We start from the raw sequence: 72089 nt of genomic DNA on the forward strand, positions 1-72089 counted from the left end.
GATAAGTTTTTTTTATATTTATGCAGAATATTTATTTCATTGGTGTCGCAACTAGTAGAAGGTACATATTTCTTAAATTTGTTTATATCGATTTTAAGTGTTCCGAGAAACTTTTTTAAATCATTAACGGACCGTAAAATAGATTCGACATTATTTGCTCTATTTATACACGATGTTACACGATTAATTTTGAAAAATAGATTACGAATGATGTAAATCTGTCTTTTTATGTTCCTAAACGCGGTGTAGTGGACCGATAATTCCGATAGAAGTTGTAGAATTGTACTGCATTTAAAAATGCTGTTGTGTGAGGCGCAGTGTATGGTGTGTCCTTTTTTATCGTGATGTCTGTACCGACATGTGTTCGCAAGCTTTTTGATTGACACAGTATTTATATCGCCGTGGACAAATTCAACTAATTTATTTAAAGTAGTGCTCATACTTTGTTTAGAAAATTTACATGTGATACCGCAAGGCCATTTTACAATATTATTACCTTTAGTAATGTACTTTTTTAAATTGTGTGCGTTCACGAAAACGTGCTGGCTATTAGCAAGTAATGTATGACCGAGAGGAATCGCGCTGTAAGAGCTTTCGAAGAAATAAGGTTCAGAATGGGCAGTGTGTTTCTGTTTACCTCCGAATACTTTCACGATATTTTTAGGAGTTAGGGTTTTAATTTTATTGATTTCAAACTTATTAACGGCCTCATCAACAACGGCTTTTAATTTATTGTTTAGAAATCTTAAGTATGATCGAGCGATTCCGACTAAATGATTAGAATGTTTTATCAGGTAATAAAACACTGTGCGTTTAGTTTTATTTTTGACAATATAATGTTTATTAAATTTACTATTTAGCTTTAAATTTGCACATAATCTGTTTATTAACGCGCATTCACCTTGAAACCTATTTAGCTTTTTTCGTGTCTGTATCCGTTTTTTCAATAAATTTGCGAATGACACCGAGGGCTTATTTACGTTTTGCCGAGTCAAAAAGTACCGAATATTTCTTTTTAAGTTGATAACAGCTCGATTTCTTCCATCATAACGTTTTTGTCTACTGCTGACTTTGTTTCTTTTCTTTTCATTGTACTTTCTTTGTGTTTCAGTTTTCTTTTCACTGTTTGTTCTGTCTTTTTGTTTCTGCTTCCTTGCTATGCCAACTTTATGGACAACATTGTATACACTTTGCTTCTTTCTTTTATGTTCTGAATGAGCTATGTCATATTCTCTCTGTTTTTTCTTTATTTCCTCTTTATGAGATAAATCGTACTCTCTCTGTTTTTTCTTTTTGTCCTCTCTATGAGATAAATCGTACTCTCTCTGTTTTTTCTTTTTGTCCTCTCTATGAAATAAATGGTATTCTTTCTGTTTCTCTTTTATGTGTTCTTTATGTTATATATTATACACTTTCTGTTTCTCTTTAATGTGTTCTATATGTTCTATATTGTACTCTTTCTGTTTCTCTTTTATGTGTTCTTTATGTTCTATATTGTACTCTTTCTGTTTCTCTTTTATGTGTTCTTTATGTTCTATATTGTACTCTTTCTGTTTCTCTTTTATGTGTTCTTTATGTTCTATATTGTACTCTTTCTGTTTCTCTTGGATTTTTTCTTTATGTTCTAAATTGTACGCTTCCTGTTTCTCTTGGATTTTTTCTTTTTGTCTTAAATTATATTGTCTCTGTTTATCTATTATTCCCTCGCGATTTTTAAGGTAGTACCGTTGTTGCTTAGATGCGGCGGGAGTCACAATAGTGTTGTTCTCGAGCTCAGCAGTGCTGTCAATTGTCTGTCTAATACCCGCTACTAAATTTTTAATTATTTGCTTTCTTTTTCGGTATATAGAAGGCATTTTTTTAAATATATAAATATAAGTAAATAATTAATACAGAAAGTAAATACTTAACGTATATTTTTCTTAGATTCTGAAAACAGAAAAAAAATTATGTTTTAGCTTTGCAGAAGAAAGTGATTTTGGTTTGTTGCAATAGAACTTCAAAAAGTAATTTCTCCAACTGGGAGTATTTTAGTAAAAAAAATGAAATAAAATAAAAAAATATGAACCTCCAGAACAATACTTGACTACAAACAGAAATGGAAGAAAAAAATTTCTGTTATCCAAGCTGAATATGAGTTATGGAATATTAAGTTGCAGATTGCAACTTACAAAAATAAATAAAAACCCAAAAGGAAAATTAAAATATTAAAAATATAAAACCTGAACTCGAAACAAGAATGAATTTCAATGACAGAGAATTGAGAAAAGACTGTGAAAGTTTCTTCAAACATGGAAATTTAGGACTCATGTAATCCTATTTGATAAAGAAAGCACTTCGAAAAATGTTTCGAATAAAACCTATTTATTGAAATAGGTGTAAACTGGAGTTTCTATGGTTTGCTACAACAAGTAAATTCACAGAAAATTTTGTCTCAGTATTTAATAATTAATTCAGGTCATTTTAATCGACTTGTGATAATTTGGAGCTTTAAATATTTATTATCCACACATATTTCTTAGACTGTGCGTATCTGCGATTGAGTGCTGCGAAGCAAAGTCAAAACTCGGTTGTGAGTGACAGTGTCAGTGCGCTGTGGGTTTTGTGTTTGTGTAAGGATATTTTCCGAGAATTGCCAGTCTCCCCCGTAAACCGTAAGAAGTTGCATTAGAGGGAAATGTCGGCAGACAGCGGGGGCCAAGGGCCCCCCGAAAATACTAGCAAAATTTCAGATAAGTCATCTTTTAGTAATGCTAATATTAACCCAAATGTTTCTAACACAATAATCAATCATAATAATAATACTAACTTACTTACTAACATGATGGAAGTAATAAGTACCAATACTGATAGCGACAATAATACTAATAAAAGTACTCTAAAGACAAATAAACGCCCGAATGAGGAAAATATTGCATACAGTAAGTCAAAAGTCCATGTACAAGTGGCTAACTCAGGTACCCTAAAATATAAAAATGACTACGTGAAAAATGCACTAAAAAATAGATACAAAGTAGGCGATAAAGGTCCCTATATTGTGAATTTAGAGGGCAATAAGGGTAATCTGGGCAAGGTTCATCGTATGGCAATAGGAAAGTGGCTGCTAAAGTCATCTATGACCTGTAAAGACGATATATTGAACATAGAAGTGACTGGTAAAAACCGAATGAAAATAGAAACTAATAGTGCCCAAGCAGCCAACGAATTACTTAAGTTGGAGATCCTTAAAGAAAGGGAAATTTCAGCTTATATTCCTAACTTTAGAATTCATTGTACAGGGGTTATTAGAGATGTCGATATAGACTTAGAGGAAGGAGAAATATTGTCGGAATTAGTAGCACCGGTTAAACCAATCAATATTAGACGCCTTACGCGCAAAATTCTGAATGGGGGTAAGGAAATAATAAAAAAAATTCCAGTCTGCATAGTTACTTTCGACAGCCAGTCCCTTCCGCAGTTTGTATCATTGTATGGGGTAAGATGTCGTGTGGAAGCATACATCCCCCCTTTAAGACAATGTAGGAACTGTCTCAGATTCCGTCACTCGGAGGATCAATGCCGTGCCAAAACGAGATGTGACCACTGCTTAGACAACCATAGATTAAGTGAGTGTACCATGATCGAGGCTGTGATGCCGACCTGTGCCAACTGTAACGGGGAACACAGATCGACATACAGAGAGTGCCCGGTTAAAATAATTCACCAAAAGCAAATCAAAGATAAAACTTTAAACGAAAATACATTCGCCACCGTTGTAAAAAATAAGTTCGATTTATTATCAGTCCAAAAAGAGTTTCCAGAATTACCCGCGCCCATCATTACAAAAGTAATGCCAAAGAAATCAAATAATTATAAAAAACAGTTTTTACCACACCACAGTACCTACCAAAAACCTGTAAACAAACCATCTACATCAAAAGAATACCGTGATTCGATGAAACAGAAATCTAAACCAGAATACAATGATAGAAAATCCGAAACACAACGGGTGAGTGAACAGACAAACAGACAGGAAGTCAAAACACATGAAGAAATTAATGAAAAACATGTTGAGTATTTAATTCAACTAATACAGAAAGTTAAAAACGATCGTCTAGACAAAAATAGGATAATTAAATCGCTTATTTCTGATTTAGAAAAAGTGTGTCATCCAGAAAAAGACGTAGTTGACAGAAATAGTCAATCAAATACATTAAGTTTCAATGCTCATCCTATCCACAATAGCAACGGAAACAGTATACAAGATATTCAGACAAACTTAAGTGCTATTAACACTATAAAGCAACCCCTTTCCCCGTCATAATTTACGTTAAATAACTTTACTTTATTAATAAACAAACATTAAATAGAACAATATATAGAAAACATTACATTATATCGCATTAATCTTAAAATCTATTTGCATTTTGCTACTTTCTCCTTTTTTAGGAAAGAAAACAAAACTATATATATTTTATAGAGATATTTTAAATTATATATATAATATCATAAATTAAACTTTGATGTTAAAACTTTTACAAATAAATATACGATCTATTGAAAACAACAAGGATTATTTAGAAACATTTTTAAAAATAAATAAAATAGACGTAGCTATTATAGCTGAAACCTGACTGAAAAAAGAAAAAAAATTTAGCTTAACGGGATACGATATCATAAGAGCTGACAGAAACGATGGATACGGCGGCTCCTGTATAATAATAAAACACCAACACAAATACAAAACTGTAAATGTGCCACAAACATTCAACAGCGAAATAGTACAGACTTGTGCCGTCTCCTTAGAAACAAATAAATTAGAAGTTACCATTCTATCAATTTATTGTTCACCCAAACACAAAATTACAGATAACAGTTGGGTAGCCCTCTTTAAATCAGTAAAACACCCTATTATGATATGCGGGGACATGAATGCTCACCATAATAGCTATGGCTGTTCATTTATAGACTATGAAGGAACACAACTATTAGACGCATTACATACAGAGGATCTTTATATCCTGAACAATGGTGCGCCAACGCTGTTGCCTAGACCAAACAGACAGCCCTCGGCAATCGATCTCTCTATCTGCTCGCCATCTCTTGTCACCAGAACAGAATGGTCTGTAATAGCCGAACCTTTCGGATCTGACCACCTGGGTATAGTAATAACGGTGAACAATGGGAATAGCAGTAATTGTAGCGCGTGCGATAGCAGTAACATCGCTCCCTCCTCCAATAAAAAGTGGAACTTGGGGTTGGCCGATTGGGATAGGTATGCATTGTTGACAGATAAACTGTTAACAGAGTTAAAGATAGATAGTGACCCACAGTCCAACTACAATCAATTCATAGAAATTATAAACATTGCCTCAGAACAGACTATTCCTCAAATAAAACCTTATTTAGGAAGAAAACCTAGATTCCCCATCAAGCCTTGGTGGGATGAAGAGTGCAATAGATTAAGGAAACTTAACATAGCAGCCTTCAACACGTATAAGAAATCACCTACTTGGTCCAATTATATCAAGTCCAAAAAAGCTACTGCGCAGTGTCGCAAAATATATAAAATAAAGAAAAGAGAGAAATGGACCGAGTTCTGCTGCTCTTTTAACAAAAACACCTCTACGAAGGAGATTTGGAGTGGGATTAGAGCGCTCAGTCAAGGCTACCACAGGGGGAAACCCTCAAGCTGTGAGTGGGTCCCAGAATTTTTGAATTCTCTGACACCTGAAACAATAACAGAACATTTTCAACTGCCAGACGTAAAGGAGAATCCCCATGAATTGAATAAGCCTTTCTGTTATTCTGAACTGCTGCAGGCAATCAAAACTAATAAGAACACTTCCCCTGGAGAGGATATGATACATTATCCTATGCTCACACAATTAACATACTCAGGGAAAAAGGTGCTACTCAAGATCTTCAATGATATTTGGACGAACCAAATAAGAATTAAACAATGGGGCCATCAAATAGTTGTACCATTGCTTAAACCTCGTAAGGACCCAGAAAGATATGAGTCTTACAGACCAATAGCTTTATCATCATGCATGGGTAAAACCTTTGAGAGATTAATCAAGACAAGACTAGAATGGTGGACTGAGGCTGAAGGCAAATTCCCCACACACCAAAATGGTTTCAGGAAAAGACACAGTACATTGGATGCTCTGTCTACCTTTGTAATGGAAGTATATAATTCCTTTTCTGACAGTAAATTTATGGTTGCAGCGAATCTCGACCTGACAAATGCCTACAATAATGTGCACATCCCTACTCTCATACACAAAATGGTCTCTATGGGTACACCGTCCAGGATTGTGCATCACGTGCATAACTTTCTTTCAATGCGCGCTATAAAAATCAGATTCAACGGAAGGACATATGGGCCTCGAGAAACCAATGTGGGTCTCCCTCAAGGAGCAGTGTTAAGCCCAATATTATTTAATCTGTACACAGCTGACCTCGGTGAATCGTTAGGAACTGAAATCCATGTTTTACAATTTGCGGACGATATAACACTGTATTGCAGTAGTAAGATATTGGCGGACGCGATTAACAAATTGGACAGAATAATGAACACATTCCATGAATGGTGTACCAATATTGGTCTTTCACTCTCACAGGAGAAGAGCAGTATCACCATTTTCACACGGAAAAGGAAGTTTATGATTCGCTCTCCTGTGAAAATGGGAGGATTTCAATTGCGGGTGGAACCTGTAATGAAGACTCTGGGAATGCACCTTGATGGAAAACTACTCTGGAAGCAGCACATAACCTACGTTATTCAAAAGTGCGAACAATATGTAAACATACTGAGATATATTAATCACAGGCATTATGGCGCCGATATAGCAGTATCTTTAATGATATACAAACAGCTGATCTTATCAAGAATGGATTATGGATGTTTTCTTTATGGAGATGCGGCCAGCACACACCTAATGCAAATAGATAAAATACAGTATAAAGCTTTGAGGACTTGCCTGGGTGCTCTGGGGTCCACTCCAACTAATGCACTCCTAGTGGAAGCTAGGGAACAACCCTTGGCAATTAGAAGGAAATTATTGGCTTCACGATTCATTATTGAAAGATTGCATATCACAAGACAACCTTGTGTGCAAAAGATCAGCACAATTATTACTAGAGTGCTAACGGAAAAATTTTGGCACAAAAAGAAGGTCCCAATTCTAGTGGAACAGTTCAGCAAACTGTCGAAGTTTTCATTGCAAGTAAAACGTTATAATTTACTTCCGATTTTTAGTTTCGATATCCACTGCCAAATGGACAATCTAAAGAATATCCATACAGATTTCTTTCATTACAAGGAATGTCTACCAAATTCTGCTAACAATGCGTTGCTTATAGATAGATTACAGCACATCTTTCCCAATGCCTATCAAATCTTTACAGACGGCGCTAAGAGTCAGGAGGGAGTCGGATGTGCAGTCTATGATGCACAAATAAAAACTACATTGCAGTTGAAACTAAATAAGTACGCATCCATTTTCACTGCTGAACTATTTGCCATATACCAGAGTGTACACTATGTTCAGACAATAGACCAACCTCTCGTTTTGATTCTTTCAGACAGTAAAAGCGTCCTACAAAAATTAAAAAGTCCGGGAAGTAAAGCTTCACCACTCATCTTGGAGACAGTTAACCTGCTAAATAATATTTTAAATAAAAATAGATCGGTACATCTAATCTGGATTAAAGGTCATATGGGACTAGAAGGAAATGAAATAGTGGATAAATTGGCAAAAGAAGCTATTTCATTGCAATATGAAACCCCCAACTCCTTGCAAAACTCAGATATAAAGAATTATGCAAAAATGATGAGTTACAGTGAATGGCAAAGGGAATACGAACTGTCCAAACGAGCCAAGGGGCAATTTTATGCAGCCATACAACCAAGCATACCCAAAGCACCTTGGTTCAACAAGTACAGCAATTTCAACAGGCGATTCTACACCACCATATGCAGGTTAAGATTTAACCACAATTATTCACCACAACATCTAGCTAGAATTGGCATAGAGATCAACCCAAACTGTTCATGTTCAGCAGATACCATAGCTGACAGTAATCACTTAATATTAGACTGCAGTAAACATGGTAAGGGCAGGGACCGATTGTGGGAGGCAGTCCTTAGGTCGGGATGTCCACAACCCTCCAATTTGCACACTATATTATCCCATGACGATGGAAACATATATACCGAAATTTACAACTACATAAAATATAATGATATATGTGTGTGAGAAGAATGAGAATTGATGGCAGAATTGTAATATAATATATGTATCTGGCTGATTCGCTTGGCACGAGAGGCCAAAAAAAAAAAAAAAAAAAAAAAAAAAAAAAAAAAAAAAAAAAAAAAAAAAAAAAAAAAAAAAAAAAAAAGGTGTAAACTGGGCTTTAGTAATCGTAAAAGTGAAAAACTATTTTATGAAGTGGTTGACACTTTCGGTTGAAAGTTTATTATCGACTTGTACTATTTTGTATCAAAATTTGACACGATTGGAATATTTTCCACACCAGAAGCAGACAAAAAATATTGCAAGTTGATCAATAAAGGGGTCATCCATTCCGAAAAAGACAGAAAAATAAATAAAATAAGAGGATTTGCATCAAAAAACTACATCTAGCAAGTAATTACTTCATTCTTTTGATCAAACAACGAAAACAATCTAAGCAATATAATAATAACTTGTCGAAATAAGAAACTAAAATTTAACAATTAATCAGAACTAGGCTTAGTTTTTGACGAGACATCAGCAATTAAGGTGCACTCAATCTTACTAAAACAAGCTCTAACGAACTTTGAATATTCAGCTACTTTTTGAAGTAAATTATATGAAACTAATAGCAAAATATCTACTTACAAAATTAAGAAGAATGTATAAATATGAAGTCTTCAACAAAGTTGCTTAATAAATAATAAAATCGCAAAAATTGCTAACACTTATTTCAACAACTGTTAAAAGACGGTTGATTTAGGTTAGGTTATATCTTTACTTCTATTTTACAGTGTATACAAACCATAAGGGAGAGGGGAATCACACTACTATTAAAACTGTCCGGTATAACCTTTATTAAGTAAAACATTATTTTTTTTTTCACAACCTCAGACAAAAGAATAAAGTATAGTAAAATATATTTTATTAAGTTAGGAATTAGTTGTAAATATATTATCAGTATAGACATATCGTTGTTCTTTTTAAAATTTTAGAAGTTTTCACAGTGGGGCGCGCTAGTTTATCTGGATAGCAGGTAACAACGTTTAGAGACACAGAAGGTTACAATGCAAAATAAATAATACGGTGTGTCTCTGTGTTTTTTAAACACTGGTTTATACCAGTATTATATATATTATTATATATAATAAATAATAAAGATTTTTGAACAAACCTGTTGTAAAAATAAAGTCGTTGTATGTTTACTTTTTAAATTTTAAACATTCTTTTGTGTTTAATTGTTCATTCATGAAAATCAGATCACCCATCGATAATTTGAAACGATTTCAATAATTTCCCTTAGTGGAGTAAGATAAGGATGGCACTTCAATATAATTTAACCCCTGTTCCCTCGCCAATTTTATCGAATTTGGGCTAAGATTTAGAGTAAATAATGATAATTTTAGAGTGGCTTAACTTAGGTGAGGCAAACTCCCCTCCTTGACTATCTCCATATCATTTTCCAAAATATTCCAAACCATTAAAAGTCTATTCTGTAAAGTTGCTATTCTGGTTTACAGTTTTGTCAACATTTGGGATAGGCAATAGTTTTATACATTGTACTTTAATACTTCATACCAAGTTAGTGGAAGGTAGTTGTAGCATTATCAAATCAGTGAGTAGAAGATAAAGACTAGAAAAAAGTTAGGGGGAATGTTGCCAAGTTGGCAGGAAGAAAATGCAGACTGAGAATAGTTATGGAGGATTAGTGAACAACTAGTTGGAAGGTGTAGAATGAAAATAAAAACATGTTACAAGTTATGGGGGAGTGGTAAAAAGTGGTTGGTGGTAAGAAGATGGATATTGAGAGAAATGTTATGGGATGAAATGATGTATGATTACACATCCCATGAAGGGGTATAATAATAGAAAGAAAATTGTGATTACAATACCTTCCGGTAAGAGCGGTGAGATAAATTGTGATTACATTGCTTCCTCTGAGGGATTTAAGAGAAGAACAGCTCTGATCGCAATAACTTCTTCCAAAGAGGGGAAAGAAAAGCTATCTACGATGAAAGTTCTTTACCCTAAAATTTAAACTGCAATTACGGCATGATTGCAATACGGCATCCCCTTAGTAGGTGTGAGAGCAGAAGGCACTTAAATGTCACGCACTCTTAATTCTTCTTCTCGCCAAATTTAATCTAAATCGGGTGAAGATTCACAGTGTTATTAAAATTAATGATTAATAATATATTAGTTTAAGGCGGTATTATTTACGTGAGGCAAACTTCTCTGCGAAAGTATATAATGCGTCGAGACCCTCAAAAGACATTTCTACATTAATTTTCGATTCTAATGACACTCTATTCATGAAAATCGATTCACGCGTTGATGATTTGGAACGATTGCAATACTTCCCCTTAGTAGGTGTAAGAGCAGATCGTCGCTTTAATATTATGTAGGTGAGCGCTAACCCTTTAATCCTGCCAAATTTGATCAAATTATTTTGTCTATTCTGCAAAGTTACATATCTGCTTTACAGATATTCTTAACATTTGGAATAAGCAATACTTCCATTATAACCTGATACGGTGTTAAGTAACCACTGGAGAGATCTTTTAAAAGAATTAAGAATTATTTAAAAAGAATTTAATCTTAGAGTTGCGGTCCCCAAAGAAGCAAGAAAAAAAAAATTTGGGAAAACGTTTGGAATAAAATAGGAAGGTATTTGTACGTTAATAACAAAATTAAACTGCGATTACAGTACTTCCTTTTAAAAGGAGTAAGAAAAATTCACGGCGATTGCATTACTTCTCCCTAAAAAGAAAGAGTAATTATACTTCAAATACGCACCAATGCAATACTTCTCTTTAGTAGCTGTAAGAGTATTTTAATGGCATTTTAATGTAATGCAGTAAAAGTTGAAACCTTCTTTTTGCCAAATTTAATCAAAATCGGGCGATGAATATTGATTAATTATTGATCAATATTGAATATTAAGATCCACAAAAGCTATATCCACATAAAATTCCCATTCGTAATGTCAATTCATTCATGTAAATTGATCGGTTCACTCGTCAATAATTTTAACGATTGCAGCACTTCCTCTTATTAGGTGTAAGAGCATGATGGCGCTTTAAAGTCACATAAGAAAGCTTTAACAATTTCTTCGTGCTTAATTTTATCAAAATCGGACTAAGCGTAAAAGAAATATTAGTAAAAATAGTATTAAAGAAAGTCTAACCTCTCTACCCCTTCCTCCCCTACTGAAGTGGCACAACGTCGAGGCTTCTAATCTAAAATGCAAATCTGTACAAGATATAGATTCGAATGACGCTTTATTATTCATGAAAATTAGTTCATGCGTCGATCATTTGAAACGATTACATACTTCCCCTAATAAGGGTAAGAGCAGAACGTCGTTTAAATGTTACGTAGGAGTGCTCTAAATCTTTCATCCTGCCAAATTTTATCAAAATCGGGTTAACATTTACCGAGTTATTAGTAATAATAATTTTGAGAAGGGGCCTCACATATATGGGGCTAACTCCTACCCCATTCGATGTACAGCGTCGAGACCCCCAAAAGGCACATCTACATAAAATTCCGAATCGTATGACTCCTCATTCTCAAAAATCTGTCAGCGCGTTTAGGCGCTACGTTGTTTACAAAAAAGGTAACAACAACAACAACAAGAAGAACAAGAACAAGAACAAAAACATTTTCTGAAAAAGCTGTTTTTGCTCATTTTCGGCAACATTTTTCTCAAAATCTACTAAATCTGGGTTGTTGCAAAAAATTACAGTCATAAAGGAGGGTTTGCCCTACATTTTAAAGAAAATTTGGGAATTTTATCTTTTATAGAAAAAGAGAAAAAAATTGTCAAAGTTGGGTGTTTTTTAACGTTACGCTATTTCGTGCAGTTTTTGACGATCAACCCTTATACAACTGTCGTACCGGACAGTTTTAATAAAGCACTTTGACAAAATGTTTCAAATAAAACCTATTTATTGAAGTATAAAACTAAGCTCTAGTAATCGTTAAAGTGAAAAACTACTTAGTAAAGTGGTTGACACTTTCGGTAACAAGTTTATTATCGACATGAACTAATTTGGGCGATTGGAATATTTTCCTCACCAGAAGCAGGCAAAAAAAATGTTGCAAGTAGATCAAACAAAGGTGACACACTCCGAAAAACAGATAGAAATAAATAAATAAATTAGGGGATCCACACCTAAAACCTACATCAGGCAGGTAATTACTTCATTCTTTTGATCAAGCAACTAAAACAATCTAAGCAATATAATAATAACTTGTCGAAATAAGAAACTAAAATTTAACAATTAATCAGAACTAGGCTTAGTTTTTGACGAGACATCAGCAATTAAGGTGCACTCAATCTTACTAAAACAAGCTTCTCACGAACTTTGAATATTCAGCTACTTTTTGAAGTAAATTATATGAAACTAAGAAATAACAAAATATCTACTTACAAAATTAAGAAGAATGTACGGATATGAAGTCTTCAACAAAGTTGCTTAATAAATAATAATATCGCAAAAATTCCTAGGACTTATTTCAAAATTGTTAAAAGACGTTTGATTTAGGTTAGGTTTTATCTTTACTTCTATTTTACAGTGTGTACAAACCATAAAGGAGAGGGGAATCACACTATTATAACCTTTATTAAGTAAAACACTATTTTTTTGTTCACAACCTCAGACAAAATAATAAAGTATAGTAAAATATATTTTATTAAGTTAGGAATTAGTTGTAAATATATTATCAGTATAGACATATCGTTGTTCTTTTTAAAATTTTAGAAGTTTTCACAGTGGGGCGCGCTAGTTGATGTAGATAGCAGGTAACAATGTTTAGATACACAGAAGGTTACAATGCAAAATAAATAATACGGTGTGTCTGCGTGCTTTTTCAAACACTGGTGTAATATTTATAATAATTAATAAAGAATTTTGAACAAACCTGTAATAATAAAGTCGTTGTATGTTTATTTTTTAATTTTAAACATTCTTTTGTTGTCCATTCATGAAAATCAGATCACCCATCGATAATTTGAAACGATTGCAATACTTTCCCTTAGTAGAGTAAGAGCAAGATGGCACTCGCAAATTTTATCAAATTCGGTCCAAGGTTTACCGAGTTAATAATGATAATTTTAGAGTGGCTTAACTTAGGTGAGGCAAACTCCCCTCCTTGACTATCTTCTTATCATTTTCCAAAATATTCTAAACCATTAAAAGTCTATTCTATAAAGTTTCTATTCTGGTTTAAAGGTTTTGTCAACATTTGGGATAAGCAATAGTTTTATGCACTGTACTTTAATACTTTATATTATTATTATACCAAGTTAGTGGAAGGTATCTCAAATCAAATTAGTATCAAATTAGTGAGTAGAAGATAAAGACTAAAGAAAAGTTAGGGAGGAATATTGCCAAGTTGTTATGAAGAAAATGCAGACTGGGAAAAGTTATGGGGGATTAGTGAACAAATAGCCGGAAGGTGTAGAATGAAAATAAAAAAATGTTATAAGTTATGTGGGAATGGTAACAAATTGGAGGTAAGAAAATGGATATTGAGAGAAATGTTATGGGATGAAATGATGAATGATTTCACATCCCATGAAGAGGTACAGTAGAAAGAAAATTGTGATTACATTACCTTCTAGTAAGAGCGGTGAGATAAATTGTGATTACATTGCTTCCTCTGAGGGATTTAAGAGAAGTAGAGCTCTGATCGCAATAACCTCTTCCAAAGAGGGAAAGAAAAGTTATCTACAATTAAAGTTCTTCTGCCTAAAATTTAATCTGCAATAACGGCATGATTGCAATACATCCCCTTTGTAGGTGTGAGATCAGAAGGCGCTTAAGTGTCACGCACTCTAAATTCTTCTTCTTGCGAAATTTAATCAAAAACGGGTGAAAATTCAAAGTGTTATTAAAATGATTAATAACAATATATTAGTTTGAGGCGGTATTATTTACGTAAGAAAAGTTCCCTCAGAAAGTATATAATGTGTCGAGACCCTCAAAAGTCATTACTACATTAATTCTCATTCTAATAGCGCTCTATTCATGAAAATCAATGATGATGATTTGTAACGTTTGCAATACTTCCCTTTAGTAGATGTTAGAGCGTGATGGCACTTTAATGTCACGTAGGAAAGCTTCAACTACCCCTACATGCTAAATTTTATCAAAATCTGGCTCAAATTTTCAGAGTTATTAGTAATAATAGTTTTACAGTAACCGTTACGCGCGTGGGGCGAACTCCCCTCCCAAAGATGCCCTCTAAAATTTAAATCTACATAAAATTTGGAAAATAATGACACTTCATTCACGAAAAGCGGTTCTATAGCGACGACCGATTAAAACGATTGCAAAACTTCCCCTTAGTAGGTGTAAGAGCAGAACGTCGCTTTAGTGGTACGAAGGGGAGCCCGAACCCTTTCATCCTCCCAAATTTTATCAAAATCGGGCCAAGATTTACATTTGTGTACCTTTTGGCGTTCAATCAACCCTTATACTTACCATTTTAAACTGTAAGTTTTTGTTAAAGAGATTTTTGTACCTTTTGGATAGATTTTCCTTTTTGTATGTTCTGCAAAGTTACATATCTGCTTTACAGATTTTATTAAAATTGGGAATAATAAATTTTAATTGTATCATTATAACCTGAAAAGGTGTTAAGTCGGAGTTACTACCACTGGAGAGATCTTTTTAAAGAATGATTATAGTTGCGGTCCCCAAACCATCCTCAATAACAATTGTTTTGAGAAAGCGTTTTGAATAAAATAGGAAGGTAATTTGTACGTAAATAGCAAAATTAAACTGCGATTTCAGTACTTCCCTTTAAGAGGAGTAAGAAAAATAAACTGCGATTACAGTACTTCTCCCTAAAAGGCAAAGATTTTGAATCGAACGACAATTCATTGATGAAAATCGGTTCACTCATTGAAAATTTTAACGATTGCAGTACTTCCTCTTAGTAGGTGTAAGAGCATGATGACACTTCACAGCCACGTAGAGGAGCTTTAACCACTTATTCGAGCTGAATTTTATCAAAATCGGACTAAGCGTTATAGAAATATTGGTAATAATAGTTTTAGAAAGGGCCTTATTTGGGTGGGGCAAACTCCCCTCCTTATTAGGCACGGTGCCGAGACTTTTAAAGTGCAAATCTGTATAAAATTTCGATTCGAATGACACTTCATTCATAAAAATCGGTTCACGTGTCGATAATTTGAAACGATTGCTATACTTCCCCTTAAAAAGTGTAAGAGCTGACCGCCGCTTTAATGTTACGTAGGGGAGCCCTAACCCTATCATCCTACCAAATTTTATCAAAATCGGGCCAAGATTTACAGAGTAATTAGTAATAATAATTTTGGAGGGGGCCTTACATAAAGGGGGCTAACTCCTCTCCCATTCGATGTACAGCATCGAGACCCCCAAAAGGCACATCTACATAAAATTCCGAATCGAATGACACCTCATTCATGAAAATCGGTTCGCGCGTTTAGGCGCTACGTTGTTTACAAAAAAGGTAACAACAACAACAACAACAACAAGAAGAAGAACAAGAAGAACAAGAACAATTTTTGAAAATGCCGTTTTTGCTCATTTTCAGCATCTTTTTTCTCAAAATCTATCAAATCTAGGTTGTTGCAAAAAAATTACAGCTATAAAGGAGGATTTGCCCTTTATTTTAAAGAAAATTTGGGAATTTTATCTTTTATAGAAAAAGAGAAAAAAATTGTCAAAGTTGGGTGTTTTTTAACGTTACGCTTTTTCGTGCAGTTTTTGATGATCAACCCTTATACAACTGTCCTACCGGACAGTTTTAATAACTAACTATTTTTAATTTTTGAGCTAAATGGCTGAAATTTTGTGAATCGCCGGCACAAATGAATGGTAAAAAGAAATTTCCAAAAAACTAAAAATAAAAAGTGGCTATACCAATTTGACATGCGAATATCTCGCCTAATATGTGGCCTAAGAGATTGGCATAAAGAAATTTTGAAAAAGTTCAAAAAATAAAAAGTTATATCAATTTTTCTCATATTAATTTGACACGCGAATATCTTTCCTAATAATTCGGCACAAACGATGAAACTTGTTGAATCGTCGGGTAAAACGAGGGCAAAGAGAATGGCAAAATGAAATTTTGAAAAATCTTTAAGACAAGCGAAATCGCATGTCCAACATCCGTTAAGTTAGTATGGCCACTACAAATCCTTAATAACTTTTTCAATTATTGAGCTAAATGGCGGTAATTTGGTGAATGGGCGGCACAAACATATGGTAAAAAGAAATATCGAAATTCACAACAATCTTCCTAAAGAAGATATCAATGAAGAATTACCTTGCCCGCCTAAAAAAGCTAAAAAAGTCTTTAAAAAAAAACTAAATAAAAAATAGCCTATGAGGTCATCTTGTAAGAAAATGAAGTGATTTCTTCAAACTCTTTGAGGACAATAGGTAACTTTAAAAAGAGAGGAAAAAAGAAAAAGTTCTTCAAGGAAAATCACCTGTACAGATGTTAGAAACCCTGATATCAGAAGACATAATGCTGTATATCGTGAAAGTGAGTGTGTATCTGACGCTGCCAAAATAATCGTCATGAAATCCATTTTTCTATGGATTGCCTTCGTAAGTTAATTCTATTCCTCCTGCTTACTGGATACCTTTCTCTTCCGAATGATCAGAGATATTGGTATGAGGATGAAGATGTGGAAAACTTAGGAAATGCTATGTAGGGATACATGTAGAATGTATGAAAAAATGGCACTCCTATTTGCAAAAATTTGATAATTCTTATTAATTTTTGTCAATCTTAATATTTTAAACACTAAGTTACTTTCTTTTAATAATAAAATGATCTCTGTTGATGAATATAGTTAGTTTATACAAAAATCAAATGTTTTTACAAAAATGATTTTTTGTACCTATAGTTGCCATAATCCCCAAATGGGACTTTTAGAAAAAACTCTTTTTTTTAATAAAATGAAATGTTTAAATACTATTTATTTAATACTGGAGTTATTAAAAAACTATATTTTTTGAAAAAATAGTAAAATTTCTAAAAAAAAAATTTGGCAGTTAATGGGTTAAGACAAGCGAAATCGCATGTCCAACATCCGTTAAGTTAGTATGGCCACTTCAAATCCTTAATAACTTTTTCAATTATTGAGCTAAATGGTGGTAATTTGGTGAATAGGCGGCACAAACATATGGTAAAAAGAAATTTTCAATAAACTCAAAAAATAAAAAGTGGCCATACCAACTTGACATGCAAATATCTCGTCTAATAATGCGGCACAAACCTTTAATTTTGGTGAGTAGCCGGCACAAACGAAGCTCAAATGAATGATAAAAAGAAATTTTGAAAAAACTCATAAATAAAAAGTGGCCATACCAACTTGACATGCGAATATCTCGCGTAATAATACGGCACTAACGATGAAACTTGGCGAATCATCGGCACAAACGAGCCTAAAGAGATTGGGAAAAAGAAATTTTGAAAAATCTTAAAGACAAGCGAAATCGCGTGTTAAACTTCCGTCAAGTTGGTACGGCCACTCTAAATCCTTAATAACTTTTTCAATTTTAGAGCTAAATGGCTGAAATTTGGTGAATGGCCGGCACAAACGAATGGCAAAAAGAAATTTTGAAATATCTCAAAAAATAAAAAGTGGCCAGACCAAATTGACATGCGAATATCTCGCCTAATAATGCAGTACAAACGATGAAACTTGGTGAATCGCCGGCAACAACGAGCCCGTAGAGATTGGCAATAAGAAATTTTCAATAATCTTAAAGACAAGCAAAATCGCATGTCTAACTTCCGTCAAGTTGGTATGGCCACCTTAAATCTTTAATAACTTTTTCAATTTTTCAGCTAAATGACTGAAATTTAGTGAATGCGCGGCACACACGCGCCACAAACGAATGGTAAAAAGAAATTTTAAAAAAACTAAAATTTTAAAAATGGCCTGACCAATTTGACATGCGAATATCCCGCCTAATAATGCGGCACAAACGATGAAACTTGGCGAATTACCGGCACAAACGAGTCCAAAGAGATGGGCAAAATGAAATTTCGAAAAAATTCAAAAAATAAAAAGTTATAGCAATTTTTTTCATATTAAATTGGCCTGCAAATATTTCGCTTGGTATGGCGGCGCAAACGAAAAAAGTTTTGATATTATTAAAATAGTTATTTGTAGGTAATGGAAAAATACTGTTATCGGTGTAATAGATAAGTTTTTATGGCTAAATATAAACCCATCAGCCGTGAGTTTTCCAAAAACTCAAAATATAAAAAGTGGCCATACCAAATTTACATGCGAATATCTTGCCTAATAATGCGGCACTAACGATGAAACTTGGCGAATCACCGGCACAAAAAAGGCCAAAGAGATTAGCAAAACGAAATTTTGAAAAATCTTAAAGACAAGCGTAATCGCATGTCCAACTTCCGTCAAGTTGGTATGGCCACATTAAATCGTTAATTACTTTTTCAGTTTTTGAGCTAAATGGCTGAAATTTTGAGAATGGCCGGCACAATTGAATGGTAAAATGAAATTTTCAAAATACTCAAAAAATAAAAAGTGGCCACACCAACATGGTAGGCGAATGTGAATCGCCGGCACAAACGAGGCCAAAGAGATTGTCAAAATGAAATTTTGAAAAAGTTATACCTATTTTTCTTATTAGGAGGCGGAATTGTAGTTTTGTGATTTGTAGTTATATTTTTTTTAAAAAATTAAATTGTTATACAAGAGTGCATAGTCATGAAATTGCTAGGAGCATTGTTTGCGCTGCCGGCAGAATGGTGGGGGCCTCGAGAGTGGTGTGTCTGTAAGAGTGTGTCTATGTGGAGCTGTGTGAGATGTTGTATGAGAGAAAAGAGAGGAGAACGCTAGACAGTGTGTGATCGGAAAGAGTGGCTGGTGCTGTATGTGAAGAACCCTGCCGGAGACTTCAGGATTTTGGCGAGGAATGGTCGAGCTGCAGGTGTTGGCAGCGGGTAAGCCAAATCAGTCTATGGTCTTTGGGGTTACCACTCTCTGGTCCCGGTAGGCAGGGTTGTGTTAAGGGTTTATATGATTATCTGTAGAAGTAGCTATTCTCATTGTTATTTAGTTAAGGGTTTATATGATTATCTATAGAAGTAGCTATTTTCATTATTCTTTAGTTAAGGGTTTATATGAATATCTATAGAAGTAGTTATTTTCATTATTAGTTAAGGGTTTATATGATTATCTAATAAAGTGTTCAAGTGTCGACCAGGTTTTCTTTTTTTTTAAATTGAAACCCCTAAAGTCTAGGAGGGCGAAGCATTACATTGGTGTCAGGTGTGCGGGGTTTTCGAAAATAACTCCGAACCCGAAGGTATTCGAAGAGTGTTCTATAATTACGTTATTTAAGTACGAAATTGAGGTTTTCGGAAAGGGTGAAATACCGGGTATTGTTAAGTAATTTTTAAATATCAATATTTAGTAAGTAAAAATAAATAAATAAAATAAAGTAAAATAATCATAATAAAAGAGAAAAAAAAAAAAAAATTTAATTAATAAAAAATAAACAAGTTTTCTTGGTGTTACTGAATAAATAGAGAGCGATAACAATAATAGTAGTTGCGGGTGACGAGTGGGGCAGCTGACGCGTAGGTAGCGGACGGTCGTGACTGGAGCCAACTCGGGCCGGGCGTTTTTCGGCAGAAGGAACCATATTTCGGTCATTTTAACAAATTTACCTGTAATATTACTTAGTGGATTTTTTTTTTACTTTCCAAATATTTTTATTATAACTTGCACTTTGATGTTTTTGCCTTTTTTTTGTCTCTATAATAAAATAAAGCGGTGTGAAAAAGAAACCCTTTGTGTAACGGCTTGTTGGAAAGAGCGCCTCCCCTTCTGGCGAAAGGCGATAATTGCAGCTTAGTTGGGGATCCCAAGCCTACAGAATAAGTGGTTTCCAGGGTTCTTACTGTCTACGAGATGGCCGAGCGGGAACTTGAGGTTCTTCGGAAAGCCAATCGCAACCTAATGGCTTTTAAAATCCGTCAAACGGAAGAAAAGGAGGCTTTGGAAAGGGAATTGGCCCAGTGGAGACAGCTAACTGGCGCTGTGGGTTCAGGTGGTATCGCCCCTCGCCCACGGAAAGACCTATCTTTACAAAACATGTTGCAACCGTGGGGTGATGGAGCTCACGAAGTATCCGCTAAAGAATTCATACGGAACCTCGAGCTTCTGGCCGAGAGTGGCCGATGAGAAGATTCAGACAAGAAGGTTGTTTGCCGCCTGAAGCTGACAGGATTGGCCGCTGGCTGTATGGCAGCTCATCCCGAATTATTAGAACCAACAGCTACCTTCGAACAGTTCAAGATTGATCTGGAGGAAAGGTTTCGGGAGACCAGAAGCCCAGAAAAATACCTGCTCGAGCTAAATGCTCTGCAGCAGGGGTCCAGGGACTCGGTCCTAGATAATAATAATAAATAATAATATGATAAATAATAATATGTGTTAATGATATGATATGGACCAATTTTGACGGACTTCACTTCACTAGAGACTTCTTAGTTGCTGATAGTTTGTTGATGTCAGATCACTTGGCGTGTTTACTAATATTTGACCATACTGTCGATCGTGTAAAAATGAAACCCAATAATCGTACTTCGGGCTCTTCTATGACAAGAAAGCTGTTAATATGGGATAAAAACAAAAGAGTGGAATACAACCAGCTCATCGAAAACTGTGAGACAGCTGAGAATTCAACACTTAATGAGCAAAATGACAATTTCCAAAATTTTATTAGTAATGTTTCAGAAAACTTGGGTATGGTTCATTACAAGCGTAACTTGTTGATATCTAAATCCCCTCGGGTAAGTCAGCCATGGTTCACGGAGGATTGTAGAATTGCTAAAAAATCTATGCAACAGGCTTTTAAGCTACTAATTTTGATTCAGATGCCATTTCTGAATTTCATAATAAGAAAAAAATTTATAAACAAACATTAAAATTAGCCAAGTCCTCTTACTTTAATGATCTGAGAAACTCACTACTTAACGTTAAAGATGCCAGTTCTTTCTGGAAAACTTTAAATTTATTTAGAAAACCTAAGAATAAGACACATAATATTGTTAATTTGAACTCTTGGAATGCCTATTTAAAAGAATTATACCCCCACTCTCTTTTCGACTTTCCCATCCTTGGTTGTTGATGTCACTCACCCATTCTTCGATGCTCCGTTCTCCCTCCATGAAATTTCGCTTGTAATAAAAAGTTGTAAGGACAACAAAGCTCCGGGTCCGGATAAGATTCCTAATGAATTTTATAAGAATTTATCAACTCACGGGATTAATATTGTAACGAAGTTGACCTGGGCGAGAAGAAAGGCCTAGATTGTTCTAGGGGTTGAGCGGCCAAAGTCGGTAACAGGCCACCACTGTGTAAACAAAAGGGCCAGTCACTACCTGAGGAGAAAAGAAAGGCCTAGATTGTACTAGGGGTTAAGCGACCAAAGTCGGTAACAGGCCACCACAGTGTAGACAAAAGGGCCGTCTCTACCTGAACTAGAAAGGAAAGGGCTAGATTGTTCAAGTTTAGTGACCGTAGCCGTAGCGGTCCACCTCTGTGTAAAAGCCAGCTAAAAGAAAGGCCTCAGTTGGGGTGGTGGCATATGTGTTTCCCAGCCAGTGATTGACAGGTGAGAGTGAGACAGACGGAGTTGGAGAGAGACGGAGAATGGGAGGAGGCGGCTCCCAGCTGAGGTGGTGGCAGTATGTTTTCTCCAGCCAATGAACGTCAGGAGGGCGTGGAAACTTATGCTCAGAGAGTTGGAGGAGGGCAGTCCCAGTTGGAGGGAGGCACGCAGTTAAAAGGAGGCAGACACAGCTGGAGAAGTCAGTTTTCAATTAAGTTTTTAAGAGTTTTTAAGCAAGTTTTAAGGAGTTATTAGAGTTTATAGTTATTAGTCAAGTTTATGAGTTAGTCTTGGAGAGTCAGTGTTGCGGAGTGCTTCAGTGGTAGCTAGTTGGGCAATTAGTCAGTTGATGAGTAAAGCTGTGTTAGTGTAGCTGAGACTAGTGCAATTCGGTGCAGTGCGGACCAGTGGTCAGTCGGGGAACAGTTTTGTGGCGTTACGAAGTGAGTAAGTAACAGTAAACTGTTGTGACTGTTGTAAATGGTGACTGTAATGAATAGCGTTAGTTGCTTGTAAATGTTAATGTGAGTAATGTTAACGTGTTAATAAATCAGGTTATTACTTACAACTTTAGCGAGTTTTATTAGTTAATCAAACCCACATATTTAATAACTAGTGGCAGGCGTTAGTTGTGTAAGTAAAGTTTTTTTTTGGAAAAACTTTACAATATTATTTTGAATCTTTTTAATCAGATCCTTGAACGAGAATCTATTCCTAGGCAGTGGGGGAAATCTGAGATGTTCGCATTGTTCAAGAAAGGCGACCCTTCCCGTCCTGAAAATTATAGGTGTATTTCGCTTATGAATACGGTAGCAAAGTTATTCACACAAGCTCTCACTAATAGGCTTTCACAATGGATAGAATATGGTAACCCGCTAAGTGAGAATCAGAACGGTTTTCGAAGGTCTAGAGGCTGTGCGGATTGTATCTTTACTCTGTCTGCCTTAGTTCAATGCCAGATTGTTAGGGATAAAAGAAAAGTATATGGGTGTTTTATTGATTTTACGAAAGCTTTCGATACCGTTGACCACAACCTGTTGTGGTTCAAATTGTACAATTATGGTATTAGCGGCAAGTGGTTGAGAATGTTAGCAAGCCTCTACAGTGTTACTAGGACAAGAATAAGGGTCGGCCAGAGGTATACTGACGAAGTCCGGGTCTCTAAAGGGGTGTTACAGGGTGATACCATTTCACCCCTTCTCTTTGCAATCTTTATTAATGATTTGGATAATTTCTTGCAGGTTAATAATTCTAACACTGTACAAATTGACACTACTAATGGGTTATCCTCCTTGCTGTAAGCTGATGATGTGGTTTTGCTGTCCAATTCAGCAGTGGATCTCAGGAGGAAATTGCCTGCATTGGAAAGATACTGTGATATCAATAAACTAAAAGTAAATATAGAAAAGTCGAAAATCGTAATATTCAAAAAAGGCCGCGATAGAGCTTCAAAAGATTCGTTTTTTTTACGCAGGCGAGCGAATTGAAGTGGTGGAAACCTTTAAATATCTTGGTATTTTGTTCTCAAAATCTGGTGTTTTCAATTTAACTTCCAAAGATATGATTTCCAGAGCGACTGTAGTAATTTCGGCTACGAAAAACGTTCTGGTTGGCTCAAACCTTTCGCCCTGGGTCTGTAAAATAAAAATCCTTGAAAGTTGCATTTGCTCCGTACTTTTATACGGAAGTGAATTTTGGGCTCTCAGGTATACAGATCAGATAGAGGTAGTCCAATCAAAACTGCTTAAATCGTTGTTTTTTTTGGCAACGTAACACTGCTGGCTACATGGTCAGAATCGAATCGGATAGACTTAAGCTAGAATATTTTGTTTTTAAACGTGCTCTGAATTGGTTAGTAAAGCTATTGGATATGCGTAGTGACAGACTACCGAAAATTTGTTACAAGTTATTACTGATGGATAATTCCACCAATAATATTCAAAAATATAATTGGGTTTCTCAAATAAAAAAATACTTTTTTGAACTTGGTTATGGGTGGTTATGGCATCAACAAGATATGTGCACCATAAATAAGTTTAAAAATAATATACTTAATGATCTAAAACAAAGGTTAATCAATAGAGACCTGGAAAGAACCATTAACTCTACCTACAGTTCCCTTTATAAACTCTTAATTAGAAATAAAAATTTTAATTCATATGTAAAGTTGAATGTATCTTTTGAGCTTATAAGAATAATTAGTCAAGTGAGGATGGCCTCTGATAATGTCTGTGTATTATATGTTAAAGGTGTCCGCCATCAAATAAATAGTCAGGAAATATGTTCAGTTTGTAATTATGAAAATGAGAACCTTGCACATATCTTTATTGACTGTCCAGGCTATGCCTCAATTAGAAATAAGTACTTATCAAAATGCCGACCCCTCACAGCCGAAAATATTCTAAATATTAAACACAAAAGCCATTTACTCGATGTATACAATTTTATCACTGCTTGCCTTAAATTAAGAAAATCTATACTGCAGACGTAGCTCTGTTTTCTTTTTGTTCCTTATTTATTTCTATTTTATTTTTTATTTTTATTTTTTGGAATATTTTCCGGCCATTTTTCAATAAATTAGTTTGTTTTTATTATTTTTAAATTGATTTAGTAATCGAAGAAGCATTTGACAAACCATAGCCGCTTCAAGATAGTTAGCCAGAGAAGTAAAATAATAGTGTTTAGATTTCAACTGTAAACTCCAAAGTCAATATATCACTGTTCTTATGAAGTTCAATTTATGTTAATATGTTTATTTCTGTCTGGTCACTCTGTATTGTTTACTTGTATAGGAGTTCTATATTTTATTTCATTCTAAATTTCTTTTGGAAAAAAGTTTTTCATTTCTGTTTTATTTTGCTAATTAATATAACTTTTCATTTAATTAGTAAGTTTTATGTTTGGTAGGCACAACACAACTCTCCATCTATAATGTACTCATTGTATGAACATGGATGTAAAACAATAAATAAATAAATAAATAAATAATAATAATTTTATTTGTATTTGGGAAGACCCATACAAAATGGAGTTTGGTTCTCCTGAATAAAACAATACAATTAGTAGTATGAATTTGGGCATACGAGGACGTTTTTCTGCGTCGGGATGGACGACCGCGCAACGCGTCATCATGACGTCACAAGCCATACCTCTCATCCTAATTTTATGGTCCAGATGGACGAGGGGTTAGGGGTGTGACGTCATATTGACGACACAATACGTCACGATGACGCAAATTAATAGAGATATTTTCCTCCTACGTAACAAGGAACGCAAGTCCTACGTCACAAGGTATACCCCCTCACCCCTTTATGAGTGCTAGAGAGAGTGAGAGAGAGAGAGAGAGATATGTAATAAAAAATGGATGCACGACGAGCGCGCATGCGTCCTTATCCCAATTATTATAATTTTTTTTTAAACAAGGACCATACCACACAAACCGATCTTTTTGTGTACATTATTAATAATACACCTTGACCTTGTGCCTGCTAAATCAAGGACATCCTGTGTACATCTATCAGCACATATTTAAGAATATTAGTATAATGGGGTTATGATTAAATAATAAAAAACAAAATTTGTACCTATTTGTTTTTAATCTTATAGAACTATTATTATTTAGCTCATCTTATCCAGTTTATTTGTACATCATCATCATCATCATCATCATCATCATCATTGTAACACCTCAATAAAAAGCGAACGCATCTTTTTATATGGCATGAAAAATGGGTGATTATAATAAAAACAAAAATGTTTTAAATATATACATGTTTTATTTCATCTAGTTTACAAGCCAAATATATACAACGCTATTTATGTAAAACTAAAATTATTTACCTTTTTAGACAAAAACACTTCGATGTAATTACAATGGTAAAGTTTATCTAATTTGCTAATTGCTAAGGGCCCTCCACACATTTCGGAGTGGACCAAACACAATTCAAATAGTGGAAGGCTTTATAATCGCTTTTTTGCACAAATTTCTGCGATAATGTTTCCAATTCCTGTAGTTTAACGTATAATAGCATAAAATCTAGGGCATTCTCCTTACTATTTGTTAAGCTGGAGAAATCCTGTTGAAATTGGTGATAGAAAGGGTGTGACATGACAAGCTTCCATTCTTCCATGTTGTTACCTTTTTAAATAACGATCGTAATACAACTGAACACACTTGTGGTGTAGGTGGGCTAACTATGGGTGGGGGAGATGGTCCACACTAAATAGTGGAGTTGTAATGCAATTAAAGCACCAAAATAGTTTGTCACAAATAATACTGGATAGAAGAAGATTACCATTGTTTGTGCACATGGTGGTGCAGTAAGAATGCCAGAAAATGCCGGTAGGAGGCGGTGTGAGCAAGTTACAACATTGAACACAAAAATTATAATTGGAATTGCTATCGGTCAATAATATGTCATTATTAGTAATATTATGGGAAAGAATGTTAAGTTTTTTATAATAACACATTTTAATAGTTATTCTAATCGATTTAAATTGTAAAAATAAAGAACTATTATCTGGAAAACAATACGATATAGCAATCTAATCTGACACAGACATGCGTTTACCAGCATTGAATTCGATATTTTCAAAACAATACAAATCGATAAAACATTGTTTAGTTTTGGGTATTTCCAATAGGGAAATATCACTTCTTCTATTTACATACTTACATATTTCAATCATACTTATATCTAACAGTGAAATTGGTTGGAAATACCTCTCATCATCACATGTAAAGCGTAAACATAGATTGGCTAAAGTGTGCATGTTGTTGTTGTTATGTGTCTAGCCGATAGTGACCAAACGGAAGCGTGTTTATGCCATCGCCTAAAATAAAACGTTTATCATCAAGCGAGGATAAACTCATTTTATTGCAATCAAAGGTGAATAGTTGATGTTTTTTAGATAGTATAGTTTTAAACGAGGAATATAGAACACAATCTCTATTATGTAAGATATTTAAATAGTCAGGAAATGTGATCTCATTAACGGCACTCCGTTTGATACCTTTCACCTTCTTTATAATTCCTCGTTTAAATATTCTAAGGCTATACATTTTCGGCCTTAATGCAACCACCTCTTCAATAGGATCACCACCAGTCTCATCGGAAAATTTGCCCAACACCTTCTTATTGTGATTTGAGAAACATTTGTGTGTAGGCGGGTAGTTGGAAGTGTCAAAGTGTGCTTTTAATACTATTAGATCCTCATAGACATAGTCGGTTTCAATTTTATAAAGATATGAGTCTGTGTCGGAATAGAGGAGGGTTAATGCTTTAAGAGTATAGTATTTTAACATGACCTGGTAATGGAAATGATACATGTAATGTTTGGAAAGTTCTAAAATGGAAAATCCAACGTAAATGGGCCGATCAAAGTAAATGGACTCTTTGTGCAGATGAACAGCAATATAGTTTTCATTAAAAATTGTTCGATCCTTAAAGTTTGCTCTTTTGGACAGCTTGAGCAACGCTTGTTCAGACGTGACAATCTTAATAGATAAACGCTTCCTCTTGTTTTCAATACATTTAACAAAAACAGAATTGTTCATCAACTTATAGAAATCCTTTTCAAAATAATTTCTAGCCGCCTTTCTAAGGCTGGTGTTGAGTTCAATGTAGGGTTTAAGCCAGGGGGTTTGATTAAATTTTAATATTCTATGCACTTGTTTAAGTACAACCCCCATGGATAGAGCCTGTTTTAAATTTCTATAGTGGATCACATAATGGTGTTTGTCGTCTAGTGTGGTATAGAGTTTTTTATTGTGATGATGTGGTAGTGGTGGAAACTGAGCGAAATAGTCGTGTAAGTGTGTAGGTATGTGTAGATCAACCTCTAGGATAAACCCAATGTCGCCATCATCCGGAATGGTGGTTATGTCGATGGTTTGTCCTACTTCGACCCAGTCAAACCCACCAATCGGGAGGAACTGTAACATTGAAAACCCGTAGAGATTGTTAACATCTATGTAATGAATATAGTTTGTTGGTTGTGTAGGATCATAGCCGGGTATGTAGGGATTATTGGCTTTAGCATATCTTGTAACACAGGAAATGATGCCGCCTCTAATCCCCGATTCGATCATGAGCAGTTTGTCATAATCCGTTAGAAGATCCAATTTAACTTTTGTACACTTTAAACATGCATCAAATGCCAGGCCAGGTGTTGTAAAATACCAACTAGGATCAATGTAGTAGATAGACTCACAAACCTGTCGAAATTGTTCAAATATGTCGCTTAAGAGAATTATGTCAGTTGTCAGATACAATTCTGTGTACTCCCGAAGTGTGTTCATGTGGAATGAGGACCTAACCTTTTGTGCGTGCTGGTAATCACTATCGGATGTGGGCTCATCGGTTAAATCGTTAAAGAAATACCGTTTAGCTGGTAAGGCTCGTTCATCCATTCTCTCCATACCCGTCATATAGGCGTATGGAAAAACGCCTTTTCTAAGTAGTAACTGTCTTTGGTCATTGTCGGGAAATTGTTTCTCCATTTGTGGGTATTCCGTTAAGTTATTTATAAGATGTTCTAAAGTATCCGGTAGAAACCGGTATGTATCCAAAAAGCGAAGCCATATGGATGGGCAATCGGAAAACTTTTTCGAAAAACTTATATACTTCTCTTCGGAATTTGGTATTACCCACACATCTCCCGGATCAACGCCTAAAGACAATATAATCGGATGAGCATCATATCCGCTAAGGTTATGCATGTAGACCGGAATGAAATTCGGCAATTGTACTTTGAGGTTGCAGCTATTATGGGCCACGCAGATGAAGTCCCCCGTAAGGTGATCATGATGGTGAACTCTCTTCTCTAACCCGTTGAACGCCTGTTCACAAATGCCACAATGTGTGGCATTAGCAAAATCCTCCTGTTGTTGGTGGGATAGTGCGTTCATTGGAATGATCACCTTATATAGGGCTTCCACATCTTTAACAACGGAATGTAAATATTCCATAAATTGCTGGACCGCATCATCGCCCGTATATAGGAAAATGACTTTTTGATAGCTGGCTAGCGTAGAGACCACCTTAGCCCCCACACTGCAAACCTGGTGTTTATGTGTTTGTCTGGACCATGATGTGGATGAACATCCGGGTACGCTGTGTATGGGTAAAAGTAGGCACTCAAAGTCTGCATAGATAACTATGGGTATGTGTGGTTTATGGTGGTAGTTTGTAAACTGTAATTGTGCATTTTCCGTGGGCATCCGAATGTGACATGGTTTGTGTTGATTACAGAAAAGTTGATGGGCGGCTAATCGTTCCTCGGCTGTTTTCCCATCCACTGTTCTATAATCACGAGTGAATGATTTGAAGCATCGTTTACACGTAACAACACTACCATGATGGTCTCTAAGTTGGAAAGATATAAGCCGTGAGAGATTTTTTATTAGGCAATAATGAGAGGTATTTAAATCACGGAGAAATAAAAAGTCAAAGTGTTCTACAGCCGCTAAATTCGAACTAACCATCAGAGGAAAAACCTGCTTCTCCTTCTCGGTTAGAGAATAAACATTTACCGATACATTATTATCTTTCTCAAACCTAAGTATATCCTTTAAAGGTGTGGGAAAGGAAATATTGTCGAAATTGTAATAGTGGTTAAGTTTTCTATACATGGTTATACGGTGGGGTTTCTCCAGTTGACGAGATAGAATGGCGTATTTAAAGCAGAAATCGTCAGTATTGCATATATTGACAATTGCTTCTTTATTGGCTATTTTCTTTGGTAAAGGAATGTACGCTCTTCCACCTAACGGGCGATATTTAGTTAATCGGAGGACAAGGGAATCTACGGAATGTATTTTCCAACCTGATCCACTAGTTTCAAATTCCTGTAGTTCGCGCAAAAGTTTTGCAAAACTTCTTTGAAGGTAGTGAATTAGGTTGGTGCTAGCGTCGATAATCTCTATCGAGGTTTTAAAATTTGCATCCGTATATTGTTCAAGATCAGAATTCCTATATCGACTATAAACACATTCTAGGAAGATGGATGATTTAAAGGTCAATAGATCTTCTCTGGCTTTAAGTAAATACTATAATAGTACCCCGTGTTTATCTTGTAAAAATAGCACAGGGTCTTTTATATTATTAGTATTTTTAATGCATATATTCTGAGCCGATCTATTTAAAGCGGTAATCACCACACCATCCTGTAAAGGAACGGATAATAGACGATATTTCTTTTGATTTTGTACATTCCCTCCTCTAGTCCTAACTGAGGGTGTTGAATCATCGCCATCGTCGTCGTCGTCATTACATGCAGTACAATCTGAAGAGACATGGTTTAATAATGACACCAAATTGGGTAATATACTAGCACAGTTTGGACATTTCCTGGGTGAACATGTCAAAACATGTGTCTTTAAGGTGAGCAAAGTGCGGAATATACTACCACATTTGGGGCATTTCTTTGGCGAACATGTCGCAACATGTCTCTTTAAATCGTACGGTCTGGAGAAACTTTTCCCACATTTAACACAGGCCGGATTAGACATAATGAACTTACAAAATAAAACTAATCTTTGGTCGCCTTCTTCTTCTTCTGCTTCTTCTTCGCCGGTTCCTCCTCCTCCTGTTGTTGTTGTTTGGATGCTTCGAATGCTATCATGTAACACTTGCTTGTCTTGCTTATCCCCTTATAGATAAGGGACAAATCACCATCTTAAAAGAAAAATTATTTTAACTACATAGGTAAGAAAAAAGTAAAAATAAATAAAAAAGTATTTTAAATACCCATATAATGTTGTATATCCTGATCTGTGATAGAGGATGTATAACGCCTCGGTAAAAAAATCCAAGACGTTGTATCATCAATATCCCGTATCTGGACCACAATCGCAGGACCAAATTTGGTTTTCTCCACTCTAGCAAAAGAGAAGATCAAATAAGGTCTATCTACCTCTAATTCTGATACCTTTTTATAAGTTCGGTTGTGGCTTGTTGAAGGATGTTGCAATTTTTTTAACAGTTCATCGCTCATTCTAGAAAAAATGTTTTTTGTTTTTGAAAAAAAAAAAAGTTAAAAAGCAAAAATAAAAAAAAAATGTCAAACTTAATTAACTGGTTCTTAAATGATGAAAAATTCAAATGATGTACTGCATGTAGTAATACATAAGAGCTACTGGATAAACCCTCACAACTATTCACCGATTTTATATACTGCGCTCGAGAGAGAGAGGGGGAGAGATATGGGAGGCATGAAGGTAACACAACCAATTACAAACTTAAGGAAAATTTAAAAAAAAAAAAAGCGCGCGAGAAAGATATCATTTCCTACGGCGTCATACATCTTATTGCAATAGAGATAGCCTTCAGTATGTCGCAGGATGACACATTGCACCTGCTAACTGACCATGGTAATAGTTATCATTAAATTAAACTTATTGTACACTCTTTTTTTTTTTCTATGTATGATTGACAGTTGTAAGATATCTATTTCTAAATATTTTTGGTATTATGTAGCTGTTTATATAATTAACGAGTGTGTTGTTTTTCCTTATGCGATAATAATTTTTTTTAATGTCCAATACACTTGATAACACCCTCAATTAGTGTGTCAAGTTTGTGTGAATCACCCAACATACACGCGCGGTTTGTGTGTCACTCCGCAAGATTTTAGATTGCTATGCCATCCACGAAGCAGTTTCAACGACCCCCTCTCCACCAATTGAATTCCGAAGATTGTTGTGTTCACCCGAAGTCCTTCCAATATTTTAATAAATATTTATCATCTTAACCAAAAAGCACATGTACTAATTTATCTAAAACAAATTCTTTTAATGCCATATCCAAAGGAATAAGGAGAGCAGGGATCTATTACAAATAACGCAAATTAGTGTAGTAAATGCAGATTTATTAATACATATACATTTAACTACAGATACTACACTTTGATCTTAGCCAAAAGGCCGAGAAGCGATTGCCTAAACCGGATGCCTAAACTTTGTTTCAACGCACTAAGGAAATTTGTCAGCTTAGATAAAAAACACTGCACTAGAAATTGGTTCACCCAGCTGCGTCAATGGTTTTGTATTGTAGGTGAATACGATTTATTTTATTGTAATGATTTAGATTATGTCAAAAGGGCAATGCCAAACATATTGGAAAAATGGACCAACCATGTACTTAGTTTGGATGTTCAGCGAGCGGTCAATTCTAGTTACAGTTATATTTATAGAGATATAAGTGGCTTGGGGTTGTCAGAGGAGTATCTAAAATATAATTGCGCAATTGATAAATTACGAGTAATTAGTCAATTAAGAGTGTCCAGCAATAAGGTTATTAAAATATGGTTTAGAAAAGGTGGATTTCATGCAATAAATACTCACTCCGTTTGTTCATTGTGTAACCTGCTTAAACCAGAAAGTATGGAACATGTCTTGATCCAGTGCCCAATTTATGAGTCTATCAGGAAACATTATTTACCTCAAGCACTACACAATAAAAATGAAATTAATTTAGACCAAAAATTGCTAATAATTGAGTCTCTTGACCATCTGAATAAATTGTACTATTTTATTATTGAGGCCCTAAAAATAAGATAGTTTATTCTAAATGAATAGTAGCTCTGAAAGCTATACATTTGGAATAAAATTAAGAAACTATACATATGTAGAGAGCACTATTTGGTTATTTCTTATTATTATTATATTTGTATTGTTTTATTATTATTTTCTATTTATTTGTATTGTTATTATTATTATTTTTCTCTCTAACTGGAATTGGAACTGTTATTTTAGTTATTATGTCTGCAGCAAATTTATTTTAGTTTGTATATTATATATTAGCACAGAACCCCTGTAATGTGACAACACGAAATACAGAATTTTTTCTATTCTATTCTACATTTAACTACAAAACTTTATTGTAATATCCGTTTTACAACATCTTTTATTATAATATTATTTTACATGTTTTCTCTCTCTTTCTCTCTCTAATGTTACACGCAAAATACCACTATTTCCTTATTCCTACTGGGCGTATGTTTAAAGGTATCTATCGTACTTTAATTTTTATTCTGTATCTTAAATCCACATCCGCCAATTCCCTTTCCAGCCAGTAATTCGAGCAGTAGAACCTATTTATATTTTCGAACTGTAATATATATCGTCGATTCTTCCTGTATACAACTTCCTTAATACCAGAAATTATCAATTCTGTCCCTTCGGCGATTTCTTCTTAACGGCTACAATCGCGAAAGTTAATATGTTCTTTATTAATGTTAATGTTCTTGATTTGATTCACGTCTTCTTGTGTAAAAGGAATATTCTCCATATTTCTCCATACATCTGTGTAAAAGTTTACATTTTCTATCTTGGAGAAGGTGTGGCCATGATACGTTGTAAGACCATTTGTCACAAACGTTTCTTCGGTAGGTAGACTAATTAAATCCATTCCGTTGTACGGAATAATAACGTATCCCTCTTTAATAAGTTCTTCTTTATTGTTGTATACATTAATAAACATATTTTTATGCCAGCCTTTTAAGTAATAAACCTCTTTATTTCCATCTTTTTCGGCCAATACCCCCACATACGTATATTTACCTTTATTATTAACGGTAAATGCAGACACCTTATACTCCGCATTTGGATGTAAATTCTTCCAATGGGTGTAAAAATAGTCTTCTAATCTTTCCCTTAACTGGTTTATCTTTTCTTCTTTCTCTAGAAGCTGTTTATATTCTTCCTTTATTGCTGCCTTCTTTTCCAAATAATCTGTTTTCCTTCTTTTAACATCTAATTCTTCCAGTTCTTGTTTTCGTTACCTTGTCGATGTTACGTATGCTGGCGACAGTGGCTCTATTTCTTTAATAGTACATGTGTGCAGTCTGTTAGTATTATTTAACGATGTAGACAACAACAACAACACCATAATCTTACGGGAACACGCGTGCATGCTGTTTCCCCCCTCAAAGTTAAAGTTTAAATTAAGTATTATTTCATTTGTATAAACTAACATAAATTGCTTCTTTTTTTTTTTGTATAAATGATGTGGTGGTAAGTAATAAATCACATTATTCTTGTCTTATGAAGAACAATACATTGACGCATTTCCTGTCAGTGAAGCCGTTATTCCAACCTTACTCCAGATAACACATTATTATTATTAATATTATTTAATCATTTTACAAATTTTACAACAGTACATAGGATGTGCTCACCTTTAATGAGAGAGAGGTGGATGTACACAGGATATGTCCTTGATTTAGCAGGCACAAGGTCAAGGTGTATTAATAATAATGTACACAAAAAGATCGGTTTGTGTGGTATGATCCTTGTTTAAAAAAAAAATTATAATAATTGGGATAAGGATAGATGCGCGCTCCTCGTGCATGCATTTTTTATTACATATTATCTCTCTCTCTCTCTCACTCTCTCTCTTCATTAGATCCATTCCAGTCTGGCTACCAGAAAGGACATAGTACACAGAGTCTGCTATTGAAGATAACAGATGACATTCGTTTGGATATAGACAAAAGAATGATTACTATTCTCGTGCTTTTTGACTTTTCAAAGGCCTTTGAATCAGTCAATCATTCCTTATTGCTTCACAAATTAAAACTTTTTAAAAATTTTCGTATTCTGCTTTGTCGTGGTTTGAGTCATATCTCTGTAGCCGAAAACAGTTAGTGATTGGTGGTAATGGAGAAAGATCTTCGTGGGAGTCAGTCAATTCCGGAGTGCCTCAGGGTTCTGTTTTGGGTCCTCTTCTGTTCTGTTTATATGTTAATGATCTATGGAATGTAATGAAAAATTGTAAACATGCGCTTTATGCAGATGATTTGCAAATATATTTACACTGTCTACCGTCAGAATTAGAAGATGGAATAGAAAAAGTCAAGGCGGATGTAGAAGCTATCTATAACTGGACAAAGTGTAATTTTATTTCATTTAATATTTCTAAATCTAAAGCAATGATAATTGGCAGTAACAGATATATAAGTTCTATTAAGCTGGATATAGTACCGAAAATTATTGTATATGATAGCATTGCAATACCTTATGTAGAGTCTGCTAGATGTTTGGGAGTGACCATTTCGAATACACTGTCCTGGAATAATCATGTCAATGATATTTCAAACAGTATTTACAAGTCACTCCCAGCTAAGACTCCACAAAGACTTGCTACCTGTACCGCTCCGTAGACAGCTGGTCAGTACACTTTTTTTTTTTTTTTTTTTTTTTCTTTTTTTTTTTTTTTTTTTTTTTAATGGTATCAGTGCTTACACTATTAACCAATCAACAACTAACTGTATGTGTGTTTAGCAATAACTGGCTGGTAGGTTTTTAAATATTGTATTGTTTAATAAATTCTGCCAAAGACGAATACACGTAGATATTATTCGAGAATATTATTTCCTTAAAATAGAGGGGAGCAGCGCAATATCTTGAGATTTCGTTAAAAAACTTTTCCCTTTCTTTACTATAATTAGGGCAAACCATAACTACGTGTTCAAAATCCTCCGTTTCATCACATCTTCTACACAGAGGAGAGGCCAATTTACCTATTCTAAACAAATATGACCTACAAATACCATGGTTTGCTCGCATTCTATTTATTATGGTAACAATTCTTTTACCAAAATAACCATCTTTAAACCATACTTTATGGTTAACCTGTGGTACCATTGTTTTATAAAATAAGCCCTTATCCGAATTTTCAAATTTACACTGCCATTTTTCCATGATTTTTCTTTTGACCCAGCCCTTTAAATCTGATGGCGGAAGAGGGATCGCTAAGTACTCACCAGAACTACAGGCCACCTTAGCAAGTAAATCTACTGTTTCGTTATTACTAATACCACAGTGAGCTTTGCACCAACCAAACTTAATATTCTTTCCTTGATTTTTCAAATTTAAAAGAGCTTCGGCAATGTTAATTATTAAATGATTGGCTGATGCCAACTTCCAATGATACAGGGCATCTAAGGCGCTTCTACTATCACTAAATATGGTGATATCTGTGGCATCCAAAGTATAAGAGTATACCATAGCCTGATGTATGGCGATCAGTTCGGCTGTATAAACGGTAGAATAGGCAGGTAGTTTAAATATTTTTCTTTTATTGCTATTGGGATCAAAATAGGCACATCCCACTTCATTATTTAATTTGGAGCCGTCGGTAAACAGTGTGTATGTGGAGGGAAATAGTTCAGAAATATCATCCAGAAACACCTCATTTACTATTGATTGAGGAATATTAGAATAGTCTTGTAAGAATTTAACATGCGGCTGATTTTGTGAAATTATTTCTGAATTGGCATTGAAATATGGCAATTTGTCTGCGATATATATCAGAGGTTTCAAATGCGAAACTTCTGTGAAACTAACTGACAACACGGGTGAGTTCTTATATCTCCAATAGCGCATCTGTAAATCTTTAATACTCAATAAACAAATTTGTTTATATAATTTTTCATTCCTGCTCATAGTTTTCAGAACATATCGATGACATAACTGTTCTCTTCTGAGATTAACCGGCAGCTCGCCAGCTTCAGAATGCATAACATCAAGTGGTGTAGTTTTAGTGTATCCTAAACATAATCTTAAACTTTTATTTTGTAGCAATTGTAAAGGTTTAAGGGTTGACATTTTTGCTTGACCATAGAGAAAGGATCCAAAATCTATAATGCTGCGTACAGTTGTCCTATAAAATAGAAGAGAAATATTTGGGTCCGAACCCCATTTTTGATGGGAGATCGCCCTTAAAACATTAAAATATTTACCAACTCTCGTTTCAATAGATTGTACGTGTTGCTTCCATGATAGAACCTTATCAAATGTAATTCCCAGATATTTTACTTGTCTGACAACTTGAAAGGAGAAACCACCTAACGAAATTGTATCTCCTAAAGGTAACCTTCGTTTTCTGGTGAAGGGGCAAACCACTGTTTTAGTTGCAGATATCGTCAAGCCATGATTAGTTGACCACTCTTCTAAGCGACCAACTGTCTCGTTTAAATGATTTATGCAACCATCAATTGTTACATCACTGGTGTATAAACAGATGTCGTCCGCATATTGCAGGATTTTCACTTGAGATCCTACCATCCTTTCGATATTACTCACGTACAATGCATATAATAGTGGGCTCAAGACCCCGCCCTGCGGCAGGCCAGTCTGAGCTATACGTGGCTCACATAATTTATTATTAATTTTTATATAGAGTTTTCTACCCGATAAAAGATTAATGATATTTCTAATGAATGTAGCAGGAAGTCCTAAACTATTTAATTTAGTTGCCAAAATAGGCAACTGTACATTATCAAAGGCAGCAGTAATGTCTAAGAAAAGGCCAAGTGTACTTTTATTAGACGACAGAGCTATCTGAATGTCTGTGGTTAATTCTGACAAGCAATCCTGTATTGTTTTTCCTTTGCGAAACCCAAACTGAGTTATTGGCAGAATATTGCAGTGTTCACACCACCACTCTAATCTATATTTTATCATTCTTTCTAATGTTTTTAAAACGCATGATGATAGCGATATTGGCCTATATGAACTACTTTCATTTGGGGGCTTATTAGGCTTTAAAAAAGGAATAACAATGTAGTGCTTCCATTCATCCGGAAACTGCCCTGTGGACCACATTCTGTTATAAATTTGCAATAATATTTTCTTACCCCTAATCGGCATATGATATAACATTAAATAGTGCATCTGGTCCAAACCAGGAGCAGAGTTCGGGCTAGATTTCAGCACTCTATTAAGTTCAGCTAATGTAAAAGTATCTATTAAATATTTAGCATTAACATCAATGTGCTCGTTTTCTTCGATTTTAATTTCATTTTGGGCTAACTCAGGAGTTAGTGTGTTAATAAAATGTTGAACCCACTCTCCATTAACCAAAGGAGTATAACTATTTTGTTTATTAGAGATATTTTTTATTTTTTTCCAGATGTCTTTAATAGGAGTACTTTTATTTAAATTTTCACAAAATTTTGCCCAACTTTTCCTTTTTGCTTGTTTAACAATTCGAGTGGCCAAAGAAGTCAATTTTTTACATTCAATGTAATTATCTAAGCATGGATTAGCTTTGTATTTATTAAAAGCATCCTTACGCCGCTGTATAGCTTCCGCACATTCGGTTGTCCACCATGACTTAGTTAAAACAACGGAATTTGAGTTGTATTGGAATTGTGGTATTGAACACTCGGCAGCTTTGTTTATGATATTTATTAATTGTGAGTAGTCTAGATCCAAGCAAGAATTGTTTATTAAATCTGAAAATGTTGTATTATAAAGAGACCAGTCTGCTTTAGTAATTTTCCATTTACTAAATGGTCGGCGAGGAACATGAGGTATACTCTCTTTCTCTGACGTTATCAGTATTGGTAGGTGATTTGATCCCATAGGATCATTTAGAACTTCCCATTTAAAAGACGGGCTAATACTGGCTGAACAAAAGCTTATATCTAATGCTGATTTATTTTTTTGGCGAATATTTGAAACAAGTGTGGCAGTTCCATCGTTTAAATAAATTAAATTATTACTTTCTGCCGCCTCTAAAAGACTTCTACCCTTATTATCCGTAAAACTAGAGCCTACTTCTTTATGATGTATATTGAAATCTCCCCCTACAATCAGCGGATGAGGTAAAATTTTAATAAAATTATCCCAGTTATTATAATTAATTTTATTTAAAGGGGAATTATAAACAGACACGATCGTAATATTTTTGTTTACTTGTAAAGGTATACTCACCGCCACGGACATTAATCCGTCTATTGCATGTAAGTTGTTTATTTCTACATAAGGAATTGAACTTTGCAACAGTATAGCTACACCAGCTTTACCATCACTTCTAGTTTTATGTATTAAATTGAAACCTCTAAATTTAACATTACTATTCGGTTTAAACCATGTCTCAGAAATTAATGCAATATTTATTTTTTCATTTTCCAGACACTTTTCCAAACTGCCTTTATTAGCCAATGCTGATCGTGCATTCCATTGAAGTATTCTTAACTGTTGAATTGTCATTTATAAGAATATTGATTTATAAAAAATATAATAATTGAATGAATAAATTTACTTAAATGGAAAATGTGAAACTCTTTCTTGTATTATTTTTATCAATTCTTCTTCCCTTACCTGTGACGTTATAAGGGGATATATAGAGTCCAACACAGACATAATTATCTCACATACCCAATCTTTAGTACGTATAGTTTCTATATAATTTTCTTCCGGTCGGTATGGGTTAAAATTTACCAGTCCCCCGGGTGTATTTTTAGACGGAGTGGACCTAATTAAAAAGGATTCTATTTCTTTTTGTGAAAACTGTGGTTTAGGAGGGGAAATTTGTCTCGCTCTTTTGATTGGTTGAGCTGGCTCAGTTTGTGGTGTAATACTATTTAAATTCGGATTTAATGTTAATGGTGGAAATTCACGCTTAGAATATATCACTGGAGGAGCATCAGTTATTTTAGCGTACGAATTTTTAAAACGCATTTTAGCGTCAGAATATGATAAGTTTTCTAGTGCCATAATAGTTTTTATTTTAGTTTGCCTTAATTGCTCAGTGCATTTTTTGTCTGTAGCTGAGTGATTTCCATTGCAATGAATACATTTTAAATCCTCTTTTTTTTCACAGTCTTTCCTATCATGCTGCTCGCCACACAGACTACACCTAATTTTACTTCGACATTGATTACTCATGTGACCAAACCGTAAGCAATTGTAGCACTGTACAACTCTAGATATGTACGGCTCAACTAGACATCGTACATGATGAATAAACACATATTCTGGCATCACTTGTCCCCTAAAAGTTAAGAGTACCGAAAATGTGGGTTTGGTTTCATATTCATATTTTTATATTTCCTTATAAATCTTTTAGCAGCGATTAATTTAATATTTCTGCCATGATTAAACAAACTCTCATTTACTATTTCCTCATCAGAAAGAGTTAAATCCACATTTTTAATTACCCCTTTTCTTTTCAATAAATAACTGGGTATAAAACATTCAAATTTATCTTTTTTCAACTCATCAGAAAGTACTAATGTATTGGCAGCACTACCATTTCTAAACTTTAACCTCAATCGGTTTTTCCCCATTTTTGTAATTTCCACCACGTCTTTCTGAATCATTGGATGATATTTATTAATTAATTTACCTACTGACATTGCATGTAATTGACCAATACCTTGTCCTTGACCCTTACTTTCCATATATATTTCAAACGGGCCAACATCTGTAGGTAGATACAATTCTTTAACTTTATCATCCTTACTTAAATCACCTTCAATTTCACCTTCGTTTTTATCCCTTTTCTCCTCAAAAGAAACCCCAGCTTCCATTACTTCCATTTCAGGAGGTCCCGGACCTCCACTTTCAACACTCATTTTCAAAATTAAAATTAAAACTGCTAGATCAAACTTCAAAAATAAGAAAAAATTTGAAAATAATAACCACTTATATTGGAAAATAAATATTTAATAAGAACCAAATCAATAAATAAATTGAAAAAACAAAATTAAAGAGAAAAAACTTTCACTTTTTAATATAGTTGTTATATGAATACACTGAGCAGACACGATGTGAACGCTAGCTAGTTCAAAGCTCAACTGTCAGTACACTGATATTCCCTTATTTGGATTATTGCTGCCTAGTGTATGCTGATTTGACTGCGGAACTCAACTTAAAGCTAAAACGATCACTAAACTCATGTGTTCGTTTTATATTAAATGTGCGAAAAGACGAACAGCACATTACCATGAGTTGGGGTGGCTTAATGTTGAGTTCCGCAGGAAATATTTTAAGGGCAATTTTCTGTACCAGTTGTTTAGGACGCAGACTCCACGATATCTGTTTGACATGTTTACTGCTAAGGGTGTACTGGACTTACGGACTACAAGGACTGTCCACACCAGACTGTACATACCAACTTACAGGACTGCTACCTATCAGAACTCTTTTTTCGTCACTTCCTGTAGACTGTGGAACGACCTACCAACGGACCTTACGAACAGGAAAACAATTTTTAATTTCAGATTTTTATTTTATGACTATTTATTAGAGGAATTTAGGAGGAAATAGTTTATTTATTTATTTTTATTATTTATTTATTTATTCTAGTTGTGAAAGTTATTCATAATTTTTTTTCTTATTAGTTTATATTTATTGTAAATATTTTTTTGTGAACAGCTGTGTAGATTTTATTTTATATTTATTATTTTAACCGAGAGTTTTTTTTTTGTGTTTATTATGTAAATTTTATTTATTTTTGTTGCCCTTAAGGGACATGAGTCCCAGGGCATAATAAACGTATCTTTCTTTCTTTCTTTCTTTCTCTCTAGCACTCATAAAGGAGGAGGGGGTATACCTTGTGACGTAGGACTTGCGTTCCTTGTTCCGTAGCAGGAAAATACCTCTATTAATTTGCGTCATAGTGACGTATTGTGTCGTCATTATGACGTCACACCCCTAACCCCTCGTCAATCTGGACCACAAAATTAGGATGAGGGGTATAGCTTGTGACGTCATGATGACGCGTTGCGCGGTCGTCGATCCCGACGCAGAAAAACGTCCTCGTATGCCCAAATTCATACTACTACAATTAGAGTGCATAATCTGACAAAGAGAGACAGAGAGAGAGAGAGAGAGAACAAGAAAAACAAACAAAATACAAAAAGTAAAAAATAAAAAACAGCAAAAAAGAAAATAAAAGAAAATTAAATATAAATCTTCCAACAAAACGACATTAACTAATACATTAAGAATACATATAAATATCTAAAATAATATGAAACTAACAGTTTATATCTCCTCAACAAAAACATACAGTTTAAAATGTTAAGTATAAGGGTTGGTTAAACGCCAAAAGTTACACAAATTAGGAAGTACCCAGCATTTCATTAATACTTCATTGATATTATTTAAGCAATCTTACTACATTAATTTTAATTTTTAGAATTTATTAGATGTCACAGACCCTTATGCTGGCCAGTTCATTCATGATATTGTTTTGTTATAATTATGATAAAATGTACATTATATCTTTGTAAATTTGTATAAATGTATTTTTTAACTCTATTCCAAATGATTCTTCTGATGTATCTTTAACATGACTTTTATTCTGAATTTGTCACATATACATGCGTGTTACAGTAGAAAAAGACAAAGTTAGAGTCGGCTACTGTTCAAATTTGAATCACGGATTTAAAACTATATTTCAGTCTTGAATTCGTCTTACCGAAATATTCGTGAGCACAAAAAACACACAGTTAATAACAAGTAGATTATTCAACAATAATTATTCATTTCTCAATTGTAATTTAATTTAGTCTTCCTAATATTACTAATAGTAAAATACTGGAATAATTAGTTGTCCTAAAAATATGCATATCTTATTTATTTTATATTACATATATCAACATTGTGGGAAGAAAACCTACGTAGATTGAAAATGTAACTGGAGAAAACTATATTATTTACGATAAAGTCAGATTAATTATTACCTATTATTATCAACGTTTGACTACTACAAAAAGAAACAATTACTTTAATGGAAGAATGAACTTAAATAAATAAAATAAACAAAATCATTGATGTATGTTGGTGTAAGCATTTATTAAAAAAAGTTTTTGAATTTTTTAGCCTCATTTTTTTTTTTTTTTTATAACGATTTTCTTTTTAAACTGTAATTAATAGTTTGATTATTATAGATAAAAAGATATTACAATCAATCTACAGTGCTACTTGAACAAATATATTGTAGATGAAAACGGCCAGCGTATGGGTCTGTGACATCTAATAAATTCTAAAAAATATGAATTAAAATTAATGCAGTAAAATTGCTTAAATAATATCAATGAAGTATTAATGAAATGTTGGGTACTTGCTGATTTGTGTACCTTTTGGCGTTTAACCAACCCTTATACTTACCATTTTAATCTGTAAGTTTTTGTTAACGAGATTTTTGTACCTTTTGGATAGATTTTCCTTTTTGTCTATTTTACAAAGTTACATATCTGCTTTACGGATTTTTTTAAAATTTGGAATAAGCAATTCTATCATTATAACCTGATAAGGTATTAGGTCGGAAACGTAACTACCACTGGAGAGATGATTTTAAAGAATGATTATAGTTGCGGTCGCCCAAACCATCCTCAATAACAATTTTTTTGAAAAAGCGTTTCGATTAACACAGGAAGGTATTTGTACGTAAATAGCAAAATTAAACTGCGATTTCAGTACTTCCTTTTAAGAGGAGTAAGAAAAAAAATCTGCGATTGCAGTACTTCTTTTTAAAAGCAGTAAGAAAAATAAACTGCGATTACAGTAATTTTTCCTAAAAGGAAAAGAGCCAATGATTTTTTAATCGAACGACAATTCATTGATTTAAATCGATTCACTCATTCATAATTTAAATGATTGCAGTACTTCCTCTTAGTAGGTGCAAGAGCATGATAGCACTTCACAACCACGTAGAGGAGCTTTAACCACTTATTCGAGCTGAAGTTTATCAAAATCGGACTAAGCGTTATAGAAATATTGGTAATAATAGTTTTAGAAAGCGCCTTACTTGGATGGGGCAAACTCCCCTCTTTATGAGGCACGGCGTCGAGACTTTTAAAGTGCAAATCTGTACAAAATTTCGATTCGAATGACACTTCATTCATGAAAATCGGTTCACGAGTCGATAATTTGCAACGATTGCTATACTTCCCCTTAAAAAGTGTAAGAGCTGATCGTCGCTTTAATGTTACGTAGGGGAGCCCTATCCCTATCACCCTACCAAATTTTATCAAAATCGGGCCAAGATTTACAGAGTAATTAAAACTGTCCGGTAGGACAGTTGTATAAGGGTTGATCGTCAAAAACTGCACGAAAAAACGTAATGTTGAAAAACACCCAACTTTGACATTTTTTTCCTCTTTTTCTATAAAAGATAAAATTCCTAAATTTTCTTTAAAATAAAGGGCAAACCCTCCTTTATAACTGTAATTTTTTGCAACAACCCAGATTAAGTAGATTTTGAGAAAAAAGTTGCCGAAAATGACCAAAACGGCATTTTCAGAAAATGTTCTTGTTCTTCTTGTTCTTCTTCTTGTTGTTGTTACCTTTTTTGTAAACAACGTAGCGCCTAAACGCGCGAACCGATTTTCATGAATGAGGTGTCATTCGATTCGGAATTTTATGTAGATGTGCCTTTTGGGGGTCTCGACGCTGTACATCGAATGGGGGAGGAGTTAGCCCCATATATGTGAGGCCCCTTCTCAAAATTATTATTACTAATAACAAAAACTTACAGTTTAAAATGTTAAGTATAAGGGTTGATTAAACGCCAAAAGGTACACAAATCAGCAAGCACCCAACATTTCATTAATTCTTCATTAATGTTTAAGTAATTTTACTGCATTAATATTCATTAATATTTTTTAGAATTTATTAGATGTCACAATCCCTTATGCTGGCCATTTTCGTCTACAAAATATTTGTTCAAGTAGCACTGTAGATTGACTGTAATATCTAGTTATTTATAATAATCAAACTATTAATTACAAGTTAAAAAGAAAAACGTTATAAAAAATAAAAAAAAATTATGAGGCTAAAAAATTCAAAACTTTTTTTTATAAAAAAAAATGTAATATGTAATATCAAGTAAATAAGATATGTATATTTTTAGGACAGCTAATTATTCCAGTATTTTACTATAAGTAAAATTAAATTACAATAGAGAAATCAATAATTGTTGTTGAATAATCTACTTGTTATAACTGTGTGTTATTTGTGCTCTCGAATATTTTGGTAAGACGAATTCAAGACAGTAGCCTACTCTAACTTTGTCTTTTTCTACTTTAACATGCATGTACATATGTGTGATTTATCATAATTATAACAAAAAAATATTATAAATGAAGTGGCCAGCATAAGGGATTGTGACATCTAATAAATTCTAAAAAATATTAATGAATATTAATGCAGTAAAATTACTTAAACATTAATGAAGAATTAATGAAATGTTGGGTGCTTGCTGATTTGTGTACCTTTTGGCGTTTAATCAACCCTTATACTTAACATTTTAAACTGTAAGTTTTTGTTAAAGAGATTTTTGTACCTTTTGGATAGATTTTCCTTTTCGTCTATTTTACAAAGTTACATATCTGCTTTACAGATTTTTTTAAATTTGGAATAAGCAATTCTATCATTATAACCTGATAAGATGGTAAGTCGGAACCGTAACTACCACTAGAGAGATCTTTTTAAAGAATGATTATCGTTAAGGTCCCTCAAACCATCCTCAGTAACAACTTTTTTTAAAAAGCGTTTTGAATAACATAGGAAGGTATTTGTGCGTGAATAACAAAATTAAACTGCGATTTCATTACTTCCTTTTAAGAGGAGTAAAAAAAATAAACTGCGATTGCAGAACTTCTAGGCAAAGAGGCAAAGATTTTTTAATCGAACGACAATTCATTGATTTAAATCGGTTCACTCATTGATAATTTAAACGATTGCAGTACTTCCTCTTAGTAGGTGCAAGAGCATCAGCAATGTAGAGGAGCTTTAACCACTTATTCCAGCTGAATTTTATCAAAATCGGACTAAGCGTTATAGAAATATTGGTAATAATAGTTTTAGAAAGGGCCTTATTTGGGTGGGGCAAACTCCCCTCCTTATGAGGCACGGCGTCGAGACTTTTAAAGTGCAAATCTGTACAAAATTTCGATTCGAATGACATTTCATTCATGAAAATCGGTTCACGTGTCGATAATTTGAAACGAATCCTATACTTCCCCTTAACAAGTGTAAGAGCTGATCGCCGCTTTCATGTTACGTAGGGGAGCCCTAACCCTATCATCCTACCAAATTTTATCAAAATCGGGCCAAGATTTACAGAGTAATTAGTAATAATAATTTTGAAGGGGGCCTTACATAATGGGGGCTAACTCCTCTCCCATTCGATGTACAGGGTCGAGACCCCCAAAAGGCACATCTACATAAAATTCCAAATCGAATGACACCTCATTCATGAAAATCGGTTCGCGCGTTTAGGCTGTACGTTGTTTACAAAAAAGGTAACAACAACAACAACAACAAGAAGAAGAAGAACAAGAACAAGAACATTTTTTGAAAAAGCCGATTTTGCTCATTTTCGGCAACTTTTTTCTCGAAACCTATTAGATCTGGGTTGTTGCAAAAAAATTACAGCTATAAAGGAGGATTTGCCCCATATTTTAAAGAAAATTTGGGAATTTTATCTTTAGTAGAAAAAGAGAAAAAAATTGTCAAAGTTGGGTGTTTTTCAACGTTACGCTTTTTCGTGCACTTTTTGACGATCAACCCTTATACAACTGTCCTACCGGACAGTTTTAATAAATAAAACTGAATTAATTAGACTTACTTAATTCTGACAATTAGACGACAGGTCTTCTGACTTAATTAGACTGACAAGCTTTCTGACTTAATTAAACCAACAGGTTTTCTGACTTAATTAGACTGACAAGTTTACTGGCTTAAATAGACTGACAGGTTTTCTGACTTAATTAGACTGGCAAGTTTTCTGGCTTATTAGACTGACAGGTTTTCTGACTTAATTAAACTGACAAGTTTTCTGACTTAATTAAACTTATTATAACACTCACAAATTGATTTATCATAAGACAACAAAAGTACATCGTTCAACCGGGCGGCTAAAGGGTTGTCCAGTTCTTGGCGAAAACAGTTCCAGCCAGACCGACGCTAAAAACCTGGCAATGGCGGACACACAGACATAATCCGTTGGCACCTCTACTCTCTTTAGATACCCAAGGGCAACTGGCTTGAGCTCCCAGGTACAAGCTGGAGCCCCCTCTCCGTTCTCTTTTCCAGTGCTGCCAACTGGGCAATAAAGCACTAAAAGATAAATTCTATGCCGGGGGGCGCACCTCCCTTCGAGGATCGAACAGTCTCTATAGCTATGATAATTTTAGAGTGGGTTAACTTAGGTGAGGCAAACTCCCCTCCTTGACTATCTCCTTATCATTTTCCAAAATATTCCAAACCATTAAAAGTCTATTCTGTAAAGTTGCTATTCTGGTTTACAGGTTTTTTCAACATATGGGATAGGCAATAGTTTTATACATTGTACTTTAATACTTCATACCAAGTTAGTGGAAGGTAGTTGTAGCATTATCAAATCAGTGAGTAGAAGATAAAGACTAGAGAAAAGTTAGGGGGGAATGTTGCCAAGTTGGCAGGAAGAAAATGCAGACTGAGAATAGTTATGGAGGATTAGTGAACAACTAGTCGGAAGATGTAGAATGAAAATAAAAACATGTTACGAGTTATGGGGGAGTGGTAACAAGTGGTTGGTGGTAAGAAGATGGATATTGAGAGAAATGTTATGGGATGAAATGATGAATGATGAATACATCCCATGAAGGGGTATTAAATAATAGAAAGTAATGCAGTAAAAGTTGAAACCTTCTTTCTGCCGAATTTAATCAAAATCGGGCGATGAATATTGATTAATTGATGAATATTGAATATTGATTAATTGATGAATATTGAATATTGATTAATTGATGAATATTGAATATTTATTAATTGATGAATATTGAATATTGATTAATTGATGAATATTGAACATTAAGATCCAAAAAAGCTAACATATATCCACATAAAATTTCGATTTGTAATGTCAATTCATTCATGTAAATTGATCGGTTCACTCGTCAATAATTTTAACGATTGCAGCGCTTCCTCTTATTGGGTGTAAGAGCATGATGGCGCTTTAAAGTCAAGTAGGGAAGCTTTAACCATTTCTTCGTGTTTAATTTTATCAAAATCGGACTAAGCGTTAAAGAAATATTAGTAAAAATAGTATTCCCTCTCTACCCCTTCCTCCCCTCCTGAAGTGGCACAACGTCGAGACTTCTATAATGCAAATCTGTACAAGATATAGGATTCGAATGACGCTTTATTCATGAAAATTAGTTCATGCGTCGATCATTTGAAACGATTGCCATACGTCCCCCTAATGAGGGTAAGAGCAGAACGTCGTTTAAATGTTACGTAGGAGAGCCCTAAACCTTTCATCCTGCCAAATTTTATCAAAATCGGGTTAACATTTACAGTGTTATTAGTAATAATAATTTTGAGAAGGGGCCTCACTTATATGGGGCTAACTCCTCCCCCATCTGACGTATAGCGTCGAGACCCCCAAAAGGCACATCTACATAAAATTCCGAATCGTATGACTCCTCATTCTCAAAAATCGGTCGGCGCGTTTAAGTGCTACGTTGTTTACAAAAAAGGTAACAACAACAACAAGAAGAACAAGAAGAACAAGAACAAGAACATTTTCTGAAAAAGCTGTTTTTGCTCATTTTCGGCAACATTTTTCTCAAAATCTACTAAATCTGGGTTGTTGCAAAAAATTACAGTCATAAAGGAGGGTTTGCCCTACATTTTAAAGAAAATTTGGGAATTTTATCTTTTATAGAAAAAGAGAAAAAAATTGTCAAAGTTGGGTGTTTTTTAACGTTACGCTATTTCGTGCAGTTTTTGACGATCAACCCTTATACAACTGTCCTACCGGACAGTTTTAATAACTCTGTAAATGTTAACCCGATTTTAATAAAATTTGGCAGGATGAAAGGTTTAGGGCACTCCTACGTAACATTTAAACGACGTACTGCTCTTACCCTTATTAGGGGGAAGCATGGTAATCGTTTCAAATTATCGAAACGTGAACCGATTTTCATGAATGAAGTGTCATTCGAATCGAAATTTTGTACAGATTTGCACTTTAAAAGTCTCGTCGCTATGACTTATAAGGAGGGGAGTTTGCCCCACCCAAATAAGGCCTTTTCTAATACTATTATTACCAATATTTCTATTACGCTTAGTTCGATTTGGATAAAATTTACCACGAAGAAGTGGTTAAAGCTCCTCTACGTGGCTGTGAAGTGCCATCATGCTCTTACACCTACTAAGAGGAAGTACTGCAATCGTTAAAATTATCAATGAGTGAACCTATTTACATCAATGAATTCGATTCAAAATATTTGCCTTTTAGGGAGAAGTACTGTAATCGCAGTTTATTTTTCTTACTCCTCTTAAAAGGAAGTACTGAAATCGCTTTTTAATTTTGCTATTTACGTACAAATACCTTCCTATTTTGTTCAAAACGCTTTCTCTAAAAAATTGTTATTGAGGATGGTTTGGGGGACCGCAACTATAATCATTCTTTAAAAAGATCTCTCCAGTGGTAGTTACGGTTCCGACTTAACACCTTTTTAGGTTATAATGACAGAATTTATTATTCCAAATTTTAATAAAATCTGTAAAGCAGATATGTAACTTTGCAAAACAGATAAAAAGGAAAATGTATCCAAAAAGTACAAAAATCTCCTTAACAAAAACTTACAGTTTAAAATGTTAAGTATAAGGGTTGATTAAACGCCAAAAGGAACATAAATCAGCAAGTACCCAACATTTCATTAATACTTCATTAATATTTAAGTAATTTTACTGCATTAAATTTCATTAATATTTTTTTGAATTTATTAGAGGTCACAGACCCTTATGCTGGCCAGTTCATTCATAATTTTTTTTTTTATTGATTTAAATCGCGTCAACATCTGAGGTTATTGGCGCCCGGAGCTTTTTTCAGTGCACTGCCGGCCTCCGGACAGTGTTCTGTCGTTACAGACAACACTGAAGAACTTATCAAAGGAATAGACCCAGTTCAGAAAGGATGGGGTATTCGAGGATTTAGAACAGGACGAGAAGGTGTCTTTGTGGAAGTGAGTGAAAAGGAGCAGGTTAAGGAATTGGAAACAGACAGGGATCTGAAGGAAAAAGGCTTTAAAGTTGAAGAAGTAAGGAAAAAAGCTCCATGGGTGGTTGTCTATGATATCCCAATTGAACAAGAAGAAGAGGTAGTGCTAGGAAGATTAGGAGAACTTTGCAAAGAAGACAAGCAGGAATTTGCAAAGAAATGCCGGGTTAAGCTTGTCAGAAGGTTCAGATCGAGAAAGAATATGGTATTGGAGGTGACTCCAGAAATAAGGGTCAAGCTATTGAAGGAGGGGAGATGCAGAGTGAGCTGGGTTTCTTGCAAGGTGGAGGATTTCCTGGAAGCCCCGCAGTGTTATAAGTGCTTTGGGTTTGGACATATGGCTAGACGATGCAAAGAAGAAGCGAATTGTTTGCGATGTGGAGGAAAAGGGCATATGGTGAAGGATTGCAAGGGAAGTGAGAGGTGTATAAATTGTAAGAGTGGGGAGCACGGGAGTAAGAGCAGGGAATGTCCGGTTTATAAGGCGGCTCTGAAGGCATGGTCTCGATCAATAGACTATGGCCAGTAGGGGGAGTGTTTTGCGGGTGGGGCAAATAAACTTGGGAAGGTCCAGATTGGCAATGGACGAAATAAGAAAAATAGCGAGAGAGGAAGGATTTGATGTGCTAATGATACAAGAACCGTATAGTGTTAGAGGAAAGGTACAGGGATTTGGGGTGAATGAAAAGGTGGTAGCTGTGGGGAACCAACCAATGGCGGCTATAGTGGTTTTCGCAGAGGAAGTAGATTGTGTGGTCTTGGACGAACACACTAATAGTCATTGTGTGTTCGTCGAGATAGTTAAGAGGGGGGTCGGTAGGGTAATATTGGTCGCGGCTTATTTCCAGTATGGAGAGCCCATAGAAGGTCATTTGGATTGGCTAGAGCAAGGCTTGAGGGGGTTAGGCGCAGGAATTGAGCGGGTTCTGATAGGGGTGGATGCAAATGTCAAATCCCGCTTATGGTTCAGTGGAAGAGAGGATGACAGGGGACAGAAGTTAAAACACTTTGTTTTGGTGAATGGCCTATATGTGGTTAATAAACAAGGAGAATTGCGAACCTATATTAAAGGGAAAGAAGGAACAAATATTGATGTAACCCTTGGGGGGGAGAATATTATAAAACTAGTAAAAAAGTGGGAGGTGAGGGAAGTGGAAGTTAGTACGGACCATCGGTTGATATATTGTGAATTGGATGGTAGGGAGAAGGGTGATGGTAGACAAACTGGAGCTAGGTTAAAAAGAGTGCATTGGAAAAGATATAAGCAGTACTTGCAGGAAAAATTAGAAGAGGATAAAAGAACTAGATGTGAGGAGACGGAAGCAGCGGAGCGGATAAGGAATTTACAGAGGAGTATGTTGGAGGCAGCAAGGCGCGCCTCGGTTAGAAATCGAAACAGCAGGAAAGGAAAACAAAAGTGGTGGAATGAGGAGTTAGAAAAAGAAAAGAAGGAGGTCTATCGGCGAAGAAGAGCTTGTCAAAGGGAAAGAGAGGGGGTGAGCAAAAAGAAAAGCGAGGAATTATATAACCAAGAACTGAAAGTATATAAAAGAATGGTTAGGGAGGCCAAACAGAAGAGTTGGGGACAAATGCTGAACCAGGAGAAAAGGAAAATGTGGGGGATCTGTTATAAAATAGAGAGTGGAAAAGTTCGGCCTGCGAGGATATTGCACGCACTGATGACGGAATCGGGAATGGTTAGCGAGGTGGAGGCGGTTTTAAGGGAAATGGTGAAAGGAGTGGTTATAAAAGACAGTAGGGAGACAGAGACGGAGTGGCAGAAGGAGGTTAGGAGGAGGCTTGATATAGAAGAACAGGGGCTGGAAGAAGGGGAATTAAACCCAGTGGACAATGAGGAGGTACTCGCTGCCATTTACAGATTTAAAAAAGGTAAAGCACCCGGACTGGACGGAGTAACGGTTGAAATGGTAATAAATGGATGGGAGATAATTGGGGATGCTGTGACTGAGGTGATGTATGAGTGCTTGAGTCGAGGCGTTTTTCCTGAAGAATGGAAGGATGGTGAGATAGTGATGCTAAGGAAGGGAGATGATCGGGACCCGAGATTGGCCTCGTCATATCGACCGATATGTCTGTTGCCAGTATTAGGGAAAATATGGGAAAGGCTGATCTTGGAACGAATGTGGGGAACAATTGAGAGAAGTTGGGATGAGTGGCAGTTTGGATGCCGGAAGGGTAAAAGCGTGGATGATGTGCTAATGGAGGTAGGGAACAAAGTGAATGGCTCACAATCCAAATATGTTTTAGGGGTATTTTATGACATTAAGGGAGCCTTTGACCACCTGTGGTGGCCTCATTTAAAGTCTAGATTGTTAGAGTTAGGGTTGAGCAAAGAGCTATATCGGGTGGTGGAAAGCTTTCTTGCTGGGAGGACAGTGGTCCTTAGGGCCAAGACCTGCTCAATTAGAGAAAAGATAGAAAGGGGATGCCCACAAGGCTCAGTCTTAGGCCCGTACATGTGGTGTGTAGTTTTTAATGAGATATTGGGTGAGCTTAGAAGTAGAGGTATGTTTGGGCTGGCCTTTATGGATGACTTATGTGTTATAATTGAAGGAGGATCGAGGGCGGAATTGGAAGCAAAAGGAACAGCATGTTGTAAAATTGTTTATGAGTGGTGCGCAAAAAGGAAGTTGAGTGTGAGTGAAGGAAAAACTGCGGGAATGTTGTTGAAGGGGCGCTTGAATGCGGATAGGCCTCCTCGGATTGAAATGGATGATGTAAGAGTAAAAATAGTTAGGGAATATAAGTATTTGGGTGTGTGGCTGACTCCGGAATTGGGAGTAGGCGTACATGTGGAGAGGATGTGTGTGGGAATAGAAAAGAAGTGGGAAAAATTGAGAAGGTTGTCTGGAAATGAATGGGGTTATGGCTTTCGTGAGATGGTAATTGTGTATAAAAGTGTAGTTGAGTCGGTGTGGTGTTTTGGGGCATGCTTTATCTGGCCTAGGTTGCTGAGTAGAGACAAAAAGCGGTTGGAGAGGTGACAGCGTCGGGTGCTTCAAGCCCTATTGAAGGGATATAGAACAGTCCCGGCGATAGCCCTTCCAGTTATGGCGGGAGTGTTGCCTGTGGTTTTTAAAATGGAGGAGGCTTGCTTGTGCTATTCAGTTAGGCGAGGAATAAGTATAGAACTGGGAGGGAGGTTGGTGGACTGTGACGAGATGGAAATGGAAGGGATTAAAGGAATGAAGGGTAGAATACGTAAAGATATTCTAGGAAGATGGCAGGGGTTGTGGAGAGCTGGTACGAAAGGTAGGCTAGTTGTGGATTTTATTCCGGAACTGGAAAAAAGGTTTGAGGAAAAGTGGTGGTCTTTTGACCACTACGGAACGCAAGTGGTTACGGGGCATGGGGCTGGGCGTGCCTACCTTTGTCGGTTTGGAAGGAGGATTGGAGAAAATTGTAGCTGCGGAATGGAGGACACGGTTAGGCATAAGGTCTTTCACTGCGTAAATGGAGATAGGAAAAGGTATATAATTAGAAGGGAAATGAGCAGGTGCGGGTTGGAGTGGCCAGATAGTTTTTATGGATGGGCGAATGGAAAAACGTGGCCCTTTATGTTGAAGCTAGCCAAAGTGCAGTTGGAAAAGTATGGGGTATATTAGGTAGGTAAGAGGCAACTAAATGAATTTTTTTTTTTTTTTTTTTTTTTTTTGGCGTAGGTGTGTGGCGATACCATCGCCCATCTCAATGAGATGCAAACAGCCACTGGCTCTCCAGTTGGGGAGATTCAATACCCATTACCTTCCACATCCCTTCCTTATTCCTATCCCCCAAGGATTTGCAGTCATGTTGGTTCTTGGATCCTAGGTTACTGTACCTGACCCCTGAGGCAACGGGTTAAATCAGTAGATGGTAAGTAGGTCCATCGAGCGTGCGATCAGTCATGCGGCCATTGATAAAATAGTGAAGTACTGAACTACGGGTGCAAGCTGTACCAGACTACCAAGCCCAATTGCTTGCGATTGAGGTAGGATTCGTAGTGGCCGTTGGTTAAACAAGAGCTCCGCTGTCCTCGGACATGAGCTGGGCTGAAGGGTACACCGCAATATAAACGAGTACCCGGCCATCGCTGGATGATGGAAGTGCCCTACGCTAGAGGGTGCGGCTGACCAGAGCTAAAGTAGAGTTTGCCTTCTCTATGATCTGGAAGTGGAGCTAACAATTGTTGGCTTCACGCGCTGGTTGAGCGTGATCTCAACTCGTCTCTTTGGAGGCCAAGCGGGGGAGTGCCTGGGTGGGCACTTCCGCCATGGGGAGGCCTAGCACTTCAGCCTCTCCGTGGTGGTGTCATCCTTCTCTTGTAAAACAACCTCGTGCTGGCACGGGGGGACTGGTATGTCCGAATGGATAGGAACGGTCCTTAAAGAACCCCTAGTACTAATTCAGGAACGGGAAAGAGAGGGAAGTATGTCCATCACCGGCCAGTGAGCTGTAAGAAGCTCTTAGGAAGAGAAAATCTAAGGGTCAGCAGCTGGATTCGAACCCGGAACCTCCACGTGGGAATCCAATACGCTAACCGCATAGCTAATCCCTTCCCTTAGTTCATTCATAATATTTTATTTTTTGTTATAATTATGATAAAATGTATATTATATCTTCGTAATTAAATGGGTACTTTATTATAGCTTTATTCCAAATTATTCTTCTGATTTATCTTTATTAGGCCCTTTATTCTGAATAGTCACATATACATGCATGTTAAAATAGAAAAAGACAAAGTTAGAGTCGGCTACTGTTTAAATTTGAATCACGGATTTAAAACAATATTTCAGTCTAGAATTCTTCTTACCGAAGTATTTGTGAGTACAAATAACGTATAGGTAATATCCAGTAAATTATTCAACAATAATTATTCATTTCTCAATTGTAATTTAATGTAGTCCCTCTAATTTTACTTATAGTAGGTAAAATACTGGAATAATTAGCTGTCCTAAAAATATGCATATCTTATATTCCAAATATATAACACTGTGGTAAGAATACCTAGATTGAGAATTGAAGAAAACTATTATTTACTATAAAGCCAGATTAATTATTACCTATTATTAAAAACGCTTGACTACTAAATAAAGTAACAATTACTTTAATCGGAGAATGAACTTAAACCGAAGATTTTTATTTAAAAATAAAAATAAATAAATAAAATAAACAAAATCATTGATGAATGTTGGTGTAAGCATTTTTGAAAAAAGTTTTGAATTTTTTAGCCTCATATTTTTTTTTTATAAAGTTTTTTTTTTTAACCTGTGATTAATAGTTTGTTGATTAGATATTACAGTCAATCTAAGTTAAATGGTGTTCTATTTGAACAAATATTTTGTAGATTAAAATGGCCAGCATAAGGGTCTGTGACCTCTAATAAATTCAAAAAAATATTAATGAAATTTAATGCAGTAAAATTACTTAAATATTAATGAAGTATTAATGAAATGTTGGGTACTTGCTGATTTATGTACCTTTTGGCGTTTAATCAACCCTTATACTTAACATTTTAAACTGTAAGTTTTTGTTAAGGAGATTAGTAATAATAATTTAGGAGGGGGCCTTACATAAAGGTGGCTAACTCCTCTCAGCGTCGAGACCCTCAAAAGGCACATCTACATAAAATTCCGAATCGAATGACACTTCACACATGAAAATCAGTCCGCGCGTTTAGGCGCTACGTAGTTTACAAAAAAGGTAACAACAACAAGAACAAGAACATTTTTTGAAAAAGCGGTTTCTGCTCATTTTCGGCAATTTTTTTCTCAAAACCTATTAGATCTGGTGTCAAGTATTGCATTCATAGCAAAGTACGACTCGAGCCTAGTCACCCCGCCGCTAGATGGGATGAGTATTCAACTTGATTAGTGGCCATCACTCTTTAAGGAAATATAACCGAGCGGCAGGTTACCATCCTATGTGTTCAAGTTAGTGATGTGCTGATGTGTTGTGTTCCTTTTATGTTTATATTACTCTCTTTTATTGTATATTTAAAGTCTGTTTAATAAATCGTTTCTGTCATGTTCCATGTTCATTTGTTCACACTGAGCATCTGCCACTAGCCGACTTTTCATTTATCATCTGGGTTGTTGCAAGAAAATTACAGTTATATAGGAGGGTTTGCACTATATTTAAAAAAAAATTTGGGAATTTTATCTTTTATAGAAAAAGAGAAAAAAATTGTCAAAGTTGGGTGCTTTTCAACGTTACGCTTTTTCGTGCAGTTTTTGACGATCAACCCTTATACAACTGTCCTACCGGACAGTTTTAATAAAAAACTCTTTAACAAAAACTTACAGTTTAAAATGTTAAGTATTAAATGCCAAAAGGTACACAAATCAGCGAGTACCCAACATTTCATTAATACTTCATTGATATTATTTTAAGTAATTTTACTACATTAATTTTCATTAATATTTTTTTGAATTTATTAGATGTCACAGACCCTTATGCTGGCCATTTTAATCTACAAAATCTTTGTTCAAGTAGAACACCATTTAACTTAGATTGACTGTAATATCTAATCAACAAACTATTAAACCCTAGAACAGAACCTTGGGGTACACCCGAATAAACTGGTTCCCATGATGAATAATCTCCATGCCCAGAGACAACGGACTGTTTTCTATTACACAAATATGATTGAAACCATCTAAGAGTTGCATCAGAAAATTCCAATAATTTTAATTTTTTTAGAAGAGTGTGATTAACTGATTCAAAAGCCTTTGTAAAATCAAACAACACTAAAATGGTTAACATGCGCTTATCAATAGCAAAACGAATATCGTCTGTAACTTTTAGTAACACACTCTGTGTACTGTGACACTCACGATAACCGGATTGAAACGGATCCATGAGATTATTATTTTCCAAGTATTCCTTAAGCTGATGGCATACCATTCTTTCCAAAGGCTTAGAAACAGCAGACAGCAATGAAATAGGACGCAGATCTTTTAGTGAGGATGGATGTTTAGTTTTAGGGAAGGCTCGAATCAAGGAATGTTTCCATAAGGAAGGAAATGTCGAATGATTTAAGGAGAAATTGTAAATGTCTAATAGAGGAGGAATGATGACAGGCATGGATTTTTTCAGAAAATTTATTGAAATTTCATCAACACCTTTGGCTTCAGATTTACTGTGGAAGAGATTACATAAAAGTGTATCTAAGGTAATATGTTTGAAATAAAAACTATTTTCATTGAAAGGTTTCTCTGTATGAGTTATTTCCAGAGTATCATAATCTGTAGTTTTATTGATAAATGAAGCAAAATGTTTATTTATTTCATTGCAATTGTAAGGAATATTACTTAGTTGAGAACGAGTTTTAATTAATCCTAACTTCCTAAGTTCTTTCCAGGTTATTTTGCTATTGTTTAAGTTTGAAAAAACATTTGAATAATACGAACGTTTCGCATTTCTAATTTTATTTTGAACCACATTTCTAAGTGTTTTAAACTTAATATGTAAGTCTTCTTTACGCGTCCTGATAAAGGCTCTTCTGAGCTTATCTCGTTCACGCATTAAATTCCGAATATCATCTGATAACCAAGGAGCTGGTGGACGTCTTACTCGAATAGAACGCAGTGGAGCATGTTTATTCATTGTGTCTATAATATAAGTATTAAACATTTGTATTTTATCATCAATAGATGTAGAATTATACAGATCAGACCACTCACAATTCTGTAAGTCATCTATGTAATCATCGGCAGAAAATTGTTTAAAATCCCTAATCACGATGTTATCGCAACTTGTACGTGGAACTTTAAAGGAATATTTAATTTGGATTAGATCGTGATTGGAAAGAAATGGAACTGGATGTTGACAATGTTCCAGAACTTTATCTTCATCGTCTACTATAAAAAGATCAAGCCAGGTATGTGATGGGTAGAATAGAAAGGAACAAGGAATAGGTTGGTTTCGTATAAGAAATTATTGATATAAGTGCTGTCAAAGGAGACAACATTCATATCAGTATTCCAATCTCCTGCTATAATGATATGATTGTAATGCTGATAATATTGATGAAACACATTTTCAAAATCTGATATAAAACCAATCTTAGGTGGACGATAAAGCACACCGAATAATATTTTAGATGATTGGTGTCCGATTATTTCAGTTAGGAGAAATTCAGGTCGAGAACAATATTGTGCAGTTGAAGTTGCTAATATTTTGGCAGATAAAGACTGGTGGATGTATAGAGCCACACCTCCACCTATCCTTCCTAAACGGTCCCATCTAATTAAACTATAACCTGCAAGACTGACAGCCGCATCACTAATATGCGGTTTCAACCATGATTCAGATACAGCAACAACATGATAGAAATTCTGTGAAAAAAAATAACGAAACTCATCTATATGTGCTAATAAAGACTGGCAATTAACGTGACAAACAATTAAATTAAATTAGATTAAATAGGCTTGTATTGCAAATAACCAGCAACAATGCAGCTGAATAGTCAGTCGATGCCCGAGTGTTAACGTATCCAGATTGATCTTCGCAAAAAAAGAGAAAAAATCCTGTGAAAACTATAAATACAACCAAAATAAAATCCATTTAATAAAAAACTCTTTAACAAAAACATACAGTTTAAAATGTTAAGTATTAAATGCCAAAAGGTACACAAATCAGCGAGTACCCAACATTTCATTAATACTTCATTGATATTATTTTAAGTAATTTTACTACATTAATTTTCTTTAATATTTTTTTGAATTTATTAGATGTCACAGACCCTTATGCTGGCCATTTTAATCTACAAAATCTTTGTTCAAGTAGAACACCATTTAACTTAGATTGACTGTAATATCTAATCAACAAACTATTAATCACAGGTTAAAAAGAAAAATTTTATTTAAAAAAAACAAAAATAATTATGAGGCTAAAAAATTCAAAAACTTTTTAACAAAAAATGCTTACACCAACATTCATCAATGATTTTATTTATTTTTATTTTTAAATAAAAATCGTCGGTTTAAGTTCATTCTTCGATTAAAGTAATTGTTACTTTATGTTGTAGTCAAACGTTTATAATAATAGGTAATAATTATCTGTCTTTATCGCAAATAATATAGTTTTCTTCAATTACATTCTCAATCTAGGTATTCTTCCCACAGTGTTATATATTTGGAATATAAGATAAATAAGATATGCATATTTTTATGACAGCTAACATAATTATTCCAGTATTTTACTGTAAGTAAAATTAGGGGGACTACATTAAATTAAAATTGAGAAATGAATAATTATTGTTGAATAATTTACTTGATATTACCTACGCGTTATTTGTGCTCACAAATACTTCGGAAAGACGAATTCTAGACTGAAATATTATTTTAAATCCGTGATTCAAATTTAATTAGTAGCCGACTCTGCCTTTACCTTTTTCTACTTTAACGTGCATGTACATACATATAAGTGACTTCTCAGAATAAAGAGCATAATAAAGATAAATCAGAAGAATAATTTGGAATAAAGCTAAAATAAAGTACCTATTTAATTACAAAGATATAATATACATTTTATCATAATTATAACAAAAAAAAAATATTATGAATAAAAAAAGGAAAGGGATTAGCTATGCGGTTAGCGTATTGAATTCCCACGTGGAGGTTCCAGGTTTGAATCCAGCTGCAGAACCTATGATTTTCTCTTTCTAAGAGCTTCTTACAGCTCACTGTCCGGGTGATGGACAGTGTTGTCTGTAACGAGAGAACACTGTCCGGAGGCCGGCAGTGCACTGAAAAAAGCTCCGGGCGCCAATAACCTTAGATGTTGACGCGACTTAAATGATAAAAAAAAGAAAAAGAAAATGAATGAACTGGCCAGCATATGGGTCTGTGAAACATCTAATAAATTCAAAAAAATATTAATGAAAATTAATGTAGTAAAATTACTTAAAATAATATCAATGAAGTATTAATGAAATGTTGGGTACTCGCTGATTTGTGTACCTTCTGGCATTTAATAAACCCTTATACTTAACATTTTAAACTATAAGTTTCTGTTAAAGAGATTTTTGTACCTTTTGGATAGATTTTCCTTTTTGTATGTTTTGCAAAGTTACATATCTGCTTTACAGATTTTATTAAAATTGGGAATAATAAATTTTAATTTTATCATTATAACCTGAAAAGGTGTTAAGTCGGAGTTACTACCACTGGAGAGATCTTTTTAAAGAATGATTATAGTTGCAGTCCCCAAACCATCCTCAATAACAATTTTTTTGAGAAAGCGTTTTGAATAAAATAGGAAGGTAATTTATATGTAAATAGCAAAATTAAACTGCGATTTCAGTCCTTCCTTTTAAAAGGAGTAAGAAAAATAAACTGCGATTACAGTACTTCTCCCTAAAAGGCAACGATTTTGAATCGAACGACAATTCATTGATGAAAATCGGTTCACTCATTGAAAATTTTAGCGATTGCAGTACTTCCTCTTAGTAGGTGTAAGAGCATGATGACACTTCACAGCCACGTAGAGGAGCTTTAACCGCTTCTTCTTGCTAAATTTTATCAAAATCGGACTAAGCGTTATAGAAATATTGGTAATAATAGTTTTAGAAAGGGTCCTTATTTGGGTGGGGCAAACTCCCCTCCTTATGAAGCACGGCGTCGAGACTTTTAAAGTGCAAATCTGTACAAAATTTCGATTCGAATGACACTTCATTCATGAAAATTGGTTCACGAGTCGATAATTTGCAACGATTGCTATACTTCCCCTTAAAAAGTGTAAGAGCTGATCGTCGCTTTAATGTTACGTAGGGGAGCCCTAACCCAATCACCCTACCAAATTTTATCAAAATCGGGCCAAGATTTACAGAGTAATTAGTAATAATAATTTAGGAGGGGGCCTTACATAAAGGGGGCTAACTCCTCTCCCATTCGATGTACAGCGTCGAGACCCTCAAAAGGCACATCTACATAAAATTTCGAATCGTATGACTTCTCATTCTCAAAAATCAGTCGGCGCGTTTAGGCGCTACGTTGTTTACAAAAAAGGTAACAACAAGAAGAAGAAGAAGAAGAAGAAGAAGAAGAACAAGAACAATTTTTGAAAATGCCGTTTTTGCTCATTTTCAGCATCTTTTTTCTCAAAATCTATCAAATCTTGGTTGTTGCAAAAAAATTACAGCTATAAAGGAGGATTTGCCCTTTATTTTAAAGAAAATTTGGGAATTTTATCTTTTATAGAAAAAGAGAAAAAATTTGTCAAATTTGGGTGTTTTTTAACGCTACGCTTTTTCGTGTAGTTTTTGACGATCAACCCTTATACAACTGTTGTTAGCGCGTGAGGCTTACACCCAGATGCAGAGAGGAAAGCGAGCGTAAACGCAGTTTAAGAATCGATGAGTACCCGAGGTTGACACTGCGACAAAGTAACGCAAATAAGATAGATGAAATACTTATAAGAAATATAGGAAAAAGAAGGGTAAGGATGCACTTACCTTTGAGGTAATGTAGATGAAGGTACTCAGTCTCAGCTTGATGATGAAGATGATGCAGTTGAGGGGATGGCAAAGGAAGAAAACGGATGAAAGGGGTGTGCTTGTTTGAATGTGTATTGAGTGTGTGTGCGTGTGGTTTCAGCACAGAGATGCGGAGGGGGAAGTAAGGGTCAAATAGGCGGAAACAGACCAGAAGTAATCCGTAGAAGGTTTCTAGGAAGCGAAGATGGCTAGCGGTACGAGGGAAGGCGAAGCAGGTATAGAGCCCAGAAGTGCGAGGAAGAAAAATAAAATCCATTACACGCCAAAAAGAAAAGCAGTTACAATATCCCAAACCAAGAAATAAATTGATTTTCTGAACAGTAATAATGAGTATCATAATACAGATAATAGTAATAAAAATAAAACCAATGAGCATAATAATGAAACTGAAATATTTGCCTTTATAAATTAATATGTAAACAGAAAAAAAGCCAAACAAATAAAAACAATTGTAAAAAATTAAAAGAACAGTTAAATCTTTGAAATTAATGAGAATAATGATAATAAATGCTAAAATAATTAATATAACATAGTAAACGATGAAAGCTGTTCATGCTGTCGGGATGTCGTTTAGTGTGTGGACTGTGATGACAGGAGCCCCATCAGTTTTTCGTATCAAAATTCTACCGTTCTTAACCCATACATACTTAACAATATTAGATTTCTTCGCTGCACGAGCTGCACCGTATAATTTTTTAAAGTAAGGAGTTAATGATTCATTTATGTAGATGGTAAAATTCTCTTGAGAATTCCAGCCAATATGCCTAGTAGCGAAGTCTCTCTTGACCTTCCTTTTAGCTATGAGACTGCCCCTAGTACTCTGTCTGAGAAAAGTTACAATGATAGGCGGAAGCCGAGGTGGATCAAATGTAGTAGCAGTTGGTCTAGTCCTATATACAACATCAACTTCACTGACATCAACATCGAGTGCAGTACCAATTTTATTTAGTAATTCAACTACATTCTCACCTTGCGTAGTCGGTATATTATGTATTTCAACTGTTTTACTTCGAGATGCCTGCTTCAGTAATTCAACAGTCAAGTGTAATTCAGAGACCTTACTCTCAAGTATCTTCTTCTCATTTGTTAGATAATCAACCTGAGCTAACAAGGAATCAACTTTAGTCTGCAAACTAGTAACTGAAGAAGTATTTTCTTTAATGCAAGCATGACATTCATCTAGAGATTTTATTATGTCAGCATTCTGAGCTTTTTGATTTTCAATAAACGCATTCAAAGCTGTAGTATTCATTTGTATGGCATGAAGTACATCATTTAAAGATGTAATTTCTTTATTTGATGTTATTGGCTTTGCAATAATAGGTGATGCAGGTGTAAAATCAGTACGTGTAGTTCTTAATTCTTTATTACAATGTATACATATCCATGGTTTGTTTAATTCTTTAAAAGTTGACCAGTCATCTGTGGATAAACTAACACAATCTAAATGAAACAACAACTTACATTTTATGCATTGTGCGTGTGTACTGTTAGGGCCGCGCGTTAGAACAACATTGCACTTACCACATTTTGCCATAGTTACTTATCAAAGTTCAAACAACAAACAACAGATTGTATAGAATAGATTGAAAACGTACCAACCTGCTATTTATTGAGTTAACTATTCCTATATGAATAACGAAGAACTATTTAACAGAAAATTACTCTGAATGGCACAAAATTCAGCTAATCTATTGGCAAATATTTATGCAAAAAATCAGCACATAAACCTCCAAAAACCACAATAAAAAAACAAATTTAATCAGACACGATGTGAACTGGTTAGAACTGTATAGAGAACGAGCGGAGAGAGAGAGAGAGCAATAGAAAAAGGCGAGATGGAGAACTGTCAAACGGTACCGCCGAGAAGGGATGGTACGCGGCTTAACATCCCGCCCGCCCTGAAGCCTCGGCTTCAGTGATTACTGCGTGGGCAGGGGACACAGCTTTACTAAGGGTCGGCGGATGATGCCAGACCGGGTTTTCACGTCGGCAACGCGGTTAATCGAATCCCGTCCAGGATGCAGGGCAACAATGCGCCCAAGAGGCCACTGAAGCGGAGGAAGATTATCCTGGTTGATGATGACAATGGTACCGGGCTTGATGTCAGAGGCAGGCAGGAACCACTTTGATCGCTGCTGGAGCGTATGAAGGTATTCATTACGCCACCGTTTCCAGAGGTCCTGCTGGATGCGGTTAACAAGTTTCCACCTGGAGAGACGATTGGGATTTACCGCGTGGAGATCCTTCTCCGGAAGAGCAGTCAATGGACGAAACGCTAAGAAGTGCCCAGGGGTCAGTGGCTCGGGATCGGCTGGATCCGAAGAGACGGCGCAGAGCGGTCGGGAATTCAGAATGGCCTCGACTTGGGTCACCACTGTTAGCAATTCTTCATAGGTGAGGCGCTGATTCCCTAAGACGCGGGTTAGATGATGCTTTGCTGACTTTATTGCCGCCTCCCATAAACCGCCAAAATGTGGACTGGCGGGAGGAATAAAGTGCCAATCGATTCCCGCGGCAGTGGCGGCGCGACTTACGGCTTGTTGATGTTGCGGGTTGTTAAGCAATCGGCCCAGCTCACGAAGCTCATTGTGGGCGCCGACGAAGTTTGTGCCATTGTCAGAGAACATCTTTGAGGGCAACCCTCGCCGGGCAATGAAACGATGGAAGGCTGCTAGAAAGGAGGATGTGGAAAGTTCAGAGGCAATATCGAAGTGCACCGCTTTAGTGGCCGAGGATTCACAAAAAGCAACTACTGGCGCTTCGAGACAGACAAGCATGCGAGTGCGCACAGCGTGCATCAATTTGGCTAGGAGATGGGCTCCGCGAAGTTCGAGGCGTGGCAATGATTGCGTTTTATTGGGAGCAACTTTAGATTTAGCCATCAATAGTTGCACTTCAGCGGGGCCCTGGCGGGAAGAGGTGCGTAAATAGACGACGGCGGCATAACCTGATTCGGAAGCGTCGCAAAACCCGACCAAATAATGTTGGGCGGGTGGAGCAGGGTCAGGCAGCATTCGGGGTATCCGGATGCGTCCCAGCTCGGGAATTTGCTGCTGAAACGCGTGCCAGGGTTCCACTAGCTCAGGGGGGAGTCTCTGGTCCCAGCCTACCTGAAGTCGGCAAAGATCTCGGAAGAATATCTTTGCCCTAAAAGTGACGGGTGTCAGCCACCCGAGAGGATCAAAGATCCGCGCCATTTGGCTGAGAATTGTTCGTTTGGTAAGCGCGGTCTCGGAGAGACGAACAGCGTAAAAGAAGTTGTCTGAGGCGAGGTTCCATCCTAACCCTAAGATCTTAAGTATTGGATCTCGATCCAAACATAGGGGATCTTCAGAAGCAGTAGGGCGGCAATGATCCGCAGGCAGATCTTGTAAGAGGGCAGGGCAGTTTGATGCCCACTTCCTTAGCTCAAAGCCGCCCGCCATGAGGAGTCGCTGAAGCTGAGCACGAAGTTCCTGCGCCCGTTCCTCCGACGATGCACCGGTGAGTATGTCGTCGACATACACCTCGTGAAGCAGGGTAGTCTTGGCTAGAGGGTATTGATCCCGTTCATCCGATGCGAGCTGCTGCATGGTTCGCAGCGCGAGATAAGGCGCGGAAGAGACGCCATAAGTGACGGTATTTAAGCGGAAGGCCTGAAGGGGTTCCTGAGCGGAGAACCTCCAAATAATGCGCTGGTAGTCGCGATGCTCCGGGGTCACAAGGATCTGGCGATACATCTGCCTTATGGCCGCCGTGAATACTACGCGGTGCATCCGGAAGCGCATCAAGAGAGTGGCGATGTCCGCCTGGAGTTTAGGACCAACATGGAGAAGGTCATTGAGAGAGCGGCCATTGGAGGAAGCGCAAGATGCATTGAAGACCACCCACAGCTTGGTAGGCGGGTCGCCAGGGCGGTGAACGGCATGATGCGGGATGTAGAAGGGTGTAGCGGAAGAGGTTTCATCCAACGACGCAGGTTCCATGTGGCCCTGCTCCAGGTAGTCTCGCATAAACTCTGTGCAGGCATCGCGAAGCGGGAGGTTGCAAAGTAAGCGTTTCTCCAACCGCATGAACTGGTGTGTGGCAACGCTAAGAGAGACCCCAACTGATGGAGGCGAAACGGAAGAGCGACTACATTTCGGCCAGTGGAAGTGCGGGCAGTGGATTGCGTGAACATGCGTTCACATTCGCGTTCATCAGCAGTGAGCGGGAGGTTCTCCGGAACCTTGTCTAGATCCCAGAACCGTCGCACAAGGCATGTAAGCTCTTCTTCCTCTTCATCTTGAGCGGACAAAGAAGGTAGAAGTTGAGGTGCGGCTGCACAATGAACGCATTTACTCAGTGTGGCCGAAGCCTCGGTCTCAGCGGTTTTCTCCGAAGCCTCGCCCGGAGACATAGGTGTCGAGGGGTTGGAAGGCCGAGTCACCGACTCAGGACGACCCCTCGCCCGAGAACGAAGCCGGTTCGCGGGAGGCGGAAGAATAAAACGTACTCTCTTCGGTCTGAGAGTAGGCTGATAAGGACCATAGAGGACCCAGCCAAGCGTGGTGTTAAATGCGGCCGGGGCACGGGGAGTGCGATGGATATGTCCAGAGCGAAGCAGGCACGGGAGGATATCGTTACCGAGTAGAATCTCGACCTCCCGCGGCTGATTGAAGGCCAGGTCGGCCAAAGGCAAACGGCGGAGATGTGGCCATTCACCGAGGAAAGGCATTTGCGGAGTGGGAGGAACGATGCTGTCCAAAACTGTGGCATGTACCACCAAGAGAGGAGGATCAGCGTGATGCATGAGCGTGAAAGTGGTGCGATAGCGCGACCGTAAGGGTGTATTTGATCCCAGAGTCAGTAAATCAGTATTAGCTCGAAACAGCAGTGATCCCAACCACTGGGCGCAGCGGAGTGTGATAAAGGTTTGATGACTGCCGGAATCGAGCAGAGCGCGAGTGATGCACTGATGTCGTTCGTAGCAAATGTGGACATTGGCGGTACGCATGAGTACAGAAGCGGGGACTGGAGTCACGTTGACAGAGAAGCAAGGCGGAGGAAACCGTCACCAAGAGGACGACTGCGACGTCCGAGTTCGTACGCGACCGCGGGTGGCAGCGGGAATCGGATCCTCTCGGTTAGGCAGCGGGGAAGGAGTTCGCGGAGGGGAAGGGCAGTCAGCCCACCTGAGGGGGGTCGGAGGGGAGAGAGGGCGCGCCGTCGTCAAGGCCTGAGGTGAGGGTGTCCGGCGTGAAGAAGAAGAGGTAGGGCGCGGAGACGGGGATAGAGAAGATGGAGACCGCTTCTCCGCAGGTGGCGGCGACGCCGGTTTAGTTGGAGTAATATCGGTTCGGCGGTCCAAATGGACCAGCGTGTGGTGCGCTTCCCCGCAACAGTTGCATCGATGAAGAGAGCGGCACGCAGAAGTTCGATGCGCCACTGATAAGCAATTTCGGCATAACTCAACACGATCAACGTACTCGCGGCGATGTGGCACCGATAGGGCCTTGAATCCTAGACACTGACGGATGGAGTGCTTGCCTTTGCAGTATTCACAAGTATAAACTTTCTGCGCTGAGGGTAGGGTGGCAGAGCTTGGCGTTCGCGTGGTAGTAGAAGCCGCGAACTTCACGGGGGGCGTAAGGGGCGACGATGGCCGAGACGGGGCCCGCGCGGGTGAACGCGCCTTGCGAGATGGAGAAGTAGCGCAGTGGTAAGGAGGGGGAACCTGCAGGGCATGTAGAGTGTCGCGCAAGAACGCCTTGAGGTGCCCCACCGTGGGGAATTCTACACCCACGTGGGCATTCTCAAAACGGTTACGTGTTTCTCCATCAAGGTGGCGAGCCAGCAGCGCGAAGACCAAGAACGCGGCTAAATCGGGAGCCTGAATCTCGAGCAGGGCCTCTGCACACGCCACGCCCTGGGACAGCAGCAGCTGGATATGTTCAGCAGATGGTGTGGCAGCTGGAAGGGGCATGTCCAGGAGCCTCAGTAATAACTGCTGCGCTAACTGCCGGCGGTTATCGTAAGCGTTGAGCAGCGTAGCCCAAGCCGCCTGAAACTGCCCCTCCCCCAAGGGGATATGCTGTATCGCAGCCCTGGCTTCACCCTGCAAGGCACTGCGTAGATAGTGTAGGCGCTCCACGTCTAAAAGATCCGGTTGATTCGCCACCAAAACGGTGAAGGAGTCTCGAAACGTGACCCAATGCCGAAAATTTCCATCAAACTGGGGTAGCGGAATTTGGGGAAGGCGAGCGGTCGGAAAATGTGTAGTGGGGGGAGAGGAGGCGGGGCAGGCTTTCGTTATTGTTTCAACAAGGTGCTGATAAAGTTCCCGCACCTGTTGAACCTCACCCACCAACATCTCGTCAGTGAGGCCATCAGGGGTTGAGTCCGCATCGAGATAGATCTCAGCCCGACTCCGGAAAGTGACAAAGTCATCATCAATAAGAACGCGCCGTGACGCGAGGAAACTTGCAGTCAGTTCCGAGTCCTTGCTTCGCTGGAGGAAGGCCTCAAGATGGCGATTGAAAACCAGTTTAGCTTCGCTAATTAAGCGGGCAAATGCAGCTGAGGATAAGGAACCTGCATTGCCCTTTCCCCTTTTTGGTGCCATAAAAGCGGTTGATTACTCAGAACTAAAGTTGCGGAAATAGTGGACTGTATAAACGTATATCCGGCCCGGAGGACCAAAATGTAAGCGCGTGAGGCTTACACCCAGATGCAGAGAGGAAAGCGAGCGTAAACGCAGTTTAAGAATCGATGAGTGCCCGAGGTTGACACCGCGACAAAGTAACGCAAATAAGATAGATGAAATACTTATAAGAAATATAGGAAAGAGAAGGGTAAGTATGCACTTACCTTTGAGGTAATGTAGATGAAGGTACTCAGTCTCAGCTTGATGATGAAGATGATGCAGTTGAGGGGATGGCAAAGGAAGAAAACGGAGGAAAGGGGTGTGCTTGTTTGAATGTGTATTGAGTGTGTGTGCGTGTGGTTCCAGCACAGAGATGTGGAGGGGGAAGTATGGGTCAAATAGGCGGAAACAGACCAGAAGTAATCCGTAGAAGGTTTCTAGGAAGCGAAGATGGCTAGCGGTACGAGGGAAGGCGAAGCAGGTATAGAGCCCAGAAGTGCGAGAAGCGGCCGGTGATGATGTGTTGAAGCGGAAGTGCGGTACCAGTACTTGAAGCGAACAGCTGGAGCTGACTGGCAGAACAGTGCTGTTGAGCGGGGCAATATGCAGAACGGCGGAAGCGCACTAGATGCGTTGTAAAGCAGGTACAGAGGCACATACAAACTAGCTTGATCAGTGTCAAAGGCGTACTGTCCTACAGTAGACGGAAAAACCCCACGGTTAAGAGAGAATAGAGAAGGGGAAGGTTGAAACCATGGGAACTGAGAAATAAACAAAACTACAAAATAGCAGAAAAGTAAGATTTGGCGGCGACAACAAAGGAAAGATTAACGAAAAATAACGCGTACTACGAGAATTGGAATAAGGAGAGAGAGAGAGAGCAATAGAAAAAGGCGAGATGGAGAACTGTCAAACGGTACCGCCGAGAAGGGATGGTACGCGGCTTAACAACTGTCCTACCGGACAGTTTTAATCAACCCTTATACAACTGTCCTACCGGACAGTTTTAATTACCCTTGTTTAAACTTTTGTAAATAATTACTTATAACTAGGGAACGGATTCGTATGTATTTACATATTTTTTTTTCTAGGCAATTTACTGACGTTTTTCAACTAGAAGTACGAGTATTCATACCGACACTTTTTAAGCCGTTTGAGTCTACTTTTATTTCACATATTTCCACATATTTGGATGTTATCGCATATTATACAACCCTTATACAACTGTCCTACCGGACAATTTTAATATTTGATTAAAATAAATAAATATTTCTACATATTTAATCAAAATATGTACATATTTTTCATTTTTTTCATTTTGGTCATATTTTCATAATTGGGAGGTGGTAGACAGGAACTGTGAACCACAGACTGTAGGGCTGTGAATCACAGTGGGTACAATGGTTATTGTAATTTTCACAGAATGCTGCTAAACAGTGACGGGCACTTGTTAGTTCTTTGAAGTTGTCTGACGTTGTCTGTTCTTTCAGCTCGTTCGTTGAAGTGTCCAATTCATTTCGTTCGGTCACTTAGTGTATTCTTTTCTGGGTGAAATGCCGCGAACATCGGCCTCAAACAAACAACTGGTTGCTAAATATCTTTGCGAGTTTCCAGCAGAACTTTTTCGAAGTGATGGAGACATTTTGTACTGCACAGCTTGTGACAAGCGCGTTTCTTGCTCTCAACGTTCCCAAGTCACCCAACATATTGCCACCTGATCGCACCTAGAGAATAAAAACAGAAAGAAAGAGAGGACGTCCTATCAAGCCTTCCTTACATCTCCATCTTCAAGTAAGTCTACTCTGAGTACAGATCTGTGTCGGGCATTGGTTAGAGCAGATATCCCTTTCCACAAACTTAAAAATCCTCGTTTCAAAGTATTCTTAGAGACCTATATTGGGAAAAAAAGGCCTAACGAGAGCACTCTGCGGAAAAACTACCTGGAAGATATCTACAAAGATACATTAAACAAAATTCGAGAACATATCAAAGATGGACCGATTTGGGCTTCAATTGATGAAACCACTGACGTTGAGGGGAGGTATATTGCCAATGCAGTTATTGGAAAACTTGACAGTGATGCTGATGTGGATTCAAAGCCATTCCTTTTGAACTGTGAGGTTCTCGAAAAATGCAATCATTCCACCATTTCACGATTCTTCGATGCCTCAATGCATATCCTATGGCCCAGTGGAGTTTGAACGAAAAAGTTCTTTTGTTTCTCTCTGATGCTGCCCCCAACATGGTCATGGCTGGGCAATCTATTCAGGTATTTTATCCTAAGCTAATTCATGTGACGTGTATTACTCATGCCTTGCATCATTGTAGCAGAAACTATCCCATCTTTGTTCAGAGACGTAGATTCCTTAATCTCCTCGGTTAAAAAGGTGTTCTTAAAAGCACCAAGTCGCATTAAAATGCTAAAAGATCTCTATCCAGACTTGTGCCTTCCACCAGAACCAATATTGACAAGATGGGGTACTTGGCTGGAAGCAGCTCAGTATTACTATGAAAACTACAATAAAATCAAGAATGTCCTTTCACATCTCGAAGACGAAGCAGTAGCAATAAATACAGCCAATCTTTATTCGAGAAACCTAATTTAAGGAACGACCTTGCATTCATTTCTGACAATTGCGTATTTCTTGCACAAGTCATTACCCAATTTGAGTCCCAAAATGTTCGACTGACAGAAAACGTGTCCAACGTTAAAAAAGTCATCGAAAAGGTGGAAGGAATACCTGGGAGTAAGAGAGATCTGATCAGATCAAAACTGGTAGAAGTACTGAGCAAGAACAAAGGGTAGGAGACCATCTGCCAGATTTCTGATATTATCAGTGGAACAGAAATCACCTCAGAACATCGTGTACCCTTTACAGCAACGAGATAACTTCTTTCAGCAAGGCACATCTGTAGATGTTGAATGATCTTTTAGTCGTTACAAGTCCATCTTACGCCCAGATCGTCGTCACTTTACGTTCCAACATTTGAAATTTCATTTGGTTGCAAACAATTTCGAAGAGTGAAGTTTTTAAAATTGAAAATTTAACACATCTTTTTATAAATAGTAAAAATGTTCTTTGTTGTATAAATCATTATAACTTGCAAAAACAAATTATTTTGTTCCTAATAAATTATCTCCTTAGCAAAAACTTACAGTTTAAAATGTTAAGTATAAGGGTTGATTAAACGCCAAAAGGTACACTAATCAGCTAGTACCTAACATTTCATTCATGCTTAGCTGATATACGATCTAATCGTAATTTAAGTAATTTTGCTGCATTAACGTTTCCTTCACATTTTTTAGAAATTATTAGATGTCACAGACCCTTATGCTGGCCATTTTCATCTACAAAATATTAGTTTAAGTAGCACTGTAGATTGACTGTAATATCAAGTTATTTATATTAATCAAACTATTAATTACAGGTTAAAAAGAAAAAGTTACAAAAAAAAATTATGAGGCTAAAAAATTTAAAAATTTTTTTTAAAAAATGCTTACATCAATGATTTTATTTTATTTATTTATTTTCAAATAAAAATCGTCGGTTTAAGTTCATTCATCGATCAAAGTAATTGTCATTATACGTAGTAGTCAAAAGTTTACAATAATAAATAATAATCTGGCTTTATTCCAAATAATATAGTTTAATATAGATCCCTTAAGTAGATTTTGAGAAAAAAGTTGCCGAAAATGACCAAACACGGCAATTTCAGAAAATGTTCTTGTTGTTGTTGTTGTTGTTGTTGTTGTTGTTGTTGTTGTTGTTACCTTTTTTTGTAAACAAAGTAGCGCCTAAACGCGCCGACTGATTTTTGAGAATGAGAAGTCATACGATTCGGAATTTTATGTAGATGTGCCTTTTGAGGGTCTCGACGCTGTACATCAAATGGGGGAGGAGTTAGCCCCATATATGTGAGGCCCCTTCTGAAAATTATTATTACTAATAACTCTGTAAATATTAACCCGATTTTGATAAAATTTGGCAGGATGAAAGGTTTAGGGCACTCCTACGTAACAATAAAGCGACGATCTGCTCTTACACTTGTTAAGGAGAAGTATAGCAATCGTTGCAAATTATCGACACGTGAACCGATTTTCATAAATGAAGTGTCATTCGAATCGAAATTTTGTACAGATTTGCACTTTAAAATCCTCGACGCTGTGCCTCATAAGGAGAGGAGTTTGCCTTACACAAATAAGGCCCTTTCTAAAACTATTATTACCTACATTTCTATAACGCTTAGTCCGATTTTGATAAAATTCAGCTCAAATAAGTATTTAAAGCTCTTCTA

The 72089-nt window shown here is 36.5% G+C and overlaps 4 protein-coding genes and 1 pseudogene across 4 annotated transcripts; all 5 read right to left on the reverse strand.

Annotated features, from left to right (window-relative positions):
• Positions 1–26672: 26672 nt before the first annotated feature.
• On the reverse strand, positions 26673–29111 carry LOC141448421 (uncharacterized). The gene has a single exon (XM_074116778.1). It carries the CDS (start codon positions 29109–29111, stop codon positions 26673–26675), a length of 2439 nt encoding a protein of 812 aa, XP_073972879.1.
• Positions 28925–31302, reverse strand: LOC141448433 (uncharacterized). Its single transcript, XM_074116793.1, has one exon. It carries the CDS (start codon positions 30399–30401, stop codon positions 29940–29942), a length of 462 nt encoding a protein of 153 aa, XP_073972894.1. The 5' UTR covers positions 30402–31302; the 3' UTR covers positions 28925–29939.
• Positions 31303–31697: 395 nt separating this feature from the next.
• Positions 31698–31826, reverse strand: LOC141448439 (U2 spliceosomal RNA; annotated as a pseudogene).
• A 29910-nt stretch (positions 31827–61736) lies between these two features.
• On the reverse strand, positions 61737–62723 carry LOC141448422 (uncharacterized). The gene has a single exon (XM_074116779.1). It carries the CDS (start codon positions 62721–62723, stop codon positions 61737–61739), a length of 987 nt encoding a protein of 328 aa, XP_073972880.1.
• A 385-nt stretch (positions 62724–63108) lies between these two features.
• On the reverse strand, positions 63109–64761 carry LOC141448423 (uncharacterized). The gene has a single exon (XM_074116780.1). The coding sequence runs from the start codon at positions 64759–64761 to the stop codon at positions 63109–63111; it is 1653 nt and encodes a 550-aa protein (XP_073972881.1).
• Between the last annotated feature and the right edge of the window lie 7328 nt (positions 64762–72089).

This window comes from Rhodnius prolixus, unplaced genomic scaffold (assembly GCF_049639745.1).
Source record: "Rhodnius prolixus isolate KJV_2025 unplaced genomic scaffold, Rpr scaffold_31, whole genome shotgun sequence".
NCBI classification, from domain to species: Eukaryota; Metazoa; Arthropoda; class Insecta; order Hemiptera; family Reduviidae; genus Rhodnius; species Rhodnius prolixus.

Excerpts from the sequence above, each read along its gene's own strand:
- LOC141448421 (XM_074116778.1), bottom strand. The coding sequence starts at position 29,111 with ATGCCCACGGAAAATGCACAATTACAGTTTACAAACTACCACCATAAA.
- LOC141448433 (XM_074116793.1), bottom strand. The coding sequence starts at position 30,401 with ATGTCTAATCCGGCCTGTGTTAAATGTGGGAAAAGTTTCTCCAGACCG.
- LOC141448422 (XM_074116779.1), bottom strand. The coding sequence starts at position 62,723 with ATGGCAAAATGTGGTAAGTGCAATGTTGTTCTAACGCGCGGCCCTAAC.
- LOC141448423 (XM_074116780.1), bottom strand. The coding sequence starts at position 64,761 with ATGCAGCAGCTCGCATCGGATGAACGGGATCAATACCCTCTAGCCAAG.